This window comes from Schistocerca serialis, chromosome 9, assembly GCF_023864345.2.
Source record: "Schistocerca serialis cubense isolate TAMUIC-IGC-003099 chromosome 9, iqSchSeri2.2, whole genome shotgun sequence".
In the NCBI taxonomy this organism is placed as follows: domain Eukaryota; kingdom Metazoa; phylum Arthropoda; class Insecta; order Orthoptera; family Acrididae; genus Schistocerca; species Schistocerca serialis.
In genome coordinates, this window is record NC_064646.1 from 161,095,759 (window position 1) to 161,153,752 (window position 57,994).

A 57,994-nucleotide genomic window follows, 5' to 3' on the forward strand; every position below is an offset into this window, starting at 1 on the left:
ACATAGCTTGACTAGTCTCTAGCCATTATTGTAAGTGAATCTGTATCCTGGTTATTGTTCTGTTGTTCTCCTGAATCTTTTTTCTCTGTCTAATTGTGAGTTTAAATAACTTAATAAAATTTTAACATTCTCATTAAGGGTTTTTCTCATGTTTTAATCTAGTTCACCCCAGTACATATGGACTCCTTCCTTGTCTGACATGTTATCTGGGTTTACAGGTGCATGTGTGTTGAATGATTGTGTATTAGTAGCACATTTGAGCCCCATTACTATCAATCAGTTGACCATTGGTTTCACTTCAGCTACAGATCAGAGGATCCTTTCATGACTGCAGAGGCCATTCTCAGAAGTGGAGCTCCTTTGCTTGTTTTCCTGTGTGTTTTGCTCTTGACCTGTCTGTAGTTGCTGAAGTATAGGGTTTTCATCTCTTATGTGGGTCTCTTGTGTTGCCAATATAAGAATCTTTTATTTGTACAGCACATTGTCTAATTCATGTAGTTTCCTTACTGTGGTTAGCATAGTGATGTTCAGTGTTCCTTTGTATGTCTTCAAGCTGACGGAAAGTTCAGCAGATTTTTGTGACTCCCTCTAGCTTAGTGGTAGGGCTACAGGGCCTAGGATATTAATAGTAGTCCTTGCACAATTTATGTCTATGTTTGGTTTTTATTCCAGTTTTCTCTGGTTAACTAGAATGGGAGTGATTAGTTCTAAAGCTCTTGTTTGGAGCCACACCAACTGAGCAAACAGACACTGACCTTTCTCCACTCACAATGTGCAGATATTGCAATTGTTTCACAGAGTTGTTCTTGTTTTCTCTTTGCTGTTGGGAAGTGCAACTCCTCTTCTGCCTTTGAAATTGTTGGCCAGGTTTCACCTGTAACCCAAGATAGGGGTCCTCATACGGTGCTTCTATCAGGAACCAGATGTATCTAGAGTTTTTTTTTTTTTTTTTAAAGAGTCGTTATTCCTCCCCTTCCTCCTTCCTTATTACTTGTGAGATGAGGTGCAGTCTTTTTTGGGACCAGCAATGGTGAAGTTTATAGTTATTATTATTATTATTAATTTTTTTTTGGGGTGAGGAAGGGGTGATCACTAGTTTCCGGACTAGTTTGATGGGGCATGCCACAAATTCCTCTCCTGTGTCCAGCTCTCCATCTCAGAGTAGCATGTGTATTCTACATTGTCCAATTATTTGTTGGATGTATTCCAGTCTCTGACTTCCCCTACAGTTTTTACCCTCTGCAGCTTCCTGGATACAGGAAAGCTTCTGTCCACAAATCAACACAGATTTAAGATCATCACTGTTTTGAAACTCAGTTAGCCCTTTTCTTACACAAAATCCTGTGAACTGTGGATGAAAGGCAACAGGCAGATTGCACATTACTAGATTTCTGGAAATAGTTTTGCACAGTGGCATGCGGCAACCTGTTAACAATGTCTGAGGACCGTACAAAATAGGTTCTCAGAGGTGTTAGAGCCCTAAACCTATTCAAAACAATAGAAATCAATAAATTGGAGTGGCTGGTGAGTTTTCATCAGAGAGAAAGGTACATTCTCAGAAGTGGAGTATCCAGGGAGTGGCCTTGTTCTCTATATACATAAACAATCTGACAAATAGAGTGAAGTGCAGTCTACTACTGTTTGCTAATGACACTGTAGTGTATGGGACAGTGCTGTCTTGTAGTGGCTGTAGGAGCATACAGGATGACATGGACAGATTATCTATTTGGTATGATGAATATCAGCTTTCTCTTAATGTGAAAAAAATATAAATTAATGCAGATGACAAGGAAAAACATCCTATAATGTTCAAATACAATATTAGTTGTGTGCTGATTGATGCAGTCATATCCGTGATATATCTAAACATTACATTGCAAAGAAAAATAAAATGGAAGGAGCATGTGAGTTTGATTGTAGGGAAGGTGTGTGTGAATATTATAGAAATGGTATGTGAATGCAGAAATCAGTCCATGGAAGGAAGAAGACATTTATTCAGAAAGCACTATTGAGAAAGTTTAGAGAACCAGCATTAATGACAGACTGGAGAATGATCCTACTGCCACCAATGTACATCTTGCATAAGGACCACAGAGGCATGATGGGAGAAATCGTGGAAGCATGAGAGTGCAACAGCAAAACGAATGACTTGCAGTAGTACAAGGTTCCCTCTCACATACCCCTATGGTCGCTTACAGAGTATGTACGTTTAACATAAATGGATAGATAAAAAATCTACTCATGAAACAGCGACAGGAGAACACACACACAAAAAGGTTTAACTCTTACAAGCTTCCAGAGCCAGTGGCTCCTTCTTCTCGCAGAAGAGTTAAAGGGGAAGAAAGAATGGTGAAGGAAAAGGACTGGAGAGGTTTAGGGAAAGGGGTATAGTTCAGAAAAGACACACAGAACCCCCAGTCACTGGAGACTTACCAGATGGGATGAGAAGGAAAGACTGATTGTTGGAACTGCACTGGACAAGATTTGAAAACCTGAGAGCTTAAATGTGAAAGCAGGGTAATATGCAAAACAGAGGTTACTACTAGAGCAATGTGCATGGGTAATTAAGACTGAAAAGCTAAGTGTATTGTATGTAACAGAGATGGCAGGGGGGATGGCGAGAAATAGACAGGTCAGATAATGAAAGATGTAGGAAACTGAAATGGTGTGAAGAAAGGAGTAATTACTGTGAAGAAATGCTGAGACAGCAGGAATTACCATAAATCAAGGCCAGGTGGGTGGAGAGAACCAGGTACGTGTTGTAGTGCAAGGTTCCCACCTGCAGAGTTCTGAGGAACTGGTGTCTGGGGAATAATCCAGATGGCACATGTGATGGAACAGGCACCGAGGTCATGACTGTCATGTTGTAGAGCATGCTCTGCAACAGGATATTGTGTGTTGCCAGCATACAGCCTCTGCCTTCGCCCATTCAGCTCGGTTGTGGCTTCACATCGGCTCCGTGTTGGAATGTAGTTTTCACATGGTAGAAGTGGATTTCAACAACTGGTGTTTGTTCTCACAAGTGCCGAAAGTGACACTCATTGTGGTGCACAATATTTAAAAGAGAAATCAGGTGCGAATTAGACAGTTGGAGTGATAAAAGTTTTGAACTGCAATCGGTAACACCAGTGTGGAGGGATCGTCGGTCTCCCATGGTGCTTGGTGTGAGCTGGCTTGTGCTACATCACATATTGCGCATCTCAGCCAAACCTGAGGGAGCAACACCACATGCTGACTTCCACGCTACATCTGGTCTTCACGGATGCCAGCTGCCCAGCCATTCCTGACAGCTGCGGGTAACTCAGCAGGTGCTGAACTGCATGCAGTTATTCTCACATAGAGAGTGATTGTTTAAAGACACTACTACGGCAGCAAGTGTCATAGTGTGCCTGTTGCTCAGTGATTTCTGTCTCATGTGAGCTATCTTTAAGTCACACATGGAGGTACTACGGACACCAAACATTACACTCTCCACTAAGTTTAGTTTCACAACCGCATTAATACACAGATACTGGAGCATGTAACTTGGCATAAGATGGCAGCAACCACTGCAAATGGTGATAGTGCGATCCAATCCCCAGGTATGAACATAACAAACATGTCAGACAGTGGGAACAACACACTCACTGGAGCAACTAGCTCGAGGGGGGAGCTATGCCACGATGACCAAGCATTGAGAGAAAACTAATAGAAATTATTGATGATATTCTCACAGACTTCCAAGCTGAATTAAAACAAAAAGAGTATCCTCAACAATCACAGCACCTGTTAGACAAAAAGTTTGTTCACTTGTTCCTGGTCAGACCAAACTCACAGGTAACAACAACGAATTCAGAGTGGACAATGAAAGACTAAGAAAGGAACTTGTGGTCGCCAATGCTCCTGTTGCATCATTCAGAATTGCTGAACTGGAAATCAAGGCACTCAAGGAAGAGAATTACAAACTCCGAACGCAAATGCCAAAAATCCCAATGTATAGTGCTGTAGCTTCTGCTCTTTGTGTCACGAAACGGAAAAACGAAATGATTAGCAAAACAGATTTCAATATTCTGGCAGTATGCCCGCTATTAATGTACCAGCATTTCACATTTTCAATGGCTATCTCTCGCTTACTTAACCTATGATCTTGCAATGTTAATCACTTAAATATTTTACCGAGACAAATGTATTCCCGAAATTTCATTACTCTGCATTAGTTACTTTTTGGTATCGCGATTGTTTTTCCCGTCAGTGTATATCCCGAGTGGTCACTCGTTAGATGCGAACGCTGTGTATTATTTCTGGCTTTACAGCCATCATATTCGGCTACAAGAAGCTCTTTTTAGAGTAGTTGAGAAGGCAGCTGTGGCAAGATGACGAAATGTGGTGTGAGGTACCGATGGTAGATCTTTTGTTCGGTACAGGTATCGTGAGAACGACCGCCTAAATTGTGGTCCTTCTCAGCGATTGGCTGCTGTGTTCGGAAGTCGCGCGCCAATATGACAATCTTCTGTCATTAATATTACGAGGATGAGTCAAATGAAAACAAATATTTTTTTAAATATTGTCTATTGTGCAGAAGTGGTACAAAGCTGTATCACTTTTCAACATAATATCCCCCACGCTCAATGCAAGTCCTCCACTGCTTACAAAGCGCATAAATTCCTTTAGAAAAAATTCTTTTGGTAGTCCGCGCAGTCACTCATGCACCGCGTGGCGTACCTCTTCATCAGAATGGAACTTCTTTCCTCCCATTGCGTCTTTGAGTGGTCCAAACCTATGGAAATCACTTGGGGCAAGGTTTGGTGAGTATGGTGGATGAGGAAGACACTCAAAATGCAGGTCTGCGATTTTTGCAACTGTTGTACGAGCAGTGTGGGGCCTTGCATTGTCATGTTGCAAAAGGACAACTTCTGACAGCAATCCACTTCGCTTTGATTTGATTGCAGGCCTCAGATGATTTTTTAGGAGATCTGTGTATGATGCACTGGTGACAGTGGTCCCTCTAGGCATGTAATGCTCCAAAACGACGCCTTTTTTGTCCCAAAAGAGAGTCAGCATAACCTTCGCTGCTGATGGTTCTGTTCGAAACTTCTTTGGTTTTGGTGATGAGGAATGGCGCCATTCCTTGTTCACTCTTTTCGCTTCCGGTTGGTGGAAGTGAACCCAGGTTTCGTCCCCAGTAACGATTCTTGCAAGGAAGCCATCATCTTCTCGTTCAAAGCGCCGAAGAAGTTTTTCACAAGCATCAACACGTCGTTCTCTCATTTCAGGAGTCAGCTACTGTGGCACCCACCTTGCAGACACTTTGTGAAACTGGAGCATAAAATGCACAATGTGGTGTGCTGACCCACGACTAATCTATAAACATGCTGCAATGTCATTCAGTGTCTCTCTGCGTTCACTATGGCTTCAACTGCTGCAATGTTCTGTGGAGTCACAACTCGTTGTGCCTGACCTGAACGAGGAGCATCTTCCACTGAAGTAACACCATTTGCGAACTTCCTACTCCATTCGTAGAATTGCTGCTGTGGCAAACATGCATCACCGTACTGAACCTACATTCATCAATGAATATCAATAGGTTTCACTACGCAAAAACCGAATAACAGAACGCTGTTCTTCCCTGGTGCAAGTTGCAAATGGGCGGTCATCTTTATACTGATACTGCGACGGTATGTGTGCATCTGCACTATGTTGCCACCTACTGGCCATTCTGCACGATATTTGTAGCACGCTTACCAAATTACAGGATAACGGCGCGAAATTTCGATTTGTCATTACAAATTTAAAGTTTTCATTTGACTCACTCTCGTAGACAAGCCAAACAGCATATTTACTTACATGTTTTATTTAAAGAATCTCTCAATAGCTTGCTATCATTCCGTTACTACACAAGTACTTATAACCAGTAGAATAATAAACATCTGCGAAACGAAAAGGCAGACGAAGCACTTCAGTGGTCTTCGGATCGCGCCGAACTTGGATAGCGAGCGAAGTGATTCGGCTGTAAGATCAGAGTTGGTTCGGAAGCCTCGGAAGACAGACATGTCTGCCGCACTCAGTGTTAGTTAAGACTTTATTAGCAATGTATGGTTATTTGGACAGATAGTTGAGGACAGTGTAATATTAATTACGGAAATATGCAGTTCATTAATTTGTTGAAGAATAGAAATCATTTGTGACTCTAAAAGGATTGTAGCTGTGCGGTTTCTCATGTTCTGCCAATATAAAGCGAGTGGCCTCTCGTATAAACAAACTGATTGGAAATTTAATCATTTCTAAAATAACAGTTCCTCGCAAAGAGTTTCTTACACCCTCAAGATTACGGATTCACGACCTACGTGCTGTTTACTGCGCAGGGGACAACAACTGTAGAAGACTGCAGGTTGGTGAACTTTTATTAGAACTTATGCATTCCATTCTGGGCGGTGGAAGCAAATAGGCACCTCGCGTGTACTGCAATCTTAGTACAAATGAGATCAGTGACACGTCATCTGTGGAAACACAGAGGAGCTATGAAAGAGAGAAATATTTTTTAAGGAAAGGGGATTTATCGTATGTACGTAAATATATCACCGTATCACTTCTCCCTCCCTCTCCCTCTTTTTCAACTTGCTTAGCTGCCACAAGAATTCTATGCTACAGGCTTGTGACACTTTGTTGAGCGATGGGATCAGTAGTGAAGTTCAATGGGTCTTCAAAGTATATGGCTGCCTCTGATAGAATGACAGTGTCATCAACAAATCTTATTATTTTTATTTCTGCACTTTACCTTACAAGAGGAAAATAAAACAGCTTTATGTCATAGGTGGAAAATAAAACAGCAATTACAGGAAAGCACACAGAATCAAATTTGCAAACTTTAAAATTGGGAACACAGTAATGAATGAAATAAAATTTGGGCTCAGAACAATTTTCTAAAGTTGATCTCTGAAGCAATGATAAGTTAAGCGATTGGTAACCAGCCCGCAAATTTATCAGGCTGCGAAAGCACCGGCTGGCTAGGGGAGGCTTCGCGCTTCGCCAGCACGCAGAGCTGAGTCTTGCCGCGGACAGAGTAGACGAACTGAGCGCCGTCGTAAAGAGAAGAACCAGAGTAGCCAGGGGAGTCCACGCAGGCGGCGGGAGGCGTTTCCAGCACGAGAACGCTTCCCTCAGGCCGCAGAGTTGCCCCCATCTCTCTGGAGGACTTGTCCAGCATCTCGTGTAGCCTAGCCTCCGCATCTGCTGGAAAGTAGGTGTCATTAGTCCGACGCGAGCAACAACTGTGTCATTGCTGAAATGTAAGCAAAATTCACAAGATGCATCTTCATCAAAAGCTGCGAGCGTCTTTCTAAAAGGTACAGAACGTCCTGCTCTGGCGAGCGCTGCACCTCCGACCGCGTGTCGAACAGCTCCCTAATCACAGCCGCGTGGTCTTGGGCGCCTTGTCACGGTTCGCTCGGCTCCCCTCCATCGGAGGTTCGAGTCCTCCCTCGGGAATGTGTGTGTGTTTGTGTGTGTGTGTGTGTGTGTGTGTGTTGTCCTTAGCGTAAGTTAATGTTAGATTAAGTAGTGTGTAAGCCTAGGGACCGATGACCTTAGCAGTTTGGTCCCATAGGAACTTACCACCACCTAACCATTGGCGCCTGTATGACGTGGGCCCCTAAAAAAATCTATTACCCTGTCATAGAACTTTGTCAGATAACTCTTATAAAGAAGGTTTTATTGAACTTTTGGCGGTGTAGTGCGGTACTTTTATCATATCTTTTATAAAAATTAGAGCGCTATACTAGCTTTTATATAAGGTTGTAAAGGTCTTTGACAGTGTTATACGTGTCTAACATCACTGTTAATCTGTGTGAATCCATGTGTCACAAAATTAACGATACTGTCAAGTATAAAGTTCGTGTTGTAATACGATTTCCTAACAAAAATAAACAAACAAATAAAAATTCAGATAACGCCCTATCGAAATTCACAGACAGATAATCGAAGCATATGAAAATGTGATGAATGAAGCTTCAGTATGAAAATGGTTCATCATCTTTAATGGCGAACGTACGAATATTCGCGATGAAGAATGATATGGCCGACTTTCAACTGTATATCACAAAGGATTTGCTTCGGTAATTTATGTGGGATGTTATAATGAAAAACGGCCAATTTGTGTGCTTGAGGGGTGAGCCGAATCAACCTGGGTAATGTTATCTCAAGAAGATTGAATACGAAAGATTCTGAAGCCAAATTTATCGTTTTACATACCAAAAGTAAGAGCAAGACAAATCTACTCACTATTTTCGTTATGCAAATCTTTAGTGAACACTATTTTCTCGTGAAACTGATTGAAGGAATGAAAGGGTTATCTATTGCTTAGCCGGCCGGAGTGACCGAGCGGTTCTAGGCGCTACAGCCTGGAACCGCGCGACCGCTACGGTCGCAGGTTCGAATCCTGCCTCGCACATGGATGTGTGTGATGTCCTTATGTTAGTTAGGTTTAAGTAGTTCTAAGTTCTAGGGGAGTGATGATCTCAGAAGTTAAGTCGCATAGTGGTCAGAGCCATTGAAATTTTCTGATGCTTCATAAGTACTTTCGAATACAAAAATTATATTATCAACGTACCGAGCATTGAAGCTAATGCTACTTTTTAGCTCAGAATTACTCTTGAAGAAATCTTCTTCAAATGGTTGAAATGGCTCTGAGCACTATGGGACTTAACATCTAAGGCCATCAGTCACCTAAAACTTAGAACTGCTTAAACCTAACTAACCTAAGGATAACACACACATCCATACCCGAGGCAGGATTCGAATCAGTGACCGTAGTAGTCGCGCGGTGCCGGACTGAAGCCCCTAGAACCGCTCGGCCACCACGGCCGGCTAGAAATCTTCTTCGTGGGAATTTATGAACATGTCAGCTAAAATTCCGGCTAGGGGCCTACCCTTGTCCAAGCCAAAAAGGCTGCACATATAAATTATTGTTAAACTTAAAGTAATTGTGTTTAAGACATTGGTCTTTTTCGTCCTAATACACATCATGACTCGGTTACTCCGTTATCCCCGAAGAATTACTGGGTAGAGAGAAATTTGGTTATAAACTGTTACCAGTAGTAATGGCTACGAACCGTCATTAGCAGACCGGATATTGAACAATAAAACCACTAAAAATGTTCCACTCTATGAGATTATAAACTGGTAAGGAAGGTAAAGAAGGAGTAAATTTTTTTCCCATATAGTTCCCAGGAAACATTTTTAATATGGTAAACTGCCGACTTACTAAGAAATATAGCTGTAAAGTTTCGTTTTCTAATAACAACAGTCTTGGAAAAGGTGTAAGTCGGGCCACAAAGCGTAACAACGAACCATTTTCTCACTCTGGCATCTATACAGTGAGGTGATAAAAGTCATGGGTTAGCGATATGCACATATAGAGATGGCGACAGTATTAAGTACGTAAGGTATAAAACGGCAGAACATTGGCGGAGCTATCAATTGTACTCAGGTGATACATGTGAAAAAGTTTCCGGCGTGATTATGGTCTCACGGCGGGAAACAGACTTTGAACACGGAATACTACACTCCTGGAAATTGAAATAAGAACACCGTGAATTCATTGTCCCAGGAAGGGGAAACTTTATTGACACATCCCTGGGGTCAGATACATCACATGATCACACTGACAGAACCACAGGCACATAGACACAGGCAACAGAGCATGCACAATGTCGGCACTAGTACAGTGTATATCCACCTTTCGCAGCAATGCAGGCTGCTATTCTCCCATGGAGACGATCGTAGAGATGCTGGATGTAGTCCTGTGGAACGGCTTGCCATGCCATTTCCACCTGGCGCCTCAGTTGGACCAGCGTTCGTGCTGGACGTGCAGACCGCGTGAGACGACGCTTCATCCAGTCCCAAACATGCTCAATGGGGGACAGATCCGGAGATCTTGCTGGCCAGGGTAGTTGACTTACACCTTCTAGAGCACGTTGGGTGGCACGGGATACATGCGGACGTGCATTGTCCTGTTGGAACAGCAAGTTCCCTCGCCGGTCTAGGAATGGTAGAACGATGGGTTCGATGACGGTTTGGATGTACCGTGCACTATTCAGTGTCCCCTCGACGATCACCAGTGGTGTACGGCCAGTGTAGGAGATCGCTCCCCACACCATGATGCCGGGTGTTGGCCCTGTGTGCCTCGGTCGTATGCAGTCCTGATTGTGGCGCTCACCTGCACGGCGCCAAACACGCATACGACCATCATTGGCACCAAGGCAGAAGCGACTCTCATCGCTGAAGACGACACTTCTCCATTCGTCCCCCCATTCACGCCTGCCGCGACACCACTGGAGGCGGGCTGCACGATGTTGGGGCGTGAGCGGAAGACGGCCTAACGGTGTGCGGGACCGTAGCCCAGCTTCATGGACACGGCTGCGAATGGTCCTCGCCGATACCCCAGGAGCAACAGTGTCCCTAATTTGCTGGGAAGTGGCGGTGCGGTCCCCTACGGCACTGCGTAGGATCCTACGGTCTTGGCGTGCATCCGTGCGTCGCTGCGGTCCGGTCCCAGGTCGACGGGCACGTGCACCTTTCGCCGACCACTGGCGACAACATCGATGTACTGTGGAGACCTCACGCCCCACGTGTTGAGCAATTCGGCGGTATGTCCACCCGGCCTCCCGCAAGCCCACTATACGCCCTCGCTCAAAGTCCGTCAACTGCACATACGGTTCACGTCCACGCTGTCGCGGCATGCTACCAGTGTTAAAGACTGCGATGGAGCTCCGTATGCCACGGCAAACTGGCTGACACTGACGGCGGCGGTGCACAAATGCTGCGCAGCTAGCGCAATTCGACGGCCAACACCGCGGTTCCTGGTGTGTCCGCTGTGCCGTGCGTGTGATCATTGCTTGTACAGCCCTCTCGCAGTGTCCGGAGCAAGTATGGTGGGTCTGACACACCGGTGTCAATGTGTTCTTTTTTCCATTTCCAGGAGTGTAGTTGGAGCTAGACACATGGGACACTCCATTTTGGAAATCGATAGAGAATTCAATATTCTCAGATCCACGTTGTCAAGCGTGTGCCAAGATCACCAAATTTCGGTCATTATCTCTTACCGCGGACAACGCAGTGGCCGACGGTCATCACTTAACAATCTAGAGCAGAGGCGTTTGTGTAGAGTTGTCAGTGCTAACAGACGAGCAACCCTGAGTGAAATAATCGCAGAAATCATTGAGAGACGTACGACGGCGATATCCGTTAGGACAGCGGGGCGAAATTTGGTGTTAATGGGTTATGGCAGCAGACGACGGACACGAGTGCCTTTGCTAACAGCACTCATTGTCTGCAGCGACTTTCTTGGGATCGTGGTATTATTGGTTGGATCTTAGACGACTGGAAGACCGTAGCCTGAGCAGATAAGTCCCGATTTCACCTGGTAAGAGCTGATGGTAGGGTATGAGTATGGCATAGACCCTATAGATCCATGGACCCAACAAGCCACTGTGCAAGCTGATGGTGGATCTATAATGCCTTGGGCTGTGTTTACACGGAATGGATTGGGCCCTCTGGTTCAATTGAACCGATCATTAACTGGAAATGGTTATGTTCGGCTACCTGGAGACCATTGGCATCCTTTCATGGACTTCATCTACATCTACATCTATACTCCGCGAGCCACCTTACGGTGTGTGGCGGAGGGTACTTATTGTACCACTATCTGATCCCCCCTTCCCTGTTCCATTCACGAATTGTGCGTGGGAAGAACGACTCCTTGTAAGTCTCCGTATTTGCTCTAATTTCTCGGATCTTTTCGTTGTGATCATTACGCGAGATATATGTGGGCGGTAGTAATATGTTGCCCATCTCTTCCCGGAATGTGCTCTCTCGTAATTTCGATAATAAACCTCTCCGTATTGCGTAACGCCTTTCTTGAAGTGTCCGCCACTGGAGCTTGTTCAGCATCTCCGTAACGCTCTCGCGCTGACTAAATGTCCCCATGACGCATCGCGCTGCTTTTCGCTGGATCGTGTCTATCTCTTCTATTAATCCAACCTGGTAAGGGTCCCATACTGATGAGCAATACTCAAGAATCGGACGAACAAGCGTTTTGTAAGCTACTTCTTTCGTCGATGAGTCACATTTTCTTAGAATTCTTCCTATGAATCTCAACCTGGCGCCTGCTTTTCCCACTATTTGTTTTATGTGATCATTCCACTTCAGATCGCTCCGGATAGTAACTCCTAAGTATTTTACGGTCGTTACCGCTTCCAATGATTTACCACCTATGGCATAATCGTACTGGAATGGATTTCTGCCCCTATGTATGCGCATTATATTACATTTATCTACGTTTAGGGAAAGCTGCCAGCTGTCGCACCATGCATTAATCCTCTGCAGGTCCTCCTGGAGTACGTACGAGTCTTCTGATGTTGCTACTTTCTTGTAGACAACCGTGTCATCTGCAAATAGCCTCACGGAGCTACTGATGTTGTCAACTAAGTCATTTATGTATATTGTAAACAATAAAGGTCCTATCACGCTTCCCTGCGGTACTCCCGAAATTACCTCTACATCTGCAGATTTTGAACCGTTAAGAATGACATGTTGTGTTCTTTCTTCTAGGAAATCCTGAATCCAATCACAAACCTGGTCCGATATTCCGTAAGCTCGTATTTTTTTCACTAAACGTAAGTGCGGAACCGTATCAAATGCCTTCCTGAAGTCCAGGAATACGGCATCAATCTGCTCGCCAGTGTCTACGGCACTGTGAATTTCTTGGGCAAATAGGGCGAGCTGAGTTTCACATGATCTCTGTTTGCGGAATCCATGTTGGTTATGATGAAGGAGATTTGTATTATCTAAGAACGTCATAATACGAGAACACAAAACATGTTCCATTATTCTACAACAGATTGACGTAAGCGAAATAGGCCTATAATTATTCGCATCTGATTTATGACCCAAATAACGATGGAATTTTATATGAATGACAACGCGCCATGTCATTTGGCCACAACTGTTCTCAATTAGTTTGAAGAACGTTCTGGAAAATTCGAGAGAATCGCCCGACATGAATCGCATCGAACATTTATGAGATGTAATCGGGAGGTCAGTTCGTGCACAAATCCTGCACCAGCAACAGTTCCGCAATTTTGGACCTCTATGGAGGCAGCATAGTTAAGTATTTCTGCAGGGGACTTCCATCGAGTAGTTGAGTCCATGCCATGTCGAGTTGCTGCACTGGGAAAAAGAGATCCCACACGATATTAGGAGATATCCCATGACGTATCAGCATAGTGTAAAATCAGGTATAATGATTGTCTCTGTTTCTGTATAGAACAGACAGGAAGAGCAGTCAGAGGTAGATTCAAAGAACATTTATTGGGTAAAGCACGTGGTAACGTTCGTGGCTCTACTTATGCCATCTCACACAATGTGCACACTCCCCTACTAAATTGGAAAACGCGGTTGTTGTGCATAGGAAAGAGAATTATATTAGATTGCATTTGCTGGAGGAATATCAAATATTTAGGCATAAACCCAGTTATAGATTCTTTATTATAAACGATCAATTACAGCTTAAAGAAGGAAACATTTTCGATAGATTTCGGCCTGTTTGTAAATTGACATAGCAGCTACATCGGGTGTTCCTCACAGTTTCGACATGTTATTTTTCAATACGCACTGTGTCGTTATATTACTTTAATGTGTGTCGTAGTTTTGTTCACCATTTGCATAAATTTAAATGATTTCATAATTTATTTTTTTAAATTTTTGTTATGTTAGTGATTCTGTAATGTTACTTAATGTAGTTTTATTAACATGACAGGTGTCCTTTGTGGCAGACCCGCTTCTTATGTGAGCTCCAGCTGTTGTAAGTTTCCTGTTGGCTTGTCACTTCTGCCCCGTTAGTTGTCTGCTTGTCTGTATGATCCACGTCCACCTTAGGTTTTATAAGGGGAGTTCAAAAAGAAACGAGCCGGAGGCATAATTACAGAACCCAGTACCTGTATCTTATAAGTACTGACTCTGGCTGTTGAGACACTTGTCACACTGTGACACAAGGCGGTGAATGGCTGTCTCATAAAATTTCTGGGGCTGCGATGTTAGCCAGTTCCGCAAGTACAGCTGGACGTCGTCGTACGAGGTGAAACGTTTGCTCCTCGCAGTCTTTTTAAGGGGACCAAAAACGACGTAATCACAGGGAGAGAGAGAGGTCCGGACTGTATGGAGGGTGGCAGAGAGCCTCCCATTTGAATTTCTGCAGGAGTGCCTCGACTGTGTTGGCCGTACTGGCCGTATGAGGCATTGCATTGTCGTGGCTCAGAATGCCCCCACGGATGAGACTGCCTGTTCGTTTTGATTTGATCGCTTGGCGAAGGGTGGTCAAGGTTTGCGAGTGACGTTGGGCATTCACTGTTGCCCTGTGCTGCAGGAAGTGAATCAGAAGGGGGCTATCTTGGTCGAAGAAGAACGCCAGCATAACCTTTCCTGCACTTGTGTGGATGGCCTTGGCTTTTTTTGGTGGTGGTGGTGATCCTGGATGCTTCCACTGGAGACTTTGTCCTTTTTATACTGGTTCGATGTGATGACACCATGACTCATCTCCAGCCGCCACTCGTGCCAGGAACGCACTCCCTTGCCGAGCATAGCGCTGCAGATGAGCAAGACAGTGGGCCATTCGACATGCTTCCTGGTGTGGTTGAAGACTGTGGGGCACCCGTTGAGCACACACTTCGTGCATGTGCAGTCGTTCTTCACGATGGTGTGGACGCTTCCGGCGCTCAATCCGATCATGGCGGCTGTGGCTTTCACTGTCACTCGGCGGTCCTGGGTAATTAGTGCATCCACCAGCTGGACGATGTCATCGGTAGTGCAATGCGGTATTCCCGACAGTGCATCATCGGCTAACGACACCCTTCCTTCCCTGAAGCGCTTGTGTTACGCCTTGTCCCTTGTAAGGACATTCGTCGATTAATGTCCGTTCCGCTGTCAGAAAACGAACAACACCTCTTTGCTCTTCTGTTGATGCCCCTGTGTCACTGTCTGCAATGCGACTGGCAGCATTGGACGATTGATGCACTCTGCTGCTAGCTCTGTATAGTCACGTGACGAGCACGCGAGCCCTTTAGCGACGGGCTGTGAACTTTCACGCTGTGGCCGGAACCACATCTCGTTACACACGCCACGATATTACCCTCCTGTCACCGGTTTGCTCATTCCAGACTCCGGCTCGTTTCTTTTTGCACGCCTCTTGTACAAGGATCATTTTCCTGTTGACTGAGCTTTATGACTTCGTTTCTCTCCTCTGACAATGTGTAACACGTAAGCTGATCTTATACTTCCAATGTACGTAATTTTTTAATGTTTCTCTTTTCTGCACGTATGACTTCCATGTAATGATTGTAATGTATCCTATTTCTATGTATTATTACGGCCTCTGAGGAAGACAGGTTCACATTTGTCGAAACTTAAGTAAAGGATTGAATAAACATTTGACGTGTAACTCGATGGCTGTATTATTCCCATTGTATCCATAAAGGTAGAGTGTTTTTCTGGGGCAGTTTTGGGTGCTGAATGGGTAATATTCAGTCATGTACAATTTTGACACAAAATGAGAATTTCGGCGAGCTACGCAAAATGTACATCTACATCTGTATGGATGCACTGCAGATCACACTTAAGTGCCTGACAGAGGGTCCATCGAATCACCTTCACAATAATTCTCTGTTATTCCACCCTCGAGCAGTGCTCGGAAAAAGCGAATACATCTGTCTTTCCGTGGAAGCTCTAATCTCCCTTATTTTACTGTGATGATCGTTTTCCCCTTTGTAAGGCAGCGTCAACAAAATATTTTCGAATTCGGAGGAGAAAGTTGGTGATGGGAATTTCTTGAGAAGATCCCGCCGTAAGGAAAAATGCGCTGTTTTGAATTATATCCACCCCAAATCCTAGGTCATGTCCCTGACACTGTCTCCCCTATTTCTCGATAATACCAAACATACTGATTTTCTTTTCACTTTCTCGATATACTCCTTTAATCCTATCTGGGATCCCACACCGCGAAGCAGTACTCCAAAACAGGACGGACAAGCATGGTGTAGGCAATCTCTTTAGTGCATATGTTGCTTCTACTAAACCATCTGACAATAAGTCGCAGTCTTCGGTTCGCCTTCCCCACCACAGTTTCTATGTATTCTTTTTAGATTAAGGTGTTCGTAATTGTAATTTCTAGGTATTTAGTTGAATTTACGGCCTTTAGATTTGATTGATTTATATTGTAAGCGAAGTTTAATGGATTCCTTTTAACACTTAATATGGATGACCTCACACTCTCCATTTTTAGGGTCAATTTTCGCACCGTTCACATATCTTCTCTAAATTGTTTTGCAATTTGTTTTGATCTTCTGATAACTTCACTTGGCGATAAAAGATAGCGTCATTTGCAGACAACTTAAGACGGCTGCCCAGATTGTCTCCTAAATCATTTATATAGACAAGAAACGGCAAAGAACCTGTAACATTAGCTTGGGCAACGACAGAAATCACTTCTGTTTAAATCGATGATTTTCTATCAGTTACTACGAACTGCGACTTCTCTGACAGCTGTTCTTCATCCGAATTCTTCGTCTTCTTTGATGAAAGAGTTTCGGAAGGCTGTATTTAGTAACTCCGCTTTAGCAGCACTGTCGTCGATAGCATTTCCATTGCTATCGCGCAGAGAAGGCAATGATTGTGTCTTGCCGCTAGCATACTTTATATACGACCAGAATCGCTTTAGATTTTCTGCCAGGTTTTGGGACAAAATTTCGTTGTGGAAACTGTTATCAGCGTCTCGCAAATTGTATCAATTTAATCTATGTAATGACGCCAGTATTGTTTTGTGAATGTTTGCAATGGGACCTACCACAAAAAAAAAATGTTTCATTGTAACGTCTATTATATTGCCACCTATATATTACCGTGATAGTGTAATTTCAAGGTCTATGTTTGCTTTACACATAACTTTCCTCGTAAACTTCAGCAACGGCTGATAAGTCACCTGGCTCTTTGCGAACGTCATGTCTTCAAGAGGGTATATTAATTATTCTGACCGCTTCTGTTACATCTGTGGCAAACATCTAACGAAAACGCAGCAGCGGGCAATTTCATACGTTTTCAAAGAAGCATATTTTACGTATTTTGGCGTAAAGATTGAGAATCGGGGCAAGTTGTAGGCCCCACATTGAATGTGTTCGAGTTGTGAGGAAGGAAAACCAATAGGGATATCTGTTATCCAATCTTTGATTCTGCGTTACGTCCTGTGCCTCACGGATCTGACGTTTCTGTATCTCTTCCGCCTGATAATTTCGATGAAGTGCTTCCATTTTCTGCTACTGAGACGGATGAGAGTTCTGACGAGGATATGAAGTGAGCCGCAATAGTTTTCACCATCCGAATTGAACGATATGACCAGAGACCTGGCACTCCTAAAAGATGTAGCACAGCTGTTAGCCTCTAGGCTATAGGAAAAGGACATGGTTGGCTTTGGAACTTTTTTTCTGTTGATTCAGAAGCAGAAAAACAGATTTTCTTCCTTACTTTTTTCATGACGATGATCTTATGTATTGTTGAAAATTGATACAAATATACTTCCATACCTGATGAATATTCAACACATTTGAAAGCGAAGTGTGATTCTTTGGCCTTCATCCTGGTCAAACTTAAGTATAGGAATTGACTATTTGTGGGGATTTCAAACAAGTCTCTGTCATCCTTGGTCAGGATGGTGGCTGTGCCAAATACGTCGGCTTCCAATAGCAATGGGGCGGCCTTGCAAAAGACAAGCACTGATATTAGAGAATCTTGCCAATTAGTACGGCAAACGTTGAAGAGAATAGAGTACTGTTCGATTCTTTGGCGGATTCCAAAAAATATCTTCTGCCTCGACTTCTCACAAAATTTTATGCTATGAAATTATAAACGTCCTACCAAAAGATGGTGACGCTTTCAAATAAATGATGAGTGAATTATCGCAGCTATCAGAAGCTAAGATGAAATAAGAGGTTTTCGTTGGGTCTGACGATCAGAAACTAATTAACGAAGATAAAATGGATTAAATTTAAAGACCATGTTAGATATGCTTTAAACAGAGATGAAGTTTTCTCGGGTCGTCAGCCGAGTCAAGGTGTCGTTCTGCGGCAACGTTTCGATAAGTTTACTACTCATCACCTTCAGGCCTGTCGAAACGCTGCCGCAGAACGACACTTTGACTCAATTGACAACCCGAGAAGACTTCATCATCGGGGTTCACCAAGAAAGCCTGCATTCCCATATATTCCTTAAAGAAATTGACACAAGTTTTCTCGGCAACTGCAAAGATCTTCATTACAAGAGCATAGAAACGTGGTGGTTAATTTCAAAGTAATGGATGCCTCAGTGAGCTTTAAGCTGCATATTCTGAACTCCAGCGTCAACTGCTTTCCTGAAAATCATGGTGTTATGAGTGGGGGACAAGGAGAATGGTTCCATCAAGACATTAAATAACTGTAACGGAAGTAAAAGGGTCGATGTAATGATAGAATGGCAATTGACTGCTGCTGAAAGCTCCCCATGCAGTGCCTTCAGGTACAATAAAGAAGAAAACGCGACGGAGATTTGGAGGGGAAAAGCTCTGTACGTCCGAGCTTCACTTTATCCACCGACCACCGTGTCATTCTCAGCCCACAGCCGTCACTGGATGCAGGTGTGGAGGGTCATGTGGTCAGCACACTGCTCTCGAGAGGGAAGAGACTTAATATCTATGCTCTGTATCAGTTCTACAGAACACAATACTCCATTGTTATGTTAGGAGTATCTTGTTTTAACATGTATTATTATTATTATTAAAGCTTTATCGAATATATGTGTTTAGCACGAATTTTCTAGGTCTTCATCATTCCTTCCTGGAAATGCCTCAAGTGATATGGCGAAACGGTTAGCATTTCTGAACTTAGGATATCAAAAATCAATAGGATCACCTAATATGGAACAATAGTAAAGTATAAATTTGTAGGCCAATGTATGCAACCTGCAGCTGGAACTGTGCACCACGAACAATGATCTGAGTTAACCGTTTAGTAATATAAGATATTACCTCCACTTTACCAACTTCCATCCTTATGAGGGTGGGTGGTTATTACCACCACAGTGGTTCTTTCCAGATAATAAGTTATATGTATAACACGTTTGGTTGAAATTGATCCCGTGTTCTAGGAGGAGGTCTGGAACATACATACACTAAACAATTTTTATAAATATATAGACATACTAGACTTTCACCCATGCTTTCACTGTGCATGGCACATATTTTGACACATCTCTTTCACCATCTCTTTCTCCTCCTACTCCCTTTCTATTCATTTCTTCTCTCATCTCTCTGTCCATCTCCTCCTCCTTCCTTTTTCTGACTGAGTCCTTCTAGCCCCTCTCTCTCACCATCTCCTACTTCACCTCTTTCCGTCCATCTCCTCCTCCCTCCACTCTGTCTACTTGTCAACCCCTCCCTCTTCTCTTTCAGTCCATATCACTTTTCCATCTCTACCTGTACATCTACTGTCCCACTCTGTTGGCCCATGTCCTCCTTCCCCTCCCCCCTCTCACACTGTCCATCTTCTACACCCACCTCTCTCTGTCCATCTACATCTATCGATCGCCTCCATACCTCTCTCTATGCTCAGCTGAGCCCATCTGGATATATGCCCTTTGGAACACATCCTCAGACTACCCACATAACATACAAGTAATGCAGGGCAGCCTATATTTTAGGGTTATGTACCCTTTTCACCCCATCCCCCCACAGCATTGTAATGTCTCAAAGTTAAGTATTATCATTTATTTTCTATAAATAAAATTCGTTAATACGATTTGCTTGAATTCTTGTCTAGCGATCCGGGAAACCAGGTTTCCTAGGCACCCTATATTAGACGAGTAGACAGTACACAACATTGGCGACGAGGATGGGATCCGTTGATCACCTCGTCGCCAATGTTGTTTTGCAAGTTGACACTTGCTCTTGCGGAATCGGTGCACTGCTTTCGCACAGAATTGGTGATAAAGACAGGCCTCTTGCTTTCGCATCAAAAGTGTTGTCCAAACTTCCGCGTAACAACTCACAAATAGAGAAAGAGACAGTGGTTATTGCGTATTGTGTCACCAAATTCCACCACAATTTGTATGGCCAAAAATTCTACTTAATAACGGATCACAAGCCATTGAAATCCTTGTTTCAACCGCCGAAACCGGTTCCTGAACGAACTACCCAAAAATTGCAACTATGGGCTTTGCTGTTGTCTCAATACCAGTACGAGATTGTGTATATTAGACGAGTGGGCGGTACGCAACAGATTCATGGAGTCAATTCCCTCCAGCATTACTTTAGACTTCAGTCGGGTCCATGCCACGTCATGTTTCGGCACTTCTGCATGCTCGCGGCGGCTCTACGCGATATTAGGCAGGTATATCAGTTTCTCTGGTTCTTCAGTGTATATCTAATTGAACCTTGATTCGGAACCCATGCTAATCTGCAGACGCCCTTGTAAATGAGGACGTAAATGAGGACCTTCGTTCATTTTTTTCTGCACAAATACGCGGATCTTTCCTCTTATAGAACGTTGGTCCATTAGAGTGGACCTCCTAGTTCTTAGTTTAACAATAGGACGTGGCATCCTGCAAATAAAAATTCGTGTGATAGATAATAGTTTGTCATACATTGAAAATGGCTGCTTCAACAAACCAGAAGGGTTTATAAATAATTAATATCCCTAAAGGTTTGACTGAAAATATGTGTTTTTATACAGAGTTCGCCGACTATTCTAGATTATGAGCATTAGTTCACATCTGCTTAAATTCATTTCATTATTGTGGAATTACACACTTTCTGAGGATTTTCGTACGTGGAAAGTAGTTAGATGTTCCACAACCAATGGCAATGAAACTCTATGATGAAAACATGGGCGATGTTTCTCTATGTGACAGATTTTCATCATATTACAGATGTTACATCCGCACAGGAAAATAGCCGGTATGGATTTTTAATCATTTTATAGACCACGTAATTGTCAATTGTTGGGTGATGTATCACAGATAGTGGCCGGCCGTTGCGGTCGAGCGGTTCTAGGCGCCTCAGTCCGGTACCACGCTGCTGCTACGGTCGCAGGTTCGAATCCTGCCTCGGGCATGGATGTGTGTGATGTCCTTCGGTTAGTTAGGTTTAAGTAGTTCTAAGTCTAGGGGACTAATGACCTCAGATGTTAGGTCCCATAGTTCTTAGAGCCATTTGAACCATTCTGAACAGAGTGTGTTAAATCAGTCAAGTAGATAAAGAAAAGGTTTAAAAATGGTTCAAATGGCTCTGAGCACTATGGGACTCAACATCTGAGGTCATCAGTCCCCTAGAACTTAGGACTACTTAAACCTTACTAACCTAAGGACACCACACACATCCCTGCCCGAGGCAGGATTCGAACCAGCGACCGTAGCAGTCACGCGGTTCCGGACTGAAGCGCCTAGAACAACACGGCCACCGCGGCCGGCAAAGAAAAGGACTGTCAGCGATTGCAATGTTATAATGAATTACAAATATGTCATGCTAGTTGCTAAGCGAAGGGATGATGATGATCATCATCATGATGTTTGGTTTGTGAGGTGCTGAACTGCGCGCTCATCAGCGCCCATAAAAGTCCCACTCTTTACACAGTCCAATGTAGTCACGTTTACGAATGATGATGAAATGATGAGGACAACAGAAATACTCAGTCCCTTGGCAGAGAAAATCCCCCTCATGGCCGGGGATCGAACCCGGGACCCCACGAAGCAGCAACGCTAGTCACTAGGCCACGAGCTGTGGACACTACGTGAAGAGGACATTGTTGTACAATGAATTTCTCTGTCGGTGAAGATGCAGATGCTGTAGAAAATGTGAATAAATAGCTAAGAAGGGCTCTTTTGCAGCCAACTGCAGAAGTTGGGTTTGACAATGAGCAAAAAATGTTTGAGAGTGCAGGGAACAGAACAGGGAACAGGGAACAGGGACACAGTTTAGGAACAAGAGTCATGTGCATCAGATGTCAAATTTATTTGTTTATATTGGAAAACAATTGTTTAAGAGCTTATGCAGAAAAGTAAAGTTTTTTTTTACTGCCAGTATCAAATTATTACTTGCCAGAAATTATTGTGTGATACTGATTTCCTTGCATATATGAAGCTGTTTCAGAGCATCAACAAAACCTTTATTGGAAATCAGGTATTTCAGAAATAATCACATTAAGAAACCTATTTTCTCTGTATGTTAGCGTATGCAGTCGACTATTTCAAATAAAATAAATATTTTACTGTAACATGAAGAGAAGATACAAAGACAAGGCTAGTAAGTTTTCACGATAAATGGGGCTGGTGGTGCACACACGTGGCCTTCCATTTATACCTTAATGAATCATTAAAAAAAATTTCTAAATATTGTTTTGTTCGAAAATATGAAAAGGAAAATTTCCTGTGAATTTGTTTAATCTCAAAAGTGAAGAGGTTAAAGGTCGCAGGAATGCATCTTCAATAGGACCGTGCCTAGCAAACCACTGCATTGTTCACACCAGTTTCGGGTCAACGACAGTTTTACTTCACGTGCTTACCCTCTGAAGTTGCCTGAGAATCACTCAGTGGCGTTTCCTCAGTATCCAGCACAGGACTTCCTACACACTAACCATCTTCCTACGCCTTGAGCCGTACACCTTTTCCACACCATACCGGGTAGAAAATAATTATGTCTCTGCTTCGAATATGACGTTTATTCCGTACCTCATTAAACATTTTGTGTGATCGTCTCTTGTTCTATACCGGTGATCTTTCTTATGTTTTTGTGCGTTATTTGTGTAACACTCCCTGTTTTATTTTTTTTGAGAGTCATTGATCTATTTGAAACAATGTTGTCTTTAGTCAGAGGAAAACGGGTATGAAGACTGCTTGTTTTCAGTAATATCGTTTTCTTTTCGAAATGACTGTGGAATGTTACCTAGATGTGCTTCCATCCTAAGCTCCCAACTGTCAGTCCTGTGGAACGGTTGCAGGACTTTATACAATGAATCTTCCCATGATTCAGCAAGTGCTTCCCCACCCCTACCCTCTCTTTCCTTCCTTATAGGAACTACCGACTGCAGCCCACGGAATGTAATATGTTGTCACCTTCTTATACCCTCAGGGTCCTGTTAATAGTATGTAACAGGAAGTGCCTTGTAGTTCCACACTATTCTTATATGCACTAAGTTCGTAGCATTTTTGGGAATCCAAAACACGGATCAAACTATAGAAACAGGCCACTAGATTAATAACAAAACGCCGTATATGTGGTGATTGTGATGGGTTCCTATTGTATGATATGGATACATCTACTAACCTGTTATGCACATTAACAAGAACATCAGTAATTGCTCCATTAACAGCAGCATCCATAATCATCTAAATAGAGCTGTACTTACGTTTAAGGAGAAAAAATAGTCAAAAAACAGCATTATGTACCATGGAATAAAACTGTGCAATAAACTAACCAAGGTGACAGTTAAAAATCTTGAACTAAAAAATTTCCATTAAATCATACCTCTTAAGTAACACATACTACAAGGTCATGCATTATTTAGAGAACACAAAGAACAGATCATAAATATATTAACACAAATTACTAACAAACATCCGCGTTGTTCCATACTTTATGCCCTATATATAGTGCATCTTGTTGTAAAGTCTTAGGCCTCACATTTGTAACGAATGATAATCGACCTCCTTCCATTTTTCTATGCTGAACACTACATTTTGAGGGATGGTGACAATTTTCAGACAGAGGTGTGAAAACATGAACGACATCACACAAAGGCAGAAGTGTGGTAATGGTCTTGAAGCCAGGTGTTTCTGTGTAGTGTGTGACATGTGTACAATGGAGTGTGCGTGTGTGTGTGTGTGTGTGTGTGTGTGTGTGTGTGTGTGTGTGTATGTTTGTGATTTTTTTGACATTATTTGTTAACTTGTTTGCAACTATGTATACTAAAAAATGGTACTGTTTTCAACATAAAAGTTACACTTGACTATAGTAATCCATTGCTTGTTTAATTGTTTCTCCATTGTATAACATATTCGAGTATCACTGTGAAGATTAACTGTGGACGAATAAACTCATGAATTAATCATAGCTCAAGAACGCCACAGAGATCACATCAGAACATCGTCAAGATATAGTATCTTATCGCTCGGTGAAACAGATAAGCAACAACTATACCTGATTCAAATTTCGGAAGCCCAGCGAACCGACACAGGAGCCGCGAGGAAGATCCCAACTGGAGGACGAAGTAGAACTCGGTGTCGTTGAGGCTGGGGACGGCAGGGACTTCGTGAGATCTGCACATGATGCGAGGGACGTTCGGGAACTCGATGGTCACATCTTCTAGCGCATGCTGAAGAGAAGTCCAGCAGAGAGTCCATCGGCTGCTGGGGCCGGTCACGGCGAAGGCAGGCGATGATGATGGTGAAAGATCATCTGCAGGAGGGGCCGGCTGGTCCGCTCGCATCGCCTCCTGACACGTGAAGTTGGGCAGGGTGAGAGTCGGGGGCAAGTCTTGGCGGATCACCAGTTGCGCGCGCATCTCCTGCGACAGTTTGTTCAGCAGCTCAGCAGCAGACTGGCCTAAAAACACGACAGAGAGCGCGGCCGCTTACTGGCACTAGCAAACAACCATAGGAGCATCAATAAGTATGGAAACATAAACCAACTGGACTGAAGGGTTTCCAGTAAATAGAAATCAGTATGTCTCTCGTCACAGAGTGATGTAAAATTAGTTTCCGGCATACCTCAAAAGAGTATTATAGGACCATACTGTTCATAACACACAGGTTGAGTCCCTCAAAACATAACACCTCATCTGGACACCTATAATGGACACTAATATGGGGTATGCCCAACCTTTGCCTTCATGATGGCTTGAACTCTGCTGGGAACACCATCAGTGTGTTTTCTGAAAGTCTGTGGAATGATGACAGCCAATTGCTCCTCAAGAGCAGAAATCAGAGATGGCAGTGATGCTGCACGCTGGGATTTGGAGCGGCGCCAACGTTCCAAGTCACCCCAAAGGTGTTGCATTGGTTTCAGATAGGGTTTCTGGGCTGGCCAGTATATTTCAAAAATGTTCTTGTCCGCAAAACGTTCTGACAGATGCTGCTTTATGATATGGACCATTGTCACTGTGATACAAATCGTCTCCCAACTGGTCCTCTACTGTAAGCAGTACACAAGGCTTTCAAATGTTTCCATATTCGTCTGAATTTATTGTTTTCTGAAGCGCAGTAAAGGAACCACTCACTAACCAAAATAAACACCCTATTACCGTAACATCACCTCCTCTGTAATTCACTCGTGACATTACATATGATAACAGTTAACGTTCTCCAGGCATTCGCCAAACCGAAACCCCTCCATTGCATAGCCACAGGGTCATTACTCCAAATTACTCGTTTCTAGTCATCCACTGCCCAGCAGCATCGCTATCTCAAGCGTCGCACAGCAATGACTACAAGAATATGTGACTTACGATGAGCTGCTAGGCCGTGGTACACATTTATTTTTGACTCCCTACTTTTTCATTATCTGGTATGCTGGTAGCATTTTGGAGCTCACGAATGATTCCCTTCCAATGATTTCATGCTATTTTTTTACAGCCATCCTCCGCTATGATCGACCGGCCTTGTCCGTCACTGTGTGAGGTTTGCCTGGTTTTGGCTCACCACTGTTTGTTCCTACGCATTTCCACTTCACAGTCATGTGACTAATAGTCGATTTGCGCAGCCTTAGAAGCTTTGAAATATCCCTGATTGATCTGTTACTCAGGTGACGTCAATGACTAGCAGACATTGGAAGTCACTAATCACGCAATGGATTGTGTTGTTATTGCTTCTATAGTGACGAAATAATACTCCCTGCCTTCTTTCATATTGGCTCGTCCACCTCTGGTGACATCTAGTGGTGAATTCCTTATTTATATAGGTGTCTTGATACGTTTGGTCAGATAGTATAATTTTTTTGTACATTTAGTCCTCTTAATTGCTGTATCATCTGAGATACTGAAGCAAGTTCGATTCTTTAAATGTAGCGTTACCCTTGTTATCGGCATTCGAAAACTTTTGAAAAGTCGTGTACAGTAACGTAACACTTGTTAGTTTTATATTGAACTTTTACGCAGGAATATCGAGAGATGTGCTAAAACTGTGGCCGGACTCGAGTACAGCGGTGTTAACACCGCCAAGTGGTGTTTTTTTCAAATGGTTCAAATGGCTCTGAGCACTATGGGACTCAACTGCTGTGGTCGTCAGTCCCCTAGAACTTAGAACTACTTAAACCTAACTAACCTAAGGACAGCACACAACACCCAGCCATCACGAGGCAGAGAAAATCCCTGACCCCGCCGGGAATCGAACCCGGGAACCCGGGCGTGGGAAGCGAGAACGCTACCGCACGGCCACGAGATGCGGGCACCAAGTGGTGTTCTCATGCCATTGTACGAGGGCTGTTCGGAAAGTAAGGGTAGGTTAGGTTGTAACTTCTATTTTCGAAAATGTGGCTCTGTGAGTAGTGCAGGTGTTGACGTGTATTTTTTCAAGATTTTATCAAATATATGTTTAGTATTCACCAAATAATATATTATGTATGGCTCCTACGAATCCGCTAGCCATAATTGTTCCACCTGATTGTTTCTTGAGCAGTTTATACAACTGCAGTCTTTAGATTCGTTATCCTTCAAATATCAGTTCGTAAATGATGAGTTCAGAAGAAAATAGACTTTTATGAGTGATAGAACAGACTTATCTCCGTAGCAAAAGAACCATTTTATTCGGTTTTAGCAGTTCGCTTGTGAGACGGAGCCCCAGTCGTTGAATCAACAACAGACGGGTGTTTCTTGTTTTATGGTTAGGTCGCAAAACGTCAAGAACTATGGGCCTGAGTAACTGTCGTCAGTAGGTAAGTTACGTTACAGCGCCAATAATTAATATGATGATACTTGAACGTGCGGAAGGCACGAGGACCCATACTGTGAATTGTACGTCCATGTGTATACTATACAAACTACTGTGAAGTACACGGCAGAGGGTACCTCCCATTCTAATATCTGTATAAACTCCTTTGAATTTCATTAACATAAGGAGCACTGTAAGAATTGTTTACACTTGGCACGCTGAAATAAGTTAGTCTAATCTTGTCTTCGCACCCCCTGTGGGGCTGACATATAGGGTATTGCAGTATATTCCTAGATTCCTCACTTTATGCTGGTTTCGAGAAATGACTTGCGCCTATTTTCATGCCTCTGCCTGTTCAGATTTTTCAGCACCTACGTGACGCTCTTCCGTGGCTCACACGAGTCTGTGATGATACCTGCTACTCTCCTTTGCATACGTCCTATAGCCCCTGATAGTCCTATTTTTTATGGATTCAACATAAGAGGGGCCTTTACTAAGTAATGCAACACACTTTTTGAGGAAGCATGTTGGTTTTATTCAGGATTCCATTACACCATATTCTCCACACTCTCTTGCCTATAAAACTCTATTTTTCAACATAATCTCCTTCAATGTGACAGCCTTACGCAACCTTACTTGGGTGGCCTAGATGCCCGCAAGGTTCAACACTACCTGTCGAAGTCAGAACGAACGTTCTGTTGCATCAACAATCTCCCAAACATCCACGTACTGCTTACCGCAGAGTGATCCTTCATTGGGTCAAACAGAAGGAAGCCGGAAGGCGTGAGATCCGGGCTATAAGGTGGATGAGGAAGAACAGTCCAATGAAGGTTTGTGAGCTCCTTTCAGGTGCGCAGATCTGTGTGAAGCCTTGCGTTGTCATGGAGAATGAGAAGTTCGTTTGCATTTTTGTGCGACGAACACTTCGAAATAGTTTCTTCAGTTCCCTGAGGGTAGCACAATACACTTCAGAGTTGATGGTTGCACCTTGACGGAGGATATCATACGGAATAATTCCTTCACTGTCTCACAAGACTGTCGCTACGACTTTACAGGTTGAGGGCGCGGCTTTAACTTTTTCTTCGGAGGAGAGGTGGTGTGGCGCCACTCAATGGATTGCCGTTTTGTTTCCAGTTCGACGTAATGAACCCACGTTTCATCGACTGTGACGATGTTCGACAGGAAATTGTTACGATCACCCTCGTAACGCACAAGCAACTGCGCACAGACGGTCTTTCGTTGCTCCTCATGCTCTTCTGTTAGTCGGCGAGGAACCCAGCAGGTACCAACTGTGGGTACCCTAACTGGTGGACGAGTGTCAGCACTACCAACAGAGACGTCCAGCGGATTAGTGAAATGTTTGACTGTGATCCGTTGACACCTCGAATGAGAGTGTCCGCACGTCCGTATACTGAAGGAGTCACAGCTACGTGCGGCCGGCCGGCACGCGGGATAGAGATGGGGCCCCTCCGTGCCCGCACCAACGTGGTGACCAAATCAAAAGTTCTACTGTCACCTCCGACAACATGTTAGTTATCTAATAGGTGGATCACAGGATGCTAGGCTGTGATGTTATCCGTGCGTCTGGGTAAGACTACATATTAACACGGTCCATCAGGTGATACGAAGTGGACGAAACGCGAATGAGGGCAGCAATTTGAAGAACAGAGGGAAAAAAGTGCCAAGGCTCGTGTCGTGGGAAAAAAGCCTCTGCGACAGTGGGATGGGTAGTAAGAGCAGTAGTGGCTTACTAGCTGCGATAGTTCATGCAAGGTTGGGTTTGTTAGTATGGGTACCATGCATCATTGCCGTGGCAGGCGATGGCGATGGCGATGTATTCGAGTCTGCTGCAGCCGCTGAATTCCTGGAACGATCTGGATCGTTATATATTAGTGGGAGATCGGTCATAGATCATCTCATTGTTTGGGGGGGGGGGGAAGGGGGGGGGGGAGCTTGTCTCCATGTAGTGTATGGTACGGCTTCCCTGCGTGGTGCCAGTTATTCGACAAGTGTGTTCCAACTGTATATCCAGTAATAGTGGCTGATTAACAGGGGCTCACCTGTACCGTTGTGTTTGCGTGTACTTGGCCATAGATGTTAGGTCCTTACAGGTATGTCTTCTGGTCTTTTATGTTTCCATTTATGGTTGTGGTCGTAGTTCCACAGATTCAGAATAAACGGGTTCTGCGAATGTCTGGAGTTTCTGTATAGTGTTGTGGTGAGTTTGTGGATTATCTCCGTGAGAGTCTCAAGTCGGTATTCCCGGTGAAGGTCCGCGATGCGTGTGTATCGTGGAGCATTGCTTATGATTTTGATTGCTTTGTTTTGTATGATATGCAGACGTTCAAAATGGCTCTGAGCACTATGGGACTTAACTTCTGAGGTCATCAGTCCCCTAGAACTTAGAACTACTTAAACCTAACTAACCTAAGGACATCACACACATCCATGCCCGAGGCAGGATTCGAACCTGCGACCGTAGCGGTCGGGCGGTTCCAGACTGTAGCGCCTAGAACCGCTGGGCCACTCCGGCCGGCGATATACAGACGGCGCAGGCGTGTGGGCGCAGCGTATCCCCAGACAGGGGCTGCATACGTCATCAGGGGTCGAATAATTGTCATGTACATGGACCTCGACACCCTTCTGTTCAGTGTGCTACGCCTGTTGAACATAGGATAAAGCTGTTTGAGCCTCGCGCTTTCTTGCTTGGTCATGTGTTGCATGTGGTCCCCCCAGAGTAATTTCCGGTCCAGCCAGACACCGAGGTATTTGATTTTCTCGCGGAAACGTATTGGGCGTGGATGTAGAGTTATTGGTCTACAGTATCGGTGTTTGCGCAGTTGCTTCGGTCTTCTAGTGAACAGAACGGCTTCGCACTTGTCGACGTTTACTCTAACACGCCATTTCTCTAACCAAGACTCAGCCACTCTGAGTGCGGCCTGTAAGCGTGACGTAATGTTTGATGGTTTCCAATCTTGCGCGACGATGGCTGTGTCATCCGCGTAGATTGCTATCGTTGTGTTGTGTGTGCTTGAGAGATCGTTTATGTAGAGGTTAAACAGTAGGGGCCCTAGGATGCTTCCCTGGGGTACTCCAGCGTGTATACCGTGTCGTGTTGACTGTTTTCGCTGCACGTCAGGGTTGAAACTCTTGCTGTGAGGTATGAGTGTATGAGGCGCACCACGCGGGAAATCAGAGAGATTTGCGCGGCCTTGTTGAGATGATGACAGACGCCTTTCCCGAAGACTCAAAGTGCTTTTGTTCACTGCCAGGTCACCATAGACATTCTGCAAGCGCCTATGAATATCTACGATGCTCTGGGTTTCCGTCGAAAGTAAATTAATTACAGCTCTCTGTTCGGAACGGACCTCCGTTGCAGACGCCATTTTGAAGACTGCGTATATCTCCGGCACCTATCGGAACTTCATGAAAATGTAGGGGCTGAATTTTCCACGATGTCCCACAGCAACCAAAATTGGCCAAGCAAAAAAGGCGTTGCATTACTTACTGAACGCACCTCGTACATGAACAATAGGGTAGGTCTTACTAATGTATTATAAGCACTCTCCTCTGAAGACTTATTGCATTTCTCCAGAATCATTCCAGCCTATTGAAATCTACCAACGTCATCGTCTTCGCCTGTCATATCGTTATCTATAGTTAACTATGATATCTCAACGTTACTTACCTTCGTAAACACGCCGGAAACGACAGTTGAGTGGCCCACTGGCTGGATGTAAGAAACCAAAGAGTTCCACTTCGATGTCCGACTCCGACAGAGGAACGTCCGAAAATGGACGGCACACTAGATCCGGCACGTTAACGCGGATGAACCTGCAGACGAAAATCCTCCTTAGTGCCAGGTAAAATAGAATCAAGTCTTTACCTGTATATATCTGTCGTGGCTTTATCCAATAAGGGCTGATTTAATCCCATTCGTTTCACGAACTACGTTTGGACAAATGGTAATGTAACGATTTGGATAGTTAATGTACGCGATGTAATAATGTGACATTCGTTGCTAGCCATTCTCGTCCACAGCCTCATTGTATTTTCTGAAAATCTAAACCATTCCGTACAATACAGCCTGTTTATGTTGTTAATATCTTTGCAGCTTCTCTTTCTCAGTTGCTACTTCAATTACGTTTATCGTGTAGTTACAATCCGTCTTTTACGAGACGCAGAACATCGCCTCCACAGTGGTGTGAAACCAGACGTGGTATTCTTACGCCATAATAATAAAAGCAACGACAGGCTCATTCTCCAGGAAGGACATTCCGTGCAAGCGCTATAAAACAAAGTGAAAATATAGCAAATGGCCAACAAGCAATAATAGAAGGAAAATATTCCAACTAATTCGCAGTTTACCATAAGAAATAAAGAAGAATTAAAATATGAAACTGAAACACAAACAAATACTCTTCCCCCCCCCCTCTCTCTCTCTTTCTCTCTCTCTCTCTATCTCTCTCTCTCTCTCATACACACACACACATAGTGCCTGCACTACCATACTACCAATTCAGCAACTCAGCATTTCTCCTCAGGTCATTATCACGCTAGAATCCCACGCTCTACAGTTCCCATGATCCCTTAGTCAGTCCTACATCAAGGCGAGGCACAGTGTGCAGCGAGAAACGTTAATACATTATGTTCTTCTAGTGCCTACAAAAGAACGGATGGACACGTGAAAAGAACAGGAAACATAAAAGTACGTAATGGCTCAAATGGCTCTGAGCACTATGGGACTTAACATCTTAGGTCATCAGTCCCCTAGAACTTAGAACTACTTAAATCTAACTAACCTAAGGACATCACACACACCCATGCCCCCGGCAGGATTCGAACCTGCGACCGTAGCAGTCCCGCGGTTCCGGACTGTAGCACCTAGAACCGCAAGACCACCGCGGCCGGCAGCACGTAATGAAACATAACCCAACCCTTGTAAATAGTAAGATTACCTAACTCACATCATAATATGTGTAGTTAAACATTAATCTGATGATGTCTAATATGAATGTATGAAACGTGTTTGGTTAAAAACAAAGTAAACAATCAGTTGCAAAAGACGGATGATATTTGTTTTTGTCTACATAATTGACACAACAGGCTGTTTAATGAACTAGAGCAAACTGAAGGTTAACTTCAATATTTATTTTCTATTACTAGCCACTTTCTGGTTATGCCCATGTTCAAATGCAGCCAAGCCTCATTAGGCAAAAGCTCCATTAGGTTCTTATTCAGGTCCGCATAACACGTACTGCTTTTAAATACGACGACACATGTTATCGATGTACATCTCCATTACATCCGGACACCTGTCTGAAAATGACTCACAAGTTCGTGGTGCACTCCATCGGTAATGCTGGAATTCAATGTGGTGTTGGCCCCCCCTTAGGCTTGATGACAGCTTCCATCCTCGCAGCCATATGTTCAGTCAGGTGCTGGAAGGTTTCTTGAGGAATAGCAGCCCATTCTTCACTGAGTGTTGCACTGAGGAGACTTACAGACGTCGGTTGGTGAGGCCTGGCACGACGTCGGCTTTCCAAAACATCCCAAAGGCGTTCTACAAGATACAGGTTAGGACACTGTGCAGGACAGTCCATTATAGGGATGTTATTGTCGTGTAACCACTCCGTCACAGGTCGTGCACTACGAACAGGTGCTCGATCGTGTTGAAAGATGCAGTCGCCAATCCCGAATTGATCTTCAACAATGGGAAGCAAGAAGGTGCTTAAAACATTAATGTAGGCCTGTGCTGTGATAGTGCCACGCATAATACCAAGGTGTGCAAGCCCCTTCCATGAAAAACACGACCACACCATAACACCACTGCCTCCGAATTTTACTGTTGGCACTACACACGGTAGCAGATGACGTTCACCGGGCATTCGCTATACCCACCCCCTGCCATAGGATCGCCACATTGTGTACCGTGATTCATCACTCCACACAACATTTTTCCACTGTTCAATTGGCCAATGTTTGACATATACAGGCGTGATGTGTGCCTTATGAGCAGCCGCTCGACCATGAAATCCAAGTTTTCTCACCTCCCTCATAACTGTCATAGTACTTGCAGTGGATCCAGATGCAGTTCGGAATTCCTGTGTGATGGTCTGGATAGATGTCCGCCTATTACAAATTACGACCCTCTTCAGCTGTCGGCGGTCTCTGTCAGTCAACAGACGAGGTCGGCCTGTACGCTTTTGTTGCGTTTTTGTGCTGTACATGTCCCTTCACGTATTCACTTCACTACCACATCGGAAATAGTGGACCCAGGGATGTTTAGGAGTGTGGAAATATCGCGTACAGACGTATGACACAAGTGACACCTAATCACCTGACCACGTTGGAAGTCCATGAGTTCCGCGGAGCGCCCTATTCTCCTCTCTCACGATGTCTAATGACTACCTCAGTAGTCGCTGAATGGAGTGCCTGCAAGTAAGGGGCAGCACAATGCCCCTTTCCAGCGTATGTTTTTGGGGGTGTTCGGATACTTTTGGTCATATAGTGTACATTTAAAAACAGCCACTGCCTGAAATCAGCTAGAAATTCAAATTAGATGTTGGAGTATAAGGTCAACTCATTTCAATAAATTAAATAGCCTATGGTGGGCAACATGAGTTTGACAGCCAGTCACTATCGCGAGTAATTAGGTCCACACAATACGAACTGATTTTAAATGTTCTGACACACACGTTATCGATGCACATCTGCATTTAAAAATGGCCACATCCTGAAACTAGTTAGTATGTTAAAGACAGCTATTTACAGTACATTAAATAGCTAATGATGGACAACATGAGTATGGCCGTCAAAAAATACAATATCGTAGCTAAAACTTGCTCGGCATTCCTGGATCGTTATCATCCGACAATTTCTAATGTGCAGTCCCATGAAAATTAAACCATATGTGGTTTGCAAATATGCCAAGATCTCCAAAAATTTAGACATCAATGGCATCCAGCTTAAACCCTCTTTACATTCATAATTGAGATTTCAGTTTTAAAATGACGAAGAAATGTTTGCAACTCTACTAATTAATTTAGTTTTCTTTCCTCAGAAAATTACAGAACCCTCATTTTTCACGGTTCGAGAGTCAAATTCGAGCTGAGATACAAATAAGTGATTGGTGGTTGTTTATGTTACCATCATTGCGGAACACCGGATAATACTTATGTTTCTATTGAACTTGCACCGTCCACGACCAGGTCTGCTGCCTATAGAACATTTTCTAAGCTAATAGTTCGTTTGAAATGATTCATTTCATAACTTTATTATAAGCAGACTATTTGGCATAATGCTTAACCCTTTGCAAGACGAAATGTGCCCTTTCACGTGTTCGCGTATCTACCATTTGCAACACACAATGAGATGACAAAAGTCATGGAATACCTCCTAATATTGTTTCGGACCTCCTTTTGCCAGGCGAAAGGCAGCAACTCGACGCCACATCGTCTCAACAAGTCGTTGGAGCTCCCCTCCCTCCCTCCCCCCCCCCCCCCCCAGAAATATTGAGCAATGCTGTCTCTGTAGTTGTCCATTATTGCGAAAATGTTGCAGGATTCTGTGGATGAACCGACCTCTCGATTACGTACTATAAATGTTCAATGGGATTCATGTCGGATGATCTTGCTGGCCAAATCAGTCCCTTGAATTCTCCAGAATGTTCTTCAAACGAATCTCGAAGAAGTGTCTTCTGGTGACATAGCACACTGTCACCCACAAAAATTGCATTGCATTGTTTCCAGTCAATGGTCAGTTTAGTTGGACCAAAGGACCCAGTCCATTCCATATAAACACAGCCCACATCATTATGGACCCACCACCAGCTTGCACAGAGCCTTGTTGACAACGTGCGTCCATGGTTTTGTGGGGTCTGCGCCACCCTCGAAACCTGTCATCAGCTCTTACCAGCTGAAATCGGGACTAAGCTGACCAGGTCACGGTTTTCCAATCGTCTAGTGTCCAACCGGTATTGTCACTAGCCTAGGAGAGGCGCTCACGGTGTTGTTGTGCTGTTAGCAAAGACACTCGCGTCGGTCGTCTGCTGTCATAGCGCGTTAACGCCACATTGCTTCGCACTGCCCTAACGGATGCGTTCGTCGTACGTCCCACATTGATTTCTGCGGTTATGTCACGCAGTGTTGCCTGTCTGTTAGCACTGACAACTATATGCAAACGCCGCTGCTCTGGGTCGATAACCGATGGTCGTTGGCTACTGCGATATCCGTGGTGAGAGTAACACCTGTAATACGAAATTGAATGTCTCTTGCGTCTATCTCCAACTATAATTCCGGTTCAAAGTCTGTTAATTCCCGTCGCGCAGCCATAACCACTTTGGATATCTTTCACATGAACCAGCTGAGTACAAATGACAGCCCGGCCAATACATTGCCATTTTATACCTTGTGTATGCGATACTGCCGCCATCTGTAATGTGCGTGTCGCTGCCTCATGACTTTTATCACCTCAGAGCATCATGTGTGAAGAAATAATATCAAATAAATGTTTTCCTAAAACTGTGGTGATGCTTCAAGAGATCTGAGTGTATTGCCACTTGGCAAACGCGATGTGAATTTTATACCCTGTAACAACATCAGCTGAATGGCAATTCGCCAACAGAGCTGATGGGGATGAGTATCTAAAACGAAATGTTACATGTCGTCTTCAGAAACATTGTTCCATACTAATTCAACTGGTTGTGCCAATTGCTCAAGACTAACTGTAGGTAACGCGCAGTAGGACAAATCACGTTCTGTCGTATCCCACACATGTTCAGTGTGCGACCGTTTGGACCAGAGGAAGTAAGCGTCTTAGGGAGGGAATAGCGAAACTGTTGAGTACGTGGTGGGAGCATTGCCATTTTAGACGACCATATTTTCCTTACACTATAATAATGACATCAGAATGAGTTCGGCGGTACGGCGTTGTATTCTGTATATACCCTGCTTGCCAGCCTCTGTGATAAGAGGAAGAAGTGCAGACTGAACCCAGAACACTGACTGAGAGTAAACTAAAAAGGGTTGAGACATAGCAGAAACGAGGCGTGGTTGTTATCTGTAATTATCAGCCTGAACATCGATTTGACACAGCTGTCTACCCTAGTCTACCCCGTACAAGCACCTTAATCCCTGATTAACTACTGTTATCTACATCTTTTTGAACCTGGTTACTGCGTTCACGCCTAGGTCTCCCACTAATCTTTCATCTCACACGCTTACTTTCCATACAAAACTGGCTCTAGTCCTTGATGCCTCAGAATGTACTCGGTTGGAGCATAAGTTGGTAGCGTTTCTCCATTAAGTTTGATAATCACAACAGTCACACATGACAGAGACTTCAGTCACTCTCCTCCATTATTTACAACATTCTGCCAACGCTGGGGTAACTTTTCGAGTCCGCAGTTATAGGAATAACGTGGTTTAACTCGTCGAGCCATGTTCGGAGCTCGTTACAACCTGGAAAAGAAGTTCTTCGAAGGTTGTTCGACAGAGGGCGGAAAACGCGAAAATCTAAGGGCACAAGATCCATTGAACAAGGTGAATGACTTCCCCAACGCAGCTCCTAGATAATGTTTTTTCTCAGTCTAGCAGAGCGCTGGTGGTCGTTATCGTGATACAACATCACTTCACGCAGTCTTTCTGGTCGTTGTTCTTGGATTGCGTCTGCAAGACGTCTCAGTTGTTGACAATAAATGTCAGAAGTGGTGGTTACATCTCGGGCAAGCAATTTGTTGTACACCAAATTGTCGCTGTTCCACCAAGTGCATAACAGTGTCTTTTATGAATGCACGCAAATCTTTGTACGGGGAGTTGCTGCTTTCTTTGGGTTCAACCCCCATTTCTTTTCCTAATGTTAGCTTAAGGACACCATTTTTCGTCGGCGATAACGATGCAGGATAGTAAACGTCGGTGTTGTTCACGAGCCAGCTGATGATGAGCAAATAGAGGCGCACATACACTACTGGCCATTAAAATTGCTACACAAAGAAGAAATGCAGATGATAAACGGGTATTCATTGGACAAATATATTATACTAGAACTGTCATGTGATTACATTTTCACGGAATTTCGGTGCATGGATCCTGAGAAATCAGTACCCAGAACAACCACCTCTGGCCGTAATAACGGCATTGATACGCCTGGGCACTGAGTCAAACAGAGCTTGGATGACGTGTAAAGGTACAGCTGCCCATGCAGCTTCAACACGAGTAGTCACTGGCGTATTATGACGAGCCAGTTGCTCGGCCACCATTGACCAGACGTTTTCAATTGGTGACAGATGTGGAGAATGTGCTGGCCAGGGCAGCAGTCAAACATTTTCTGTATCCAGAAAGGCCCGTACAGGACCTGCAACATGCGGTTGTGCATTATCCTGCTAAAATAGTTTCGCAGGGGTTGAATGAAGGGTAGAGCCAAAGGTCGTAACACATCTGAAATGTAACGTTCACTGTTCAAAGTACCGTCAATGCGAACAATAGGTGGACGAGACGCACCCCATACCATCACGCCGGGTGATACGCCAGTATGGCGATGAATAATACATGCTTCCAATGTGCGTTCACCCCAATGTCGCCAAACACGGATGCGAAAATCATGATGCTGTAAACAGAACTTAGAGTCATCCGAAAAAATGACGTCTGGCCATTGGTGCACCCAGGTTCGTCGTTGAGTACACCATCGCAGGCGCTCCTGTCTGTGATGCAGCGTCAATGGTAACCGCAGCTATGGTCTCCGAGCTGATAGTCCATGCTGCTGAAAACGTCGTCGAACTGTTCGTGCAGATGGTTGTTGTCTTGCAAACGTCCCCATCTGTTGACTCAGGGATCGAGACGTGGCTGCACGAATCGTTACAGCCATGCGGATAAGATGCCTGTCATCTCGACTGCTAGTGATACGAGGCCGTTGGGATCCAGCACGGCGTTCCGTATTACCCTCCTGAACCCACCGATTCCATATTCTGCTAACAGTCATTGGATCTCGACCAATGCGAGCAACAATGTCGCGATACGATAAACCGCAATCGCGTTAGGCTACAATCCGATCTTTATCAAAGTCGGAAACATGATGGTACGCATTTCTCCTCCTTACACGAGGCTTCACAACAACGTTTCACCAGGCAACGCCGGTCAACTGCTGTTTGTGTATGAGAAGTCGGTTGGAATCTTTCCTCATGTGGGCACGTTGTAGGTGTCGCTACCGGCGCTACCCTTGTGAGAATGCTCTGAAAAGCTAATCATTTGCATATCACAGCATCTTCTTCCTGTCGGTTAAATTTCGCATCTGTAGAACGTCATCTTCGTGGTGTAGCAATTTTAATGGCAAGTAGTGTATGTTCATGCACTATTTTCTGTGATTTTGTTTTAGCGCATGCGGTACCCAAACACCTGATTTTTGAAGCTTCCGTTTGCGTACAGATGTCGCAGAATGATGAAATGATCACATTTAGCAGTTCCCGAGTACACTGACGTGGATAAGTGTGGATTAATGCGTTGAAACGAGCTTCATCAGACCCCTAATGTCTTCCTGAATGAGGAGAGTCAATAATCTCAAAACGATCCTCCTTAAAACGAGAAAACAATTTTTTTGTGGTACTCCGTTCAATGGCATATGTTAGAAATGTTCCGATTTCTCCACTTGGCTCTCCATTTTGTGGCTTCCACAACTCCACTCAGTATCTCTGAATGACAAAATAACAATATGTAAACTCAAATAGCAGCAGTGAACTACAAATAAAAAATCACAATCGATAAATAAACCCATAGCAATCGGAATACCAAACAGCAAAACCAAGGCTTTGCGAACATTTGCACAATCCTTATGTATTAGCCGATTCCTTTTGTTAGTCAAGTTGTGCTTTAAGTTTCTTTCTTCCTTTGCTTTTTACCTTTGTTGTTCGAACTACCCGTATATTCTTAAGCATTTTTCTGTAGCATCGCAATTCAAAAGGTTTCTCTCCTTGTCTGAACTTACCCTCCACGTTTCACTTCCGTACAAGGCTACATTGCAGACAAATGGTTTATCTGCGTCGTAGACGCAGCACCTGCTAATTTATAAAGCTTTTTCATGTTTTTATATCCCACAGCATGCAGTTGTAATTTACGGAAGAAGTAGTGTTATCTTTCGTACAATCGTTTTTTTGCCATGGTGTTATTGTAAGTAACAGGTACGTGAAGTCCAATTTTTTAACATAACTGCAGTTCTCTTCTTAAATTCTCTGCACGCACCAGTTTACGGGGTTGTTTCAATTATTGTTCAATTTCGGCTTGTAGGTGAAGGAAGTGTCCTACGTAGAGCTATTATTAATTTTTTGAGTCCGCCTGCTACTAGTGCGGAATTGTGAATCTTTCCAGCAAGAAAACACCAGTTGAATGACATCTCAAATTTTTTGCATATTAAGATTTTAGGCACTCATGTAGTACTGTGCATGTAAATGTATAATTAGGAGTGATCTTTACTTCAGTTTCCCATAAAAAATAAAGTACGCTAACCTAACCTCCCTCTCTGACAGCTGGACAGATACTGACCTTTTCCTGCCATTTCCATGCCAGGGGTTGGTGGTGAGAGTGAGTGACCTCATAAGAGGGGTGGGAAGGGGCGAGCAGGAGGGGGTAGGCCAACAGTGCTCTCTGGTGGATGTAGTGTGAATTGGCTCAGTCGGTCCTTGCAGTTCAAGGCGAACACACGTCTCCAACTTAGGTTACTCTAAATAGTCCAGTTGATATATATATATATATATATATATATATATATATATATATATATATATAATACCCTGCCTTCCAGTCCAGCACAGTATTACCGTTTCCCACAAAAAAATGTAAAAAAGTACACTAACCTAGCCTTCCTCTCTTGCATCTGAACAGAGACTGACAATTTTCTGCCATTTACAGGGATGATATCATAGGACGGGTGCAGATTGGGTGACCACATAGGGGTGTGGGGGGGGGTGAGGGAGTTAGGATAGTGGAGGTACCCCAATTGCGCTATTTCCTGCCAATATTTCACGCCATTTCCAGGGGGTGGATGGGGTGTAATGTCAAATGGAATGAGAGTGGGAAAAAGCTAGTCGCCATTGTGAATAAATTATTTGTCTTTGAAACAGCTTTATTCCACTACTTAAGGTCTTCTTGCACACCTCTTCCAATCCAACTTTGTGGGATGGTGTTTACAAGATAACTCTGCACCTCAAGAGGTAGGTGGCGTGGAGTGCTGTCATGCATAAAAATGAAATCATTATAATCTTCCTGAAGTTGGGGAAACAATCAATTCTTCATCATATCTAGGTAAGATATTCCTGCCAGAGTTTCCTCCACAAAGAAGAAAGATCCATAAACTCTGTGAACAGAAACAGCTCAAAACACATTCAATTTCGGTGAGTCTTTTTCGTGTCTTCTTTCATGTCATGCCAGGGTTTTGTGACCCTCCCCACCTCCCCCAAATTGTTACATTATGGCGGCTAACTGTACCCGACATATGAAACGTCGATTCATCCGAAGAAATGAATCTTTCATAAAAAATATCATATTCCATATACTGGAGAAATGAAGTGCATAATGCGTTCCTTCTGTTATGGTCGTAGACTTGCATGGCCGACCAGTGCTCTTCCCTTTACATATGCAACCAGCTTCTGAGAATTCTGTATCTCAGACGTTAATCTGCATGTGCAGAGGTGGCTTCTTGCTGGATCGACAGCGGAATGCACGTTGCCCTTGACCATTGGATTAACTTTGCGAAAATACCAACACAGAAAATGATTTCTCTTGCTACAAACAAACAACATCAAAGCTGTGTCAAAACTTTGACATTTCTTGTATGCATTGCCATGCGGAATATGTTTCTATTTTTAATAGTTTTTCCGTAACAAACAATTGAAATCTGTTCTTTCTTCTTGAATCACCCGGTCCGCCGTACAATTTGAAGTTGAGGTGGGTGTCAGATGTGTTGGAGAGCGTGAGAGGCGGGGTTTGGGGGGTGGAATCGGTTATCGAATTGTCGTTCTCAACCAACCGTCTGACAAGAAAATTTGGTGCGTGTATAGGGCCATTTGTCAACAGCCTTGCCGCAGTGGTAACACCGGTTCCCGTCAGATCAGCGAAGTTAAGCGCTGTCGGACTGGGCTAGCAATTGGATAGGTGACCATGAGGTCTTCCGAGCGCTGTTAGCAATCGGGGTGCACTCAGCCCTTGCGAGGCCGGATGTGGAGCTACTTGATCGAGATGCAGAGGCTCCGGTCTCGTAAACCGTCATACAGCCGGGAGAACGGTGTGCTGACCCCATGCCTCTCCATATCCGCATCCAGTGGCACCTGTGGGCTGAGGATGAGACGGCGGCCGGTCGGTACCGTTGGGCCTTCGTAGTCCGTTAGGGCGGAGTTCAGTTTTAGTAGGGACATTTAGGTACTTCACTTTTGGAGGATTCATTCTGTAGTTAATAGTTTCTATTAGTTTGGGGGGTGCATTCTGTAGGTCGTTCGAAATAGGAAAGAGCTTGAAGGAGAAGAGATGTGTTTCACAGTAGCGAAGATGAACAAGTGCTTGTAGCTTTGACAATAGATGCATTTCAGAGCCCATGTTTAGAAGACAATTTTTTCGCTTATATTGGTTCATACTACCACATCTCAATATATGGAATACCATTTTGTTTAATACCCTGTAATCATCACACAACTGATGACCTCGGGTGCATTTGTTACTGTGAGGTGACGAAGTTGGTATAGAAGAGGGTGCTTTGATTGTCCGTGAGTTGTACACTACTGGCCATTAAAATTGCTTCACCAAGAAGAAATGTAGGTGACAAACGGGTATTCATTGGACAAATATATTATACTAAAACTGACATGTGATTACATTTTCACGCAATTTGGGTGCATAGATCTGAGAAATCAGTACCCAGGACAACCACCTCTGGCCGTAATAACGACCTTGATACGCCTGGGCATTGAGTCAAACAGAGCTTGGATGACGTGTAAAGGTACACCTGCCCATGCAGCTTCAACACGATACCACAGTTCATCAAGAGTAGTAACTGGCGTATTGTAACGAGCCAGTTGCTCAGCCACCATTGACCAGACGTTTTCAATTGGTGAGAAATCTGGAGCATGTGCTGGCCAGGGCAGCAGTCGAACATTTTCTGTATCCAGAAAGGCCCGTACAGGACCTGCAACATGCTGTCGTGCATTATCCTGCTGAAATGTAGGATTTCGCAGGGTTCGAATGAAGGGTAGAGCCACGGGTCGTAACACATCTGCAATGTAACGTCCACCGTTCAAAGTGCCGTCAATGCGAACAAGAGGTGACCGAGACGTGTAACCAATGGCACCCCATACCATCACGCCAGGTAATACGCCAGCATGGCGATGACGGATACACGCTTCCAATGTGCGTTCACCGCGATGTCGCCAAACACGGATCCGACCATCATGATGCTGTAAACAGAACCTGGATTCATCCGAAAAAATGACGTTTTGCCATTCGAGCACCCAGGTTCGTCGTTGAGTAAACCATCGCAGGCGCTCGTGTCTGTGATGCAGCATCAAGTGTAACCGAAGCCATGGTCTCCGAGCTGATAGTCCATGCTGCTGCAAACGTCGTCGAACTGTTCGTCCAAATGATTGTTTTCTTGCAAACGTCCCCATCTGTTAGGCACCGAGAGATGGCTGCACGATCCCTTACAGACATGCGGATAAGATGCCTTTCATTTCGACTGCTAGTGATAAGAGGCCGTTGGGATTCAGCATGGCGTTCCTTATTACCTTCCTGAACCCACCGATTCCATATTCTGCTAACAATCGCGACCAACGCGAGCAGCAATGTCGCGATACGGTAAACCGCAATCGCGATAGGCTACAATCCGATCTTTATCAAAGTCGGAAACGTGATGGTACGCATTTCTCCTCCTTACACGAGGCATCACAACAACGTTTCACCAGGCAACGCCGGTCAACTGCTGTTTGTGTATGAGAAATCGGTTGGGAACTTTCCTCATGTGAGCACGTTGTAGGTGTCGCCAGCGGCGCCAACCCTGTGTGAATGCTCTTAAAAGCTAATCATATCACAGCATCTTCTTGCTGTCGGTTAAATTTCGCGTCTGTAGGACATCATCTTCGTGGTGTAGCAATTTTAACGGCCAGTAGTGTATTAAGTGTTCTACCGTCTCCTTTGTGGAGTGCGTTACCAGCCTGCTCAAGTGGGCGAGAGAGTGCCTGACCTGAAAACGAGTGCGTCCCCCACTGGCGGCGCAGCGCTCTCCACCAGCGGCTCAGCGAGGCTACTGGCAGCGTCCAGACGAAGGCAGAGGAATGCAGGCAGCCCCGAGGCGAGGCGCGTCGCTCGGAAGTCAAAGACTTCGGCGGGCACCGAGGCAGCGGGCTGCAGCACGCAGTGCACGCGCCCCAGTTCCAGCGCCGGCTCACCGTCTCTGCGAAATACGAGCACGATTCCTCAGTTCGTAGTGGTGAAAGGCGGTAGAAAGGCCAGCTGACGAACAAAAATCGAATGGCTCCGAGCACTATGGGACTTAACTGCTATGGTCATCAGTCCCCTAGAACTTAGAACTACTTAAACCTAACTAACCTAAGGACATCACACACATCCATGCCCGAGGCAGGATTCGAACCTGCGACCGTAGCGGTCGCGCGGTTCCAGACTGTAGCGCCTAGAACCGCTCATCCACTCCGGCCGGCGCTGACGAACAACTCAAGGAAAAAAACATCGTTTATTAATATGCCGGGTGATCAAAAAGTCAGTATAAATTTGAAAATAGAATGAATCACGGAATAATGTAGATAGAGAGGTACAAATTGACACACATGCTTGGAATGACATGGGGTTTTATTAGAACAAAAAAAAAAAAATTTAAAAAAAATACAAAAGTCCAAGAAATGTCCGACAGATGGCGCTTCATCTGATCAGAATAGCAATAATTAGCATAACAAAGTAAGACAAAGCAAAGATGATGTTCTTTACAGGAAATGCTCAAGGCCGGCCGGAGTGGCCGAGCGGTTCTAGGCGCTACAGTCCCGAACCGCGCGACCGCTACGCTCGGGCGTGGATGTTTGTGATGTCCTTAGGTTAGTTCGGTTTAAGTAGTTCTAAGTTTTAGGGGACTGATGACCTTAGAAGTTAAGTTCCATAGTGCTCAGAGCCATTTGAGCCATTTTAAATGCTCAATATGTCCACCATCATTCCTCAACAATAGTTGTAGTCGAGGAATAATGTTGTGGACAGCACTGTAAAGCATGTCCGGAATAACGGTGAGGCATTGGCGTCGGGTGTTGTCTTTCAGAATTCCTAGAGGTGTCGGTCGATCACGATACACTTGCGACTTCAGGTAATCCCAAAGCCAATAATCGCACGGACTGAGGTCCTGGGAGGCCAAGCATGACGAAAGTGGCGGCTGAGCACACCATCATCACTAAACGACGCGCGCAAGAGATATTTCACGCGTCTAGCAATATGGTGTGGGGCGCCATCCTGCATAAACATCGTACGTTCCAGCAGGTGTTTATCAGCCAGGTTGGGGATGATGCGATTCTGTAACATATCGGCGTACCTCTAACCCGTCACGGTAGCAGTTACAAAACCAGAATCACGCATTTCCTCGAAGAAAAAAGGCCCGATAACGGTAGATGTGGTAAATCCAACCCATACCGTGACTTTCTGGTCGTGCAATGGAGTTTCCACGACAGTTCTAGGAATTTCGGTAACTCAAATTCTGCAGTTGTGGGCGTTGACAGACCCTCGGAGCGTGAAATGAGCTACGTCGGTCCACAACACGTTATTCAACCAATCGCCATCTGCCGCCATCTTTTGAAACGCCCACACCGCAAATGTCCTCCGTTTCACTAAATCGCCAGGTAACAGTTCATGATGCCAATGGATTTTGTACGGATAGCATCGGAAGGTACTCCTAAGTGCCAACCAAACAGTAGTGTACGGAATGCCGGCGAGACGTGCGACTGCACAAGCGCTGACTTCCCCGTGCATAGACGAACCCGCTACAGTCTCCATTTCTTCCTGAACTGTCTCCGCAGCATTACGCCTTGTGCTCGGTCGGCCACTACGGGGTCTATCGTCTACACAACCCGTGGCTTCGAACTTCGAAATCATTCTCGCCACAGTTGCATTTGTCAACGGACCTTTACCCGTTCGAATTCCCTTCCTATAGCGATACGATCGTAACGCTGAACTAGCACATTCCCTATTCTGATAATACAGATTCACTAAAAGTGCCTTTTCAGATTAAGTCAACATGCTGCGACCGCTGGCGCATCTGATTCTCTCTCTTTTTTTTTTTTCCTTTATTGTAATTTTCATCACCTGGTACAGGCGGGCTGGCAGCAGCTTAATACGCTGCTCTTCAGCCTTATGGGGTACAATAATATGATATAGGTGACACAGACAATACAAAAAATGGCGGGCAAAGAAAGTAGTTACAAAAAACAAAAAACAAGAAGCCGTTCACGTTGGACGATAAAAACACTAACACTTGGTGACACGGCGCACAAAACACGGAGAACGGCGACGGCACATGTGAACAGTTGAGTTGTAACTGCACGAAACACAAAACGAAGCACACACACTAGAGACTGATAGCGACGATCTCCGGCGCGCGAATGTTCACTATGCGTGTGCGAGTCCGGGGACCTGCCAAGAGAGGAGGAGGAGGAAGGGGAGTGGGAGAGGGAGAGGGGAGAGCAGAGATGCCACGGGCAGGGGAGAAAGGGGGGAGGGAGGAAGTGGGAGGGGAAGCCCGGGGGGAAGAGGGGTGGAGGGAGGGGATGGGGGAAAAGGAAAGAGAAGGGAAGGGAAGGGAAGAGAAGGGAGGGAGGGAGTGTGCCTAAAGGAAAGGACACCGGAAGTGGGGGGTGGGGCAGGGTCAAAGTTGATAGGAGGGGTAGATGGAGGGGAGGAGGACATCATCAGGGAGGGGGAGCTGGCGGAAGCCACCTTGGGAGAGGGTTAGGAGGGTGGAGAGATGGAGACCAGGTGGGACGTGGGAATACAGGCGGGGCAGCGGGCGGGGGTGGGAGAGGGTTGGGGAGACGAGCGGGTGAGGAGGATCGAGTTTGTGGGAGGTGTACAGGATCTGTATCCTTTCAAGGAAAAGGAGGAGGTGGGGGAAGGGGATGAGATCGTACAGGATCCGCGTAGGGGAGGGGAGACGGATGCGATAGGCAAGGCGGAGAGCATGGCGTTCAAGGAGTTGGAGGGATTTATAAAAGGAAGGGGGGGCGGAGATCCAAGCCGGATGGACATAACAAAGGATAGGGCGGATGAGGGATTTATAAGTGTGGAGGATGGTGGAGGGGTCCAGACCCCACGTGCGGCCGGAGAGGAGCTTGAGGAGACTGAGTCGGGAGCGTGCCTTGGCTTGGATTGTCCGGAGGTGGGGAGTCCAGGAGAGGCGACGGTCGAGGGTGACGCCAAGGTACTTAAGGGTGGGAGTGAGGGCGATAGGACGGCCATAGATGGTGATGCAGAAATCAAGGAGGCGGAAGGAAGGGGTGGTTTTGCCTACAATGATCGCCTGGGTTTTGGAGGGATTGACCTTGAGCAACCACTGGTTGCACCAAGCGGTGAACCGGTCAAGATGGGATTGGAGAAGGTGTTGGGAGCGCTGTAGGGTGGGGGCAAGGGCAAGGAAGACGGTGTCATCGGCAAACTGGAGAAGGTGGACGGGGGCTGATGGCGGCGGCATGTCCGCCGTTCCTCTCTCTCATTATAGCTCCTTTTATACACGATTGTCATGCGCAGTCACTGACGTTTTGCTGCCCAACGCCATCTGTCGGACATTTTGTGAACTTCGTTTTTTTTTTTTTAGTTCTAATAAAACCCCATGTCATTCCAATTTTTACCTCTCTATCTACATTATTCTGTGATTTACTCACTTTTCAAATTTATACTGACTTTTTGATCACTGCCGGCCGGTGTGGCCGTGCGGTTCTAAGCGCTTCAGTTTGGAACAGCGTGACCGCTACGGTCGCGGGTTCGAATCCTGCCTCGGGCATGGATGTGTGTGATGTCCTTAGGTTAGTTAGGTTTAAGTAGTTCTAAGTTCTAGGGGACTAATGACCTCAGCAGTTGAGTCCCATAGTGCTCAGAGCCATTTTTTGATCACTCGGTATATTGAATTCTCGAGTTCCCAGCTGGGTGAGTTCACCGGAACGGCACGACGTTTCGAAGAATGTCACTCCCATCATCATTAGCAACACAACTTTATCTGTTTAACCGAGCGAGATGGCGCAGTGGTTAGCACACTGTACTCGCATTCGGAAGGACGACGGTTCAATCCCGCGTCCGGCCATCCTGATTTAGGTATTCCGTGATTTCCCTATATCACTTCAGGCAAATGCCGGGATGGTTCCTTTGAAAGTGCACGGCCGATTTCCTTCCTCATCCTTCCCTAACCCGAGCTTGTGCTCCGTCTCTAATGACCTCGTTGTCGATGGGACGTTAAACACTAATCTCCTCCTCCGCCTTTATCTGTTTAACTTGACAGTAAGCGCAACATCACTCCCTCCGAATCCTGGAATGACATTAAGTTGCTTTCCGTATTCGGCTACTTCTCCCACTCGTATCCTGTACCAGCTAATCAATTTCTCACACCTTCTCAAACACCTAGAACACATTCTCCTCTCCTACATTTCCCATTAACTTGAGTCTCCTTTGTTCTTCAGGACCCTGGACTACCAGCTAGCGTCCTCTCCATCTCCTAACACCAGCATCACAACTACCATTCCCTCGCTGATGAACATCCATCTGATTGCGTACAATATCCTTCCAGTATTTATTACATTCCCACAATAAAGACGATGTACTATCATGCAGAAGTATCCGAACAAACTGAATTGCGTTCCATCTCATTTGTGTGCAACCCATATCATGTAACTGTTTTGTCGGTCCTCTGTTCTCTTTTCGTTCAGTCGTTTGAGTATACTACAAGAGACCACTAGAGAAAACTATGTCTGGCTGTCAGTCAAAAATTGAATTAGTATCACGATAATGAAAATATCAGAAAACACGTTATTACAGACCACTCAGTCTTCAATGCTTGTAAATAAATGTAATACAGTAAATGATATCTCCTAAAGCAAGTTACCACTTGAAATTACACGACGGAACGAACCTTTTTGTACTGGACTAGGGACCGGAACACCGATCCGGCAACTCTTGTTCCTGTTAACTAACTGCGAAAATTCATAAATATGGTTTCAATCACATGTAACGAAGTGTGAGCATGTTTAAGCTTGAAACGATGTGGCACACTTCTCGTGTGTTGAACAGTGTAACAAGTCTGTTGAAAACAGCAGAGACTTACGTGAAAGCTCCTCGCCGGACGGCCAGCATGTTGTCCTCCGCCAGCTGCTTGAAGTCGACCTCGTCGCCCGCGAGCACGCAGTAGTAGGTGTCTCTGACTCCGCGCCCGTCCTCGCCACGCTGGACCACGGTGAACCTCAAGGAGGAGCCGGCGATCGCTACCTCTGGATGTGACTGGTAGCCGCAGTACGCGGTTGGGTGTCCCGGGAACTCCAGCACCAGGATCTCGCCAGTGCCGCTGGTACGGCAGGAGGAAGGCACATTTCATTACCAAACACTGGCAGTCTTCCTCAGAGTAGCGTCGGCTGCTCCAAGATTCAAGGGCTGATATTCACAGAAATAATTCGTGCAGGTAAGTTATCATTAACTGTAGAATATTGGAAAACATGGAAATCGAAGCGCGTGGGATACGTCGTCACAGAGGCATGTTTATATTTAAATGTACTTGTGGTGTCACCGCCAGACACCACACTTGCTAGGTGGTAGCCTTTAAATCGGCCGCGGTCCATTAGTATACGTCGGACCCGCGTGTCGCCACTGTCAGTGATAGCAGACCGAGCGCCACCACACGGCAGGTCTAGAGAGACGTACTAGCACTCGCCCCAGTTGTACAGCCGACTTAGCCAGAGATGGATCACTGACAACTACGCTCTCATTTGCCGAGACGATAGTTAGCATAGCCTTCAGCTACGTCATTTGCTACGACCTAGCAAGGCGCCATAGCATTTGGTATTATTTTATATTTTAATTGTAACATGTACCGCCAAGAGAGATGTTCTACAATTGTGGATTAAAGTTAAGTATTATATCAACTACGTACTTTATTTGCTACTATTAATTCCCTTAACTGTTCCAGACCTCGCGCCAGCCTGCGTGAGCTTAAGCGCGTGCCTTTCGGCTTCCTCTCATTGTGACTTGGCTGTCTTGCCAAGTCACAACAACAGAAGCATGTTTATATTTAAATGTACTGATAAGAAACAAGGAGGTCCTCCACGGAATAGGCAAAGAGAGAAATTTTTGATATAGTGTTACTAAATCGTACATACCAACCAAAAACAAAATACGTTATACATAAAAATGTTTAATCATTTCACTTTCGATGGCATGTACGAACTATGAAACCCTGCTGATGGGAAAATACAGGGTGTTACAAAAAAGTACGGCCAAACTTTCAGGAAACATTCCTCAAACACAAATAAAGAAAAGATGCTATGTGGACATGTGTCCGGAAACGCTTAACTTCCATGTTAGAGCTCTTTTTAGTTTCGTCAGTATGTACTGTACTTGCTCGATTCACCACCAGTTGGCCCAATTGAAGGAAGGTAATGTTGACTTCGGTGCTTGTGTTGACATGCGACTCATTGCTCTACGGTACTAGCATCAAGCACATCAGTACGTAGCATCAACAGGTTAGTGTTCATCACGAATGTGGTTTTGCAGTCAGTGCAATGTTTACAAATGCGGAGTTGGCAGATGCCCATTTGATGTATGGATTAGCACGGGGCAATAGCCGTGGCGCGGTACGTTTGTATCGAGACAGATTTCCAGAACGAAGCTGTCCCGACAGGAAGACGTTCGAAGCATTCGATCGGCGTCTTAGGGAACACGGAACTTTCCGGCCTATGACTCGCGACTGGGGAAGACCTAGAACGACGAGGACACCTGCAATGGACAAGGCAATTCTTCGTGCAGTTGACGATAACCCAAATGTCAGCGTCAGAGAAGTTGCTGCTGTACAAGGTGACGTTGACCACGTCACTGTATGGAGAGTGCTACGGGAGAACCAGTTGTTTCCGTACCATGTACAGCGTTTGCAGGCACTATCAGCAGCTGATTGGCCTCCACGAGTACACTTCTGCGAATGGTACATCCACCAATGTGCCAATTCTCATTTCAGTGCAAATGTTCTCTTTACGGATGAGGCTTCATTCCAACGTGATCAAATTCTAAATTTTCACAATCAACATGTGTGGGGTGACGAGAATCCGCACGCAATTGTGCAATCACGTCATCAACACAGATTTTCTGTGAACGTTTGGGCAGGCATTGTTGGCGATGTCTTGATTGGGCCCCTTGTTCTTCCACCTGCGCTCAATGGAGCACCTTATCATGATTTCATACGGGATACTCTACCTGTGCTGCTAGAACATGTGCCTTTACAAGTACGACACAACATGTGGTTCATGCACGATGGAGCTGCTGCACATTTCAGTCGAAGTGTTCGTACGCTTCTCAACAAGAGATTCGGTGACCGATGGATTGGTAGAAGCGGACCAATTCCATGGCCTCCACGCTCTCCTGACCTCAGCCCTCTTGACTTTCATTTATGGGGGCATTTGAAAGCTCTTGTCTACGCAGCCCCGGTACCAAATGTAGAGACTCTTCGTGCTCGTATTGTGGACGGCTGTGGTACAATACGCCATTCTCCAGGGCTGCATCAGCGCATCAGGGATTCCATACGACGGAGGGTGGTTGCATGTATCCTCGCTAACGGAGGACATTTTGAACATTTCTTGTAACAAAGTGTTTGAAGTCACGCTGGTACGTTCTGTTGCTGTGTGTTTCCATTCCATGATTAATGTGATTTGAAGAGAAGTAATAAAATGAGCTCTAACATGGAAAGTAAGCGTTTCTGGACACATGTCCACATAACATATTTTCGTTCTTTGTGTGTGAGGAATGTTTCCTGAAAGTTTGGCCGTACCTTTTTGTAACACCCTGTATATGGAAACGCCACAAACATATCACCATGCTTAATACCGTGTAGGGAACACGATGGCATTCAAAATAGCTTCCAATCATCTCGGAATGGATGAATACTGGTCCAGTATGGTTTTTAAGGGAATGTTGTATCGTTCTTCCTGCTAAATAGCGGCAGCGTAAGGTAACGACGGTGGAGGTGGAAAGCGATCATGCACATTTCTGTCCAAAGTAGGCAAAAAGTGCCAATACCTTCGAGATATGGTGACAACGTTGGCCAGGGGAGATGGGAAAATTCATCTTCGTGCTCCCAGAACTAGTCGTGAACGACGTAAGCTATGTGAACAAGGGCGCTGTCGCCTTGGAACACACGGCATCACCACTGGGGAACGAACATTCCGTCATGACCTGGACCTGATCATGCGATAAGATCACATAATCATTGACAGTAATGCGATGTTGCTGAGTAACCATGCGGCTCAGGGAATACACCGATATAGCTGACCAAATCATCACTTACTCTTCGTACATGAACTTGGCCAGAAGTTGGAAACTGTGTGAAAGAAGACCCACCCGAGCAAATGACATTATTCCACTTCTCCACTGTCTGGTTTTATGGCCTCAGCACCACGTTTCCCCGTTACGGGCATTTGCATCACTGGCCAGTGGTTTTGCAATTTCAGCTCGCACTACTCTTTCCTGTTTATGGAGCTCCATTCGCGTCCTTCGGCGCAGACAAGGTTCACGAGTGCGACATTCGGTTCTGCAGTGGGTTTTGCTCTAAACCTCTTATTTTTCGTCATAGTCCACTTCAATGACTGTCTGTCACAATCATTCAACATACACTATAGTCCGAGTTGTGATTTGGTACATGAGGTTTTCCGCTTTCCCTGTACGTGGTTGCCTCTTGAAACGCCTAATACTTCGGCCACTCTGGTAACGGAAACACCCATTGTGGTGTCACCGCCAGACACCACACTTGCTAGGTGGTAGCTTTTAAATCGGCCGCGGTCCGTTAGTATACGTCGGACCCGCGTGTCGCCACTATCAGTGATTGCAGACCGAGCGCCGCCACACGGCAGGTCTAGAGAGACTTCCTAGCACTCGCCCCAGTTGTAAAGCCGACTTTGCTAGCGATGGTTCACTGACAAAATATGCTCTCATTTGCCGAGACGATAGTTAGCATAGCCTTCAGCTACGTCATTTGCTACGACCTAGCAAGCCGCCATTACCAGTTACTATTGATGCTGTAAAACATGTACCGTCAAGAGCGATGTTCACCAATTATGGATTAAAGTTAAGTATTCCACAGCTACGTCCTTCTTTGCTAGTCTCATTTCCTTGACCTGTTCCAGACCTCACGCCAGCCTGCGTGAGCTAAAACGCGTGCCTTTCGGCTTCCTCTCATAGTGGGTTGGCTGTCTTGCCATCCACAACAAAAAGTATGTGCATTATGTCAGAAATCATCATATATTATAATAAAATCGGTGGCGACATCTACAACGTGGTCGCATGAGGAAAGTTTCCAATCGATTTCTCATACACAAACAGCAGTTGGCCGGTGTTGCCTGGTGAAACGTTGTTGTGATGCCTCGTGTAAGGATAAATGCGTACTATCACGTTTCCGACTTTGATAAAGGTCGGATTGCAGCCTAACGCGATTGTGGTTTATCGTATCACGACATTGCTGCTCGTGTTAGTCGAGATCCAATGACTGTTAGCAGAATATGGAATCGGTGGGTTCAGGAGGGTAATACCGAACGCCGTGCTGGATCCCAACGGCCTCGTATCACTAGCAGTCGAGATGACAGGCATCTTATCTGCATGGCTGTAACGGGTCGTGCAGCCACGTCTCGATCCCTGAGTCAACAGATGGGGACGTCTGCAAAACAACAATCATTTTCACAAACAGTTCGACGACGTTTGCATGGACTATCAGCTCGGAGGACATGGCTGCCGTTACCCTTGACGCTGCATCACAGGCAGGATCGCCTGCGACGGTGTACTCAACGACGAACCTGGGTGCACGAATAGCAACACTCCATTTTTTCAGATGAATCCAGGTTCTGTTTACAGCATCAAGACGGTCGCATCCGTGTTTGGCGACATCGCGGTGAACGCACATTGGAAGCGTGTATCCGTCATCGCCATGCTGGTGTACCACCTGGCGTGGTGGTATGGGGTGCCAATGGTTACACGTCTCCGTCACCTCTTGTTCGCATTGACGGCACTTTTAACAGTGGACGTTACATTTCAGATGTATTACGACCAGTGGCTCTACCCTTCATTCGATCCCTGCGAAACCCAACATTTCAGCAGGATAATGCACAACCAGGCATATCAAGCCCGTTATTACGGACAGATGTGGTTGTTCTGGGTACTGATTTCTCAGGATCTATGCACCCAAATTGCATGAAAATATAACCACATGTCAGTTCTAGTATAATATATTTGTCCAATGAATACCCGTTTATAATCTGCATTTCTTCTTGGTGTAGCAATTGTAATGGACAGTAGTGTATACAAAAACTCGCTGAGCAGACAGAAGATAATGTCGACCGACCTACTATCGATATAAACATGTCTAGGCGATAGCATAGTCACCTGGCAAGGAATAACTGCTAGTCAGACATACGCATGGCGCATATTGTATGAGTGAGCATGCCGTCTGTGTGTAGGATGGGGAAGGTTGGTAGTCTATCTGAGTCTGTGCGAGGGCACGAAATACACAAACTGCACAATTTGTCGGGTTTCGAGGAGTGCTGTGGTGATATCAAGGTGAAATTACGTCCAGACGTAGTGGGGTTGGGCGGCCACCCATCATTACAGATGCTGGACATCATAGACTTGGCAGACTGGTAAAGCAGGACAGGAGGCGAAGTGTGTCAGAACTAACCTCAGACTTTAATTCTGGGTAGAGAACAAGTGTGCCTGAACACAATCCACAAGTGTGTCTGAACGCCAGTCCACAGCCGAAGGCCAATGCGTGTGCACCTATGTTAACACATCGACGCCGGCAACTACGATTGAAGTGGGCAGGTGACCAACGACATTGGACGTTGGTGCAGTGGCAGAGCGTTGCATGGTCTTCATCCTATCTACGGGAGGGCGCAAATCTATCATCTTCCAGTAGAACAGCTCCTTGATACCATTACTGTGGGATGGAGACAAGATGGTGGCAGCTCCATTATGCTCTGGGGAACATTCACACTCAAGGCACCATGACGGCCAAGGAGTATCGTACAATGGTTGCAGACCACGTACACCCCTTCATGACCATCATATTTCCCGATGGCAGTTGCAGTTTCTAGCAAGATAATGCGTCATATGACAAGGCCAGGAGTGTGATGGAGTGGTTCGAGGAACACGGTGGCGAGCTGCAATTAAGATGCTGGCCCCCAACATGCCAGATCTGAACCCTGTGATGTGATGGAACGTGGCGTCAAGGCTCTCCAAATTTGCAGGAATTAGGTGACGTGTGTGTGTGTGCAGAAGCGGTGCTAACTTCCTCCAGCGATCTACCAATGCCATATATATATATATATATATATATATATATATATATATATATGTATATATATATATATGAAATTAATGAATCCGGACTACGGCACGATCTAACCTAGCTCCGAACACAACACGACTGCCTTTTACTATCATCGCACTCTCAGCAAAAGCAGCATGTCAAACTTTTGTTTCTGTTTTGGTTTTCTGCTCCTAGCATGTAACCAAATACGTGACTCCTAACGCACTAGGTGTGCTGCTATAGAAGGATGCTGACAACTTAGTGGATTGATAAGATAAGGAATTAAGTATACTCCGCAGAATCGACGAGAAAAGGAACACATGGAAAACGTTGACAGGAGGGAGGATCAGGATGATAGGACATGTGTTACGAAAGCAAAGTATAACTTCCGTGGGACTTGAGAGAGCTGTAGAGGGTAAAAAATGTACGGGAAAGGAAGATTGGAAAACATCCAGCAAAGTATTGGAGGCGTTGAGCGTAAGTGCTACTCTGAGATGAAAATAATGGCACTGGTGAGGAATTCTTGGAAGTCCACATCTAATCAGTCACATGCCTGATGACCGAAAAAAAAGAACTTGGAATACAGGGCAGAGTGGGAGTGGAAACTTACGCATAGTTTTAACCGTTAACAATTCCACAGCCTCTGTGGTAACTGACATGAAGAAATTGCATCACAAATTTTAAAGCCGTACATTTCTATACTACACTATCAACCGCTATGAAATAGAATGTGTCTAGGACTTCGTACTAAAATCAGGATGCAGCGAAAAACATACGAAATGAACTCACTACCTACAACACGCTCTGAATACAGGATAAGTCACCTATGTTTATGTTGTGACTTGGCAAGACAGCCAAGTCACTATGAGAGGAAGCCGAAAGGCACGCGTTTAAGCTCACGCAGACTGGCGTGAGGTCTGGAAAATGACAAGGAATTATAGTAGCCAAAAATAGTACATAACTTCTGGAATACTTAACTTTAATCCATAATTGGAGAACATCGCTCTTTATGATACATAATTATGATCTCAATATAAACTGGTAATGGCGCCTTGCTAGGTCGTAGCAAATGACGTAGCTGAAGGCTAAGCTAACTATCGTCTCGGCAAATGAGAGCGTATTTGTCAGTGTAGCATCGCTAGCAAAGTCGGCTGTACAACTGGGCGAGTGCTAGGACGTCTCTCTAGACCTGCCGTGTGGCGGCGCTCTGTCTGCAATCACTGACAGTGGCGACACGCGGGTCCGACGTATACTAATGGACCGCGGCCGATTTAAAAGCTACCACCTAGCAAGTGTGGTGTCTGGCGGTGACACCACAGTTTAAATTCCGCCTTGCGATGACAGTAACAGTAGACAAGAACGTCACCTGTTATCCTGTACTGGCGGCTGATCACCTGCGGCTACGCCGATGGCGATGCACAGCAGGACAATGAAGCATGCCGGTCGCGATGACATAGCGGTGTCCTGCAGTTACCTACTGGAAGTGCATCCTGGAGAAGCCCGCCACTTCGATGCGACACGAGCTCTGCTTTAGGGCCGGAAGTGAGCACACGACGGTATCCGGCGGCAGGAAGTGGGATCCGCGAGATAGGAAGAAGCTCCGGTTGATCCCAAGTGCGGCGAACGCCGCACAATACAAACCCATACACAGGGTGAACGTCGTCCGCGGTGTTAAGGGAGCCGAATTCATTTGCCCTCCACCAGATGAACTCACCTCTCATGAGCAGACAACAAGCCGTTACTCGCCCAGGGAGAGAATTTGTATCGGCTACAAAACTGTCTCGGTCCTGGGTCGGGTCGTTGACTCCAGTCTTGGACACGGTAAAAACTACTGTTAAAATGTGTATATGACTCTACATTCTCAAATTTTCTTTGCTGATCATTCGACCGGTTTCATGGCGACTTCCTTGTCGATTATCTAAACCTACAACTATTCTGCAAGCTACATTATGCCGTGTGGTGAAAGGTATTTTGAATAGCACTGTTTCTTCCTCCCCCTCACACTTCCAGTCATGAATGGTACCCGTGAAGAAAGGCTGTTGGTAGCAGGTGCGGATCCTGGGTTCGTTTCTGGAGGCGGCATGATTAAAAGCTGTGTGTTTTCATAAAATACGAAATGATGGCGATCCATAGTACAACCTTTGTCCCAGCGGTCCTGAAAGCTAATGAAAATATAAACGAGCATTACCTCATGGCGAAAATTACGAACATAAACACGACAGTTGTGAACACCATAATACTTGTACCTGGGACCTTGCTTAATAACATTCTAAGTACGGGGAGACCCAGAACTCAATGAAGGTTTATAATCTGTAAATTAAAATCGTTTACCGAAGACAGTATTTGTGCGCTACGGAATAGTAAAACTGGGTGGTTTAGAAGCTGTTCCATCTTTTAACGAGGGTATATAAAAGAATCGATCTTCTGGAGAGATTAGGAGTCAATCTAGGCACAACTCAGGACGGGCATAAAAAAGTGTCGATGTTATTGTTTCAAAAGTTTCGGACACAAAAATAGGTGTAGACTTCTCAACTGCGCAAAATAAGTCAAAAGCAAGGAAGTGTGAAGGCGAAAAGAGATATCCTTCCCTTGATTCAGACGATGCTGAAGACACAGCAGTAAAATATTAACTATAAAAAATATACTTGAAAGTTGTAAGTTACAACCAAATAAAACTTTAAATTTCCTTTTCCCTAAGTTACATTTATTTCCCGTATAGGCACAGTCAATTCTAGAATCATGCACCAGAAGTAATTCAGATTTTATGCAGTCGTTATTTCACGTGTAATGAACAAACCGATCTTCATATCTTTTTGTGAGTTTACCACTTGCGATTCGAAGACAAAATAATCAATTTTTTTATAAATTGTTAACAAATTGTTTAAACAAATGTCAGTTCTCTAAAACCTCACTGAGTCTGAATCTGCATTAAGCAGAAGCAATGATTGCAGAAATTCTAATTTCCTATTTTCGAAGTTCTGTCTCAGTTTGTTGAGGAACGGTCCCAAATACACTAAAAATTAACACTGCCATTGCAGAGAAATCGTGTCCAGCATGTGTCCACTTAGTGAGGCGGACACAGGCAAGAAGCACTGATAGAAAGACTAGTAAGATAGGGATGCTCCACATATTTAGTGGTACTCCCAAACAAGATTAAAGAATTAAAACATATGTTGACAAATTTGAAGAGGAAGTGAAAGCAGAAAAAGAAAGAATGGGCAAGTTGCGTTTTGTGGACTATTTTGTAATTTTCGTTGCAAGTACAAGAACCTAAAATAAAATTTTCAGCAAACTTAAGCCAGTTTTCAGCAATCAGCAAACCCAAAATAAGAAACAGATGTACTTGTGAAGAGAAGACCTGAGACAAGGGCTCACAGGGTTCTCTCTAGATAGACTACTGGTGACGTAGAGAACCGCAGCTACAGTGGCGCGGGCAGCGGTCGTGGGCGCAGTTCCTCCTTCTCGATGTCACCGACAG

General features: G+C 44.9%; 1 protein-coding gene across 2 annotated transcripts; it reads right to left on the reverse strand.

The window, feature by feature from the left end:
* Positions 1-6,729: 6,729 nt before the first annotated feature.
* On the reverse strand, positions 6,730-56,010 carry LOC126418799 (uncharacterized). Of its 2 annotated transcripts, none has more exons than XM_050085734.1 (6): positions 55,883-56,010; positions 48,292-48,528; positions 43,180-43,389; positions 30,656-30,801; positions 24,242-24,646; positions 6,730-7,206 (listed from the first exon to the last, which is right to left on the reverse strand). In XM_050085734.1, the coding sequence occupies exons 1-6, from the start codon at positions 55,969-55,971 to the stop codon at positions 6,929-6,931; spliced, it is 1,365 nt and encodes a 454-aa protein (XP_049941691.1). In that variant the 5' UTR covers positions 55,972-56,010; the 3' UTR covers positions 6,730-6,928. The 2 variants fall into 2 exon arrangements, with proteins under 2 accessions (XP_049941691.1, XP_049941690.1); XM_050085733.1 differs by having other exon boundaries at positions 6,730-7,209.
* Positions 56,011-57,994: the final 1,984 nt, after the last annotated feature.

Bases quoted from the DNA above. Each gene is read 5' to 3' on its own strand.
- LOC126418799 (XM_050085733.1), bottom strand. From the start codon at position 55,971: ATGTCATCGCGACCGGCATGCTTCATTGTCCTGCTGTGCATCGCCATC. The intron at 30,802-43,179 runs GTCAGGCACTCT...TTTCGTCTGCAG, and splicing joins GGGGACGCACTCGTTTTCAG to GTTCATCCGCGTTAACGTGC. The intron at 24,647-30,655 runs GTAAGTAACGTT...TCGTGTTTTTAG, and splicing joins TTTCCGGCGTGTTTACGAAG to GCCAGTCTGCTGCTGAGCTG.